The sequence below is a fragment of the Salvia splendens genome, chromosome 5 (genome assembly GCF_004379255.2).
Source record: "Salvia splendens isolate huo1 chromosome 5, SspV2, whole genome shotgun sequence".
Lineage (NCBI taxonomy): Eukaryota > Viridiplantae > Streptophyta > Magnoliopsida > Lamiales > Lamiaceae > Salvia > Salvia splendens.
Window position 1 is genome coordinate 30,997,535 of NC_056036.1, and position 72,089 is coordinate 31,069,623.

General features: G+C 39.7%; 4 protein-coding genes and 1 long non-coding RNA gene across 8 annotated transcripts; 3 read left to right on the plus strand and 2 right to left on the minus strand.

Moving 5' to 3' along the window:
* Nucleotides 1–3,708: 3,708 nt before the first annotated feature.
* LOC121803050 (protein DETOXIFICATION 51-like) lies at nt 3,709–5,606 on the plus strand. 3 transcript variants are annotated; one of them, XM_042202764.1, is made up of 2 exons: nt 3,709–3,795; nt 4,028–5,606. In XM_042202764.1, the coding sequence occupies exon 2, from the start codon at nt 4,049–4,051 to the stop codon at nt 5,510–5,512; it is 1,464 nt and encodes a 487-aa protein (XP_042058698.1). In that variant the 5' UTR covers nt 3,709–3,795; nt 4,028–4,048; the 3' UTR covers nt 5,513–5,606. The 3 variants fall into 3 exon arrangements, with proteins under 3 accessions (XP_042058698.1, XP_042058697.1, XP_042058699.1); XM_042202763.1 differs by lacking the exon at nt 3,709–3,795 and adding an exon at nt 3,811–3,957; XM_042202765.1 differs by lacking the exon at nt 3,709–3,795 and adding an exon at nt 3,839–3,875.
* Nucleotides 5,607–21,664: 16,058 nt separating this feature from the next.
* Nucleotides 21,665–22,585, minus strand: LOC121803174. The gene is made up of 2 exons (XR_006050928.1): nt 22,394–22,585; nt 21,665–22,304 (listed from the first exon to the last, which is right to left on the minus strand). It is a non-coding gene; the product is annotated as an uncharacterized LOC121803174 (long non-coding RNA).
* Nucleotides 22,586–30,230: 7,645 nt separating this feature from the next.
* Nucleotides 30,231–30,704, plus strand: LOC121804097. Its single transcript, XM_042203638.1, has one exon. The coding sequence runs from the start codon at nt 30,231–30,233 to the stop codon at nt 30,702–30,704; it is 474 nt and encodes a 157-aa protein (XP_042059572.1).
* Nucleotides 30,705–33,850: 3,146 nt separating this feature from the next.
* Nucleotides 33,851–39,740, minus strand: LOC121805362. Of its 2 annotated transcripts, none has more exons than XM_042205176.1 (6): nt 39,586–39,740; nt 38,417–38,493; nt 38,263–38,307; nt 35,101–35,721; nt 34,788–34,963; nt 33,851–34,600 (listed from the first exon to the last, which is right to left on the minus strand). In XM_042205176.1, the coding sequence occupies exons 2-6, from the start codon at nt 38,428–38,430 to the stop codon at nt 34,002–34,004; spliced, it is 1,455 nt and encodes a 484-aa protein (XP_042061110.1). In that variant the 5' UTR covers nt 38,431–38,493; nt 39,586–39,740; the 3' UTR covers nt 33,851–34,001. The 2 variants fall into 2 exon arrangements, with proteins under 2 accessions (XP_042061110.1, XP_042061111.1); XM_042205177.1 differs by having other exon boundaries at nt 38,417–38,476; nt 39,586–39,699.
* Nucleotides 39,741–54,076: 14,336 nt separating this feature from the next.
* Nucleotides 54,077–54,421, plus strand: LOC121804098 (secreted RxLR effector protein 161-like). Its single transcript, XM_042203640.1, has one exon. The coding sequence runs from the start codon at nt 54,077–54,079 to the stop codon at nt 54,419–54,421; it is 345 nt and encodes a 114-aa protein (XP_042059574.1).
* Nucleotides 54,422–72,089: the final 17,668 nt, after the last annotated feature.

The following is a 72,089-nucleotide window of genomic DNA, read 5'->3' on the forward strand; positions in this document are numbered from 1 at the left end:
GACCAACCATATATGTACTGGAAGTTTCTTGGAAATTATGACTGGGAACTTAAAAGCATGAAATGTGAATGATAACATGATTCACACAGTCCCCATACTGGAAAAATGCTAGAGCTATATACTCATATAATAACCTCAAATTCAGAAGTATGTATTCCTGATACCGCTGTAGAACTAGTTTCTTTCTGCAGTACTTTTCTCTCAACTTTAATGAATTTTTAATTTCCCTCTGCAGCACAGAAGAAAGTCTCTAACTAATTGAAGTCAGAAGAAATCCCAAGCACACCACCAAGATGCCTTCTCACAGTGGTTTTTTTAACCCTAATTTCTTCTGTGCAAATATGTACTTAAATTCAATTGAATGACTCCCAAGTTTGTCAGTTAGAAAAGGAACATCATCAAATTGCCTTGCTTTGTTGACCATCTTTTAGAATAAATATCTTGTTGCTGACACTTCTTTCTGAGCTGCACAGAAAGATGCGGCAAGAATAAATGAGATGTCCAATCTTTGGAGATCATGTCCAATTAGTAAAGTTGGTGTCTTGTTAATTTGATGGATAAACTACACTAGTATCAATTGGGGTGTAAAAATTGACAGCATGATCACGAAACTTTATGCCGATGCTGGACCTGTTTCGAGCAACAAGACCCCAGAAGTGGGGATGTGATAAAGCAAGATCATGTCTGGCTTAAGGGAAGAAGGAGGACATGATGGTCCCTGTTTACTTGTGATGAAAATAGTAATGATTTTTGTATTCTTCATTTCAAGCAATGATACATCCCTTTTTGTGGCCTACCTTCTTCTGCTCTCTCTGCTGTATTGAAAGGAATGCATTATAAAAGCAGTAGCTACTGATATTTCTTTGTTCTTCAGCCTTGAGTGTTACTGCTTTTGAGCTCTCAATCAATTTCTCAACTGATAGTGATAGTTTTTTTACCTTGCCTTTCCTCACATGTATACCAATTAACTGTTGTTTATTTTGAGTTTTCAATCAATTTCTCTACCGATAGTGATAGTTTTTTACCTTGCCCTTCCTCATTGTTGGAAAACTCTCCTTGTTCCATGTCGACTTAGTGATGAATTTCTTTAACGGTAGTGATAGTTTTTTACCTTGCCCTTTCTAATTGTTGATAAACCCCTCATTCTTCTTCCACATCGACTGATGATCATGTCTCATCTATATGTTATTGGATAACTCTTCCTCCTTTTGGACCCTTTTAAGGGGGTGAGTGATTCATTTCTTCACTCATATTTTTACACCCGAATTTATACGGGATGATTAATGTCCTAATTCTATATGGTATCAGAGTAGACCCAAGTTGATATTGATCTATTTGTTTGCGCATGTGGAAGTCCGATGTGCATTATAGCCAATATGTGCAATGAAGGTGTATGTTGAAAAACACTCATTTTCGTTCCACGACAACTTGGTGAAGGTCACGTCTAATTATACTCCCTCCGTTCAATGTTTATAGAGTCATTTTTCTATTTTGGGAAGTTTCAAGTTAATTGAATTATTTCTATTTTTAAAAGTAATTTTCTTTTTTACTTTATTATTTCTTCTTCTCTCTTACTTTATTCATCATTCATTTAATACACTATTCTTAAATTTCGTGCCGAAAATAAATGTCTCTATTAACATGAAATAGAGAGAGTATATTTTTGGATTACTCTTCCTCCTTTTAAGCCCTTTCAAGGGAGTGAGTTATCCATTTCTCCGCTCATATATTTATACCCAGATTTATACATTTACTTGATAATAATGGAGTTTGATAAGAAGTATTGAATATATTGATTTGTAAATTAGTTATAGTGGTGCTGTTGCATGGGCAGCGCAACTGACATAAATAGAAGGGTATTTTCCATGTACTTGTGTCGTTGCAGTAGGGAGAATAACAACTCCTGCCCCTACTCGCACGTGAGGTACTCACCTTCGATCCAGCACACTTTATTTTAAAATGACATTTCGTATGCTAGAATAACTATATAATCGATATTTTTTGTAGGTGTATTAGTTAGGGATGTCAATTGGATCAGCTCACTAGATTTAGGTCCAATTCTGCTCGGGTTACAGGTTAATTAGGCGAGAGCTAATCAGAATGTGATTTTATCGAATTTAAATATTCAATCCTAATTTAAATATTCGGGTTTCGGGCTAGCCCAAAGGGCTAGTCAGCCTGCTATCAATAAAATTAACATGTGGTCAATATAATACTCCCTCTGTCCAAAGGTAGTTGAGTCGTATTTCTTTTTGGGTTGTCAAAAGGTAGTTGAGTCATTTACTTTTGGAAAAAAAATCTATCTTCTCATACTTTACTCTCTCCGTTTTAACCTTTACCATATCAGTTTCTTAAATCCTGTGTCCAAAAGAAATGTCCCAACTACATTGGGACGGAGGGAATACATAATTATGAAAATTAGTCATATTTATAGAATGTAAAACAATTAATTAAGATAATTTTAAGATATATGTATTAACTTAAACATATTTAAATACTAATTAAAATTTTTATGAATAAATGAAAATTAAACATATTTTGAAATATTTTAAAGCATATTTTAAAAACTAGAATATTTCTTATAGTTAATTTGAATTTTCTTAATTCATCATCTTTTTATTATAATAATGTTATTTTTATTTTATCAAAAATAATAATTATATTTTTTCTCTCATACTTTCTTCTACCTTTTATTTTATTCTCTCTAATATCTACTGATTTGGCGGAAAAATCCCTTTATTAAAAAAAATGAAAGAAGCATTTAAATATGGACTTTTCAGTTTGCAGTTAATTATTAAGTGATTTAATCTTTTAATAAAATGATAATCAAAAGTATTAAATATTGACTTTTCAGTATGCAGTTAATTACAAAGTGATTTAATCTTTTAATAAAATGTCAATCAAATGTTCAATCAAATAACATCAAATCTTTTGTTTCTTAATCTTTACGTTGCATATTGCTTCTCTTTATGGTTGTTTTTTTATTTTTATTTTCATGACATATTTTATAATTATTTAATAGTTATGATTAAATAATGATTTAGTGTATGGGTGTATCAATAGTCAACTTAACCAACATAATAAAGATATCACGTGCCCTATGATGAATTTAACGTAGGTAATTTATATTGGAAAATAATTACTATTACTCAAAACTCTCAATTAAATAGACCCTACAATTCACTAGCACTAATTACACTATTTTTTTTCCTCTTGCCTCTTTATCTATTTTACTCTTCCTATCTCTTAATTTACCAATTTTGCTTTAAAATTTGACTCGTTTCAAAAGTTCCTATTTTGAGAAATGGAGGGAGTATATATTTTTAGTCATCTAAGTATAGAGATGTAATCGAATGTAAACTCTAAATATTAAACAAATTCCAAAATATGATCTAAACAAATGTCAACAGATAATAAAATAACAGCAATAAAAAATGTCAACACTACCTCAAGTATAAATATCAATCTACCATGTTCAACACTAACAAAAAAATAATTATATTTGATCTACTCTTAGAAATGAAATACTACTATTAGCTTTTAGATTTAGATATATTTTGAGCCATGTGATAATATATTTTAATTAAACAATTAGATAATTTTAATTATGTCATTTTTTATGAATAAACCTATATTTTGTTTTCTCAAGGACTTGCCTCTTGCGATTTTCAATTAAACACCAAAGGATAGAGAAGTGGCCACTAAAACAAAATTCAAAATAAATAGAAATGGAAGATATGAGATGAAAACAAGGTGTGAGAAGTGAGTCCTTGAATGCCATACAATTAAATAAAGGTATGTAAGTTTATTATGTAGAAGATAATGATGAGGATAGTGTTGGTAAGTGGGGTGAATGCTCCTAGCCTAGTCTAGCAGTAAGTAGTTACAAATATCTGCCTCGTCTTCTTCCTTAGATATATCCCATCTGTTCCCACACCACAAACACCCACCTTTTATGTAAGTGCTACATCTCTATATTCATGTGATGCATTTGTTTTCTTAATTATATACACATTACTTGTTGCAGTGAGCTTTGGTAAATGCTTCCATGCCTTCTTCTCCTCTTCTCCGTACCCAACGCAGTGCACAGATCATTTCGGACTTCCATGGCTGTTCTCGCCTCTCTTTCAAAGAGGTGATTGTTGAGATGAAAATGCTGTACACAATAGCCTTCCCCATGATCATCACCGGCCTCCTAATCTACGGCAAGTCCTTCATCTCCATGCTCTTCCTCGGCAATCTCGGCAAGGACGCCCTTGCCGGCGGCTCCCTCGCCATCGCTATCGCCAACATCTCCGGCTACTCCATCCTCTACGGCCTCGCCCTCGGCATGGAGCCCATCTCCTCCCAAGCATTCGGAGCCAAGCAATGGCCCCTCCTCTCCCAAACCCTCTATCGCACTCTCCTCCTCCTCTCACTCGCATGCATCCCCATCTCAATCCTATGGCTCAACATCCACCCTTTCCTCCTCTTCTTCAACCTTGACTCTTCCATCTCCGCCGCCGCCACCCCCTACCTCGCCTTCTCCCTCCCCTCCCTCCTCTTCCAATCCCTCATCAACCCCCTCAAGATCTACCTCAGAGCTCAGAACATCATTTCCCCCATCATGTCTAGCGCCGCCGTCGCCCTCGCCTTCCATGTCCCCACTGCCTACCTCCTCGTTGCCCACCTTCGCCTCGGTGTCCCTGGCGTGGCCCTGGCTTCTGCAGCTGCCGACCTGGCCCAGTTGATAACTCTACTTTCTCATGTAGACAACCTCTCTTCCCTTAGCGGTGGCAGCTGTGCCGCCACCGCAAAGGAGTGGCAGGCGCTGCTAAAGCTGGCGATGCCTAGCTGCGCCGCCGTCTGCCTGGAGTGGTGGTGGTACGAGATCATGATCCTCTTGGCGGGCGTCCTCCCGGACGCCGCCGAGGCGGTCGCCTGCATGGGAATACTCATACAGGCGACCTCCCTCGCCTACGTCTTCCCATCCACCCTGGGCCTCGCAGCATCAGTCCGCGTCGGGAACGAGCTGGGCGCTGGGCAGCCGGGGCGGGCGAGGGGGGCCTCGCTGGTGGCGGTCGCGTGCGCGGCTGCCACCAGCCTGGCGACCTCGTCGTCCATGCTGGCTGTAGCCGGCGCGTGGGGCCGGGCGTTCACGGACGACAAGGCCGTGGCCGCCCTGACGGCGGCGCTGATGCCGGTGGTTGGGCTCTGCGAGCTGGGAAACTACCCGCAGACCACCGGGTGTGGGGTGCTGAGGGGAAGCGCGAGGGTGTCCCTCAGCGCCAATATAAATGTGGGGTCGTTTTATGGGGTTGGATTGCCACTGGCAATATGGATGGGCTTTGTATTGGAAATGGGCCTATTGGGGTTATGGTTGGGCCTACTGGGGGCCCAAATCGTGTGTGCGCTGCTCATGGTTTGGATATTGAGCACCACGGATTGGGTAGTTGAGGCCCATAGGGCGAGGCAGTTGATAGGGATGGAATTTGAAGATCAAGGCTTGGCATCAATCAAGACGTTTTCTTGATTTCCTTCTCTACTGTGCTTTTCTTCTTTCTCCTTCTGTAAAAGAATAAATTAATTTATCAATACATAAAAGGCTAATTTTGAGGAGTTTTAAATAATTATTTTATGCAAGATGCAATTGTAATTATGAAAAATTATTAAATTACCTTACACTTTCAACCCATTTAATAATTATTTTTAACATACAACAACGAAAAGTTTAGAATTGGGTTAATGGCTTATGTATTTATGAAGATTGGTCAAATTCTGATTTATTGTTAACTTTTTAAAATTTGAATGACAAATTACGAAATTTTAAAAATTCTCAATTGTCCTATAATAGCTTTTTTGGGGGCTAATTCGATGCTAAATTGCAGTACATGTGAAAAAGTTTTAGCATTGTCAACAAATAATTACATAAATATATATTAATGGGACACCACAAATAATTACATAAATATTTATTAATGGGACAACGTAAATGGTTAAATGATATTGTTTTGAGTATAAGAAAGCAAAATAATTGCACTAAGTTTAGTTAAATGAGACAATTGAATTTTTTTAAAAATTCATAATTTATCATTAAAATATTGAAAGTTATGATACATACTAGAATGTTTCCATCACAAAGTTCAACATTAAAAAGTCGTTGCCTAAGGTGTTGGTATGCCATTCCAAGTTATATATGGTCCAAATTGAAATGCATTATTTTTCAAACCAAGTCACTAACTAAGCCAGATATAATAATGTGCATTAGATAAATCAAGAAAGCTTGACCACTACTTATTAAATATTTAGTGATAGCTTATTGATGGCGCACCAACTTGGTGAATTCAAAAAAGCCAAAAGATGCCATGTTAATAGCTGCATGTTTCTCGTTTGCTACTTGCAAACGGATTCTTATCTTTATTCGAATTAGCATCACAAGATATATATACATGACTCCATGTGGATTGATACGATCAGTTGCAATCTTCCAGATTCGTTTTTGGAGCGTTTAACCTCCATAATTACAGTTTGGTTGTGGTTGCAGGACCAAATTAAAGCTCTTGCCAAGCAAATTTATCCCACTAGCTCTCAGTCCAGGCTGTATAAGGCAAGCTATGTCGAATTCCTCAGAAAATGTCGAGCTGAGGTTGTGTTACTTAGAACTGGACTGCCGATGCTAGCACACCTCAGTGGGTTGTGTGACTGATTTGGGCAAGTGGTGCGTTATCTAACATTGACAACATGAAAACTAACTAACATCAAAAGAGTAATTACCAATCAACGGGTCGAGCACAGTTGGGATCGCGGATGGGTTCAAATCCTGCCACCCGTTGGGAGACCTTTGGCCTTAATCCGCAAACCCGGTTGAGCTGTGGTAAAAAAAAGAGTGATTACCAACTAGGGTGAAAGGTAAAACGACCAGCATAGTTCAGATTATGAGCGGTGAATCAGATTAGAATTTCATAAATTATGCTAGACCGAGAGAGAGCAAGATTTGAAAAAGAAAATATTTCCTAACTGGACTTTTTTTTGGCTTTGAAATAGATTACACAGCTAAGGAAAACCAATGAGAAATAAAGAAAATCTACTAGACTGGATTATCAATGATCTTAATATCTGGAACATGGAAGAAAAGAATGTCATGCATTCATGAAAACGGATACAGTGAATAGTAACATGACAAGGCAACTAAATGAAAGGTCAGAGTGTCTAGGGGCGCCGCGGCGGTGGTGCCACTGCCGGGTATCCAGCTTCGCCGGATAGGTGGGCGGCAGTCGTGCGGCCACGGGACAGCCACGGAGGCGAATTTCCGTCATTTTAATTTTTTTATTTCTTTAATCTCTTTTTATAAAAACCTTATTCCTAATTCATTTTTTCATTCAATTCCAATCTCAAATCTCAAATTTTTCTTAAATCCACTCTCAGAAAATAGATTTTGACGATGAGTATCAACGCGCATAGGATGCGACCTATGACGTGTTGGTTGAAGAGGTTGCGCACGAAGTACAGGAGAAGGAAGAGCGGGCGGTGGCGGTCCCTCGTCCGATCCAACATTAGAGGACAATCCCCGCGACCATGTCGGAGCCAACTAGCGGTTGATGGATGATTACTTTGCAGAAAAACCCGCGTTTTCCGCCAATGCTTTTCCTTCGCCATTTCAAAATGTCTCGGCAGCTCTTCCTACATAGAGCGTCGTCATTGGCTTCGCGGTACAGGTGCTTCACCCTCCGATCTGATGCCAGCGGCAGGATCGGACTGTCGACGCTACAGAAGTGCACCACTACAATTAGGCAGCTGGCGTATGGCGGACCGGATGACATGTTTGACGAATTTTAAGGCGGGTTTGTAGGGGCATTAGGGCCATCTTCGATGGAGCGTATTTCCGAAAGCCGACCACCACCAACTGCCAGATACCGCTTGCTATGCACGGGTGATGCACTTTTTATTAGCACAAAATAAACATGCAAGTATACAGAGTATATATAGTATAACTAAAGGTCAGTATCGGATATCGAACACAGGGAAAATGAACACAGACTGTCTACCTTCTACTAAGCTCCTTTTACTATTTGGAAAAATAAAAGGTTTTAGTTTTTGAAAATAAAAATTGTAAAAAAAAGAACAAATAACGTTTGCAGATAAAAGCACAGAGATTAAATAGATGAGAAAGGGAATTCCAGGAATGTGCTTTCACAGTTATGGTTATACAAATTCCAACTACAACACCCTAGCACAATTTATACTTCACTAGAATGAGTCATAAAGTGGATTATAGACACTAGGGGCATCAATCCTAGATTAATAACTCCTAAAAGCTCCTAAGACTTTTTATGTTCTCGCTCTCAATTAACAGTGCAGTTTTAAGGGAAACTAATTGTAACGTCAACTAAGCTCTTCTAACTCGCAAACCTCCTCTCACGATTATGTTGCAAATCAATAGATCATCACAGGATGTGTCACTTAAACATGAAGCAATTATCCAACAATTAGAATAAAAATGAAGTAATAAAAAAAACGGATATTAAATAAATAGGAATTGTATAACCAAAGTCGTTACTAACACATCCCTAGAATTTTATGAGTTTAGTTACGCTTGATAGAATAATCTAAAAACATAGTTTGTAGGGAAAAATAAGAAAACATAAGAACTAAAATGATAGAACTCAAAGGTTGAATCTCGTAGCCCTGATCTTCTCTTGAATCATTCTTCAAACACCTTGAACTTTGATGAACAATGGAAGAACTATCAAAATATTCAACTCTAGAAAATATGCAGCAAAAGATCTTTATTGATGAAGCTTGAGGGGGCATTTATTGCCTTATTTTCGTGCTCCATAACTATGGCAAATATTTAGCATAGTATAGTAAATCTTGGAGAGAAAGTAGGTCAAATCTGTGCGCCGCACTTTCCCAGCGAGCCGCTGCACTTTGTTCAGCGGTCGCTGCAATGTGTTCCGCAGCTTCTGCCTCTTGATCATCGGTCGCTGCACTTTGTTTCAGTGGTTGCTGGCAATTATCCTGTAGCTACTGGATCTTCCGGAGCGGTTGCTGCGCACAACCCAACTGTCGATGGGCGTGTTCTTCTTTTTAGCTTTACTTTTTCGAAGCAGACCGCTACTGGTTCAGCCGTCATTGGCGGCCAGCGGTCGCTGGCTGATTTGCAGCAGACCGTTGGACGGCTTGAATACTCCAGATTTCCATCTTCGACTTTTTTGCTATCTTTTTTTGCTCTATTTTGCACATTTATCACAAAACACGTCAAAATACCAAAATATATAAAATATGTAATTAATGGTAATGTAATGCAACTTTGACACTTAAAATGGACCAAATAATGGTCTTTAAACAATGCAAAATCCGAGCGTATCAACGGGAGGGAGCATGGTTTTCCAAGGATGATAGGCAACATAGATTGCATGCACAAGGAATGGAGGAACTGCTCGGTGGCTTGGAAATTGCAGTTCACTATCGGGTCCAAATGCAAACACCGGACGATGATCCTGGAAGCCATTGCTGACTACCGACTGTGAATCTGGCATGCGTATTTCGGGGTTGCAGGGTCTAACAACGACATCAACGTTTTGCAGTCGTCGCCTCTCTTCAATGAGCGGTGCCACGGGGTCCGGAAATCAGTTTTGTGGCCAACGATGGACAGTACAATAGGGGCTACTATTTGACAGATGGTATATACACTCGGTGGCCCGAATTTTTGAAGACGATCAGACATCCAGTTCATGGAAGACTATGCGTACCCAATGATGAGGCACTCAGGAATGAGATCATGAGTGAAGCTCATGAGACGCCCTACACTGCCCATCATGGAAGTACGAAGATGTATCAGGATTTGAAAAAGCAATTCTGGTGGGATGGCATGAAGCGAAGCATAGCGTCGTTTGTAGAAAGATGACTGGCTTGGCAACAAGTGAAGGCTTTACATCAACGACCCTAAGGGAAATTGCAGCCTCTCGAGATTCCAGAATGGAAATGGGAGCATATAGCAATGGATTTTGTGACAGGATTGCCAAAATCTCAGTGAGGAAATACTGCCATCTGGGTAATTATAGATCGTCTCACCAAAAGTGCTCACTTCATACCAATTCGTATCACATACGGATCAGACAGGTTGGCTCAAATTTATGTGCAAGAGATCATACGGTTACATGGCGTACCAGTAACGATAACTTCGGATCGAGATTCAAAATTTACTTCTAGATTTTGGATAAGCCTACAGCGAGAATTAGGCACTTAGCTGAATTTCAGCACAACATTCCATCCACAGACGGACGGACAGTCCGATAGGACAATTCAGACGCTAGAGGATATGTTGAGAGTCGTAGTGCTCGATCGTGGGGTAAACTGGGAGCCAGTACTACCACTTATAGAGTTCGCCTACGATAACAGTTACCAGACAACTATTAATATGGCCCTATATGAAGCACTTTATGGGAAAAAGTGTAGATCACCGCTTTACTGGGATGAAGTTGGTGAGAGAAGGATTCTCGGACCAGACTCTGTAGAGGAAATGATAGAAATTGTCCGACAGATCTGGGAGAGGATCAAAGAAGCTCAAGATAGACTGAAATCTTATGCAGATGTTCGCAGAACTGGTTTACAGTTCAAAGTAGGAGACAAAATCTTTCTGAAAGTATCCCCGTCGAAAGGGATAACTAGATTTGGCGTCAAGGGCAAGCTAAAACCGCGTTTCATCGGACCTTACGAAATCCTAGAAACAGTCGGCCCTGTGGCATACAGATTAGCGCTCCCGCCAAGTTTCAGGAATGTGCACAATGTGTTTCATGTATCACAGTTGAGGAAATATGTGTTCGACCCCAAACGCATAGTACACCAAGAAGAAATTGTGTTAGAACCAGATTTGAGCTACGAAGAAAAGCCAGAAACAATTCTAGATAGAAAAGTAAAAGAATTGAGAAATAAAACTATTGTAACTGTGAAAGTCCTATGGAAGCACCACGCCCTCGAGGAGGCGACGTGGGAGCTCGAGGACCAGATGAAAGAGAAATACCCAGAGCTTTTTACCTAACAGAGACAATTTCGGGACAAAATTTTTATTAAGGAGGGTAAAATGTAAGAACCGCTCTTTAAAAACACCTCTTTGTAGTGCTTTTTCGGAATAGAGAATTGACACTCTCTCATCTCGATTGTTTCGAACAGAACGCACTGCCTTTTTAAGCCTAATGTTACAATATCGCAAGACCAAAAGAATGGGAAGTAATCAAATGAAATAAACCAAAGTAATGATGGAGAAACAGTAATCGAAAAATGAACAAACATGGAGAAGGGAGAACGATGGTATTTCCTTTCCGAACGAAGGGTACTCGAGAAGCAATACATATTAACTGTTATAAATGTCCACATACTATTTGAGAAAAAGAAAAGGGGAAGGAGAACTAAGGAAAACCCTATCCTATTACAAATTTAGGAATGGCCAAGGGCTAGGAACCTTCTAACTTTGGGCCTTCGTGGTCCGAGCCCAAATCGCACCCACCGCGGCCCGGTCAGCCCGTCGGCTCAGGGCAGTGAGTCCAGCCCCGCGAAGACAGCAACAACACAGCAGCCGAGAATTGCAGTTTCTCCTGCAATGTAAAACCAAATAAACAACCTTTAATTACTAGCTACCAAAATCTGCCATGTAAGAAGGAAATAGGGAAGGAGACAATATCGCTTTTGGTGAAGACCAAAACACTTACCAAAATCAGCAAGGCTAGAGTGCAGCCAGCTCCTATAGCCACCTCATCCTCATAACCGAAAGCTGCCGAGCCAGAAAAAGAAGGGGGGGCAGCCGCAGCACAGCTGCAGCGGCTCTGCATCCCTGCCCCTAACAAACCCTGCAGCTCTCTTTGTACACCTGTAAAACCAACACCAAATTTCAGTTAAAGATGCTGCAGAATAACAAAAGCGGAGATATGTTGTAGTGTGAAGACAATGAAATACAGCAGCCCCATTAATTCATCCACAAGTACACATCTCAGCCTATAAGAGAACCCCTCCATGCTCACCCAAATTCTCTCCACATTCCCACAACGTTCCAGCAGCAGAACAAAGCAGAGAGAGTTCATTCTAAGCTCGGCCGGAGATCCCACAACCTCACGGCCCATTTCTCAGTAAGTAACCCCACACTACACTCTTGCATCATTTAGAGAATGCACCATAAATAGCCAAGAACTTAGAATCATAGAAGCATGATCACTTAAGAAGCCATAGAAATAACCAATAGGCAAACCATAACAGTGAGTAGGGGAATGTGTAGCACATCTATGTAAAGATTAATTCCAGTGAGCTAAATTTTCTGCCAAGGATCACAACATAAAGCTTCTGCTACGAACCAATTTAACGGACACAGTAATCGAACTCTCACAAGATCAAAGCTTGAACATCACCAATAGTCATGAATAGATTTTTCATAGCTTTGCCAAATAAAACCCACGAAACAAGCTAAGTAATAGAAGGCAGGAAACTTCGCTTAGGGAGAGGTTGTCCGTCGGTGGCACGACGTCAACGGAGGGCTCGCCGAGAGGCTGAGAACCCCATGGTGGCGGGCTGAACCGCGACGGCCGCGCGGCGCTGCTGAACGCCGGGGAGCAACCGGCGATGACTCTCCGTCGTGAGGAAAGGAGCGGCGGCAACGATGCTCCCCGAGAGCGGAAATTTGGCGGAGGGGCGGCGACAGATTGTTACGACCTTTCCCCGCAACTTCCCTATCTTAGCTCGCAGACACTCGAGCTCAGCGATATTACGCGATTTCAACGCTTGAATGATCAAAGAGGAACGTTTTTATTGAATGAACAATGAGAATTACACGATAGAAAGCAAGAACAAAGGGAACTCTCGGTCCACGACCTAAGCTCACGATTACACAACAACTTTATCGACAAAGAAAAGAAAGAGCAACAACACTATTTATACTCTGTTTTCTTAGCTCAATCTCCTCATAGTAGTAACTAACATCCACGTGCTTCACTCCTATTGGTCGGAACACGTCATAGTCCTAACTCATTGGCTGGCAACTTCTTAACTAACTCCACGTCATCACCTTCTCAACTAACTCCTTACCATGCATGCGCATACGATGCATGCATGTGATATTGTTGCATGCATGTGATCATATGGCTATAGTTATGCATGCAACAAATTCCCCCTCTTAGGGTTCCTTGTCCGCAAGGAACCATGGAAATCTTGTCGTGATCATATCAGCGAACTCCCAAGAGGCATCAGCCGGCGATCTTCCTTCCCAATGAATCAACCATTTTGTCGCCGCATGATTATGTTTTTTCACCATTTTTCTGTCTAAAATAGCTTGAGGAATGGCGTCGTTGATGTGAGATATGTCTGGAATATCCACGATAGGCTCGGTTGGTGGAGACGCCGGTTTCAACAGAGAGACATGAAACACGTTGTGAATTGTAGCAGAAGAAGGCATATTTAACTTGTAAGCAACAGCACCAATCTTGTCCAGAATTTGATAAGGTCCAAAATATTTCGGCTCGAATTTGTGATGCTTCCCTCTTACTGATTTTTGTCTATACTCCCTCAGCCTTAGCCAAACCCATTCTCCAATCGCAAATTCTCTATCACTACGGTGCTGATCTGCCTGCCTTTTCATCCTATCCGCCGCTTTCTGCACATTTCTCTTGAGTATAGCTACCATCTCCTCTCTATCTCTTAAAGATATATCTACTGCCTCAACACTTGAGTCACCGGGCAGGTATGGAACATGTATAGGAGGTTCAAAACCATACAAGGCTTCGAAAGGTGTCATTTGAATACTCGAATGATATGTAGTATTATACCAATATTCGGCCAAACCTATCCACTGAAACCAAGTATGCGGTTTTTCACCCATAGCACACCTTAGATAGCATTGTAGGCTTCTATTCACAATCTCAGTCTGACCATCTGTTTCTGGATGATATGCTGTGGAGTATAGTAGTTCCACTCCTAACAGACTCATCAGTTCTTTCCAGAAATTTCCCACAAAAATAGATCCTCTATCACTTACAATCTTCGCAGGCATCCCATGAAGTTTAAAAATTATATCCAAGAATACCTCAGCTACTTTCTTTGCTGTAAAAGGATGAGATAAAGCCATGAAATGCGCATATTTACTCAGCCTGTCTACAACCACAAATATAGTGTCAAACCCTTGGGAGATAGGCAAAGCTTCAATAAAATCCATGGAGATATCTGTAAAAATTGCAGCAGGAATTGGAAGGGGTTGCAATAATCCAGCTGGAGAAGTATTGCTCGGTTTGTATCTCTGACAAGTAACACATACTCTTACAAACTCCTTAACATCCTTCCTTAACTTGGGCCAATATATCAAAGAAGATATTCTCTTAAAGGTACCCAAAACTCCAGAATGACCAGCTAGAGCAGAGTCATGAAAGAGAGATAGAACCTGAGCTTTTAAAACCACATCATTTCCCACTACTAACTTCCCTTTCCTTCTCAATTCTTCATTATTCCAGCTGAACTTAGGATGAAGATCTGCATTTTCTTGTTTTTCAGTTATCACTTTCTGTATCAGAGGATCTTGCTTCCAAGAGTCTTTGATTTTTGCAATTAACTCCAAGGGAATTACAAACGAAGTCAGAGCACAAGTCATCACTTCAGGCACTCTAGATAGGGCATCAGCTACTGAATTTTCACTCCCTTTTCTATACCTGATTTCATAATCGAATTGCATGAGCTTAGTCATCCAAGCTTGTTGAGTAGGAGTAGTCAACTTCTGATCTATCAAATATTTGAGACTCTGATGATCAGTCCATATAATGAACCTCTTGCTCTGTAAGTAATGGTACCATTTCTTAATTGCCATTAGAATAGCCAATAATTCCTTCTCATAAACTGATAATTTCTGATATTTAGGAGATAGGGATTTACTGATAAAAGCCAATGGATGCTTATCTTGCATTAGCACAGCTCCAATACCTACCCCAGATGCATCAGTCTCTACCACAAATTCCTTGGAAAAATCTGGCAAGGCTAAAACTGGAGCTGTGATCATAGCAGTTTTGAGCTTCTCAAAGCTTCCTATGCTTCCACTGTCCATCTGAACACATTTCCTTTGATTACATCTATCAAGGGCCTTGATATCACTCCATAATGTTGCACAAATCTTCGGTAATATCCAGTTAATCCCAAGAAACTCCTCACTTGTTTAACAGATTTTGGTTGAGGCCAATTTTTAACTGCTTCGACTTTTCCCTCATCTGTTGAAACTCCATTCTCAGTGATAACATATCCCAGATACTCCACCTTTTTACCCCCAAAAGTACACCTACTTCTTTTAGCTAACAAGCTATGTTCTCTCATCAGTTCCAAAACTATTCTCAAATGCTGCTCATGAGCCTCTTGATTGCAGCTATATATGAGAATGTCATCAAAGAAAACCAATATAAATTTCCTCAAGTAAGCTCTGAAGATAGTATTCATCAAATTTTGAAATGTAGCTAGAGCATTTGTCAAGCCAAATGGCATAACCAAGATCTCATAATGTCCAGAGTGAGTTTTGAATGCTGTCTTGTGAATATCTGCAGAGTTCATTCTGACTTGCCAATACCCTAATCTCAAGTCAATTTTAGAGAACCAGGCTGCTCTTCCCAACTCATCTAATAGCTCTTCAATCACAGGAATAGGATACTTATCCTTAACGGTTATGGCATTCAAGGCTCTGTAGTCAACACACATTCTCCAAGATGAGTCCTTCTTCTTGACTAGCACAATAGAACTTGCAAAGGAGCTCTCACTGTGCCTGATGATTCCAGCTTTAAGCATCTCATCTATCATAGTTTCAATGATATCTTTTTGGTGTGCAGCATACTTATAAGGCCTCATATTAACTGCATCAGCACCTTCCTTTAAAATAATTTTGTGATCCTGCTTTCTTTGTGGAGGCAGTGTTCTAGGTTCCTCAAATATATCAGCAAATTCCTTATGAATCAAATTAAGATTTGGCTAAATTTCCTCCACACTAATCTCATAGCAGAAGCCTGCATCCACTCCAACTGAGGGTATCCACTGATTCCATTTCCTCTCACATCTTCATCATCAGGATTCAATATATGTAAAAAGTTTAACTGATCAGATTTTGGTAACCATCTTTCCCCTTGCAGCTTCACTTCCTCACCATTGATATTGAAAATCATGCTGAGATTATTAAAGTTCCACTTAATCTCACCCAAAGTGGACAACCATTCCCCACCTAGTATGAGATCATATGTTTCCAGAGTTATGAGATAAACTTCCCCTTGGAATTTTGATCCCTGCATCTCCCACTCCAATCTACTACATTTCTGATTGCACTGTAGGATCTGCCCATTAGCTACTTCCACAGCTCTTGAATTAACGGGAAGCAACTTGCAATTAAGCTTTTGTGCCACCCTAGCACTTAAAAAATTATGAGTGCTACCAGTGTCTATCAATATTCTTAAGACTTTCTTTTGACATTTTCCTCGAATCCTCATAACTTGAGGTCCATCTTTTCCCCACACAGCATGTAAGGAGAGTTGCAGCTCAGACTTCTCCTCTGTCTCTTCTTCATCACTTTCCTTTTCGGTCTTCTCCTCTGCCTCTCCTACTTCGAGCAGCTGCACTACATACGATTTCCTTTTGCTGCACTGATGATTTGGAGTAAACTTCTCAGTGCACCAAAAGCATTCTTTTCTTGCTCTCTTCTCATCCATTTCCTTAGGAGTTAAGTTTGCACTAGCTCTAACTCCTCCATACTTATTACCATCCTTATTACCTCCACTCCAATTACTCAAGGTTCCAACCTTATTAGTAGCAGTCACAGACATAGGTTTACTATTGGAGTAGTAGCTACTGCTCGACTGAACATGGCTCTGATTCATCCTAGTCTTAACACCTAAAGCTCTTACAGTCAGCTCTTGTAGTTTAGCTAGAGAGTAAGCTTCAGATAATGCCTTAGGTCTAAACATACGCACAGGCATTTGTAGCTCATCAATTAATCCATATAAAAAGAAGCTCAAGGCTTGATCCTCTCTAATTCCAGCTCTAGGATATAATTCATCAAAAGTATCCATGTAATCTTGTAGCGTACCTTTTTGTTTGAGGTTCCTGAGATCAGCCAATGGATCTTCATATGCGTGAGCACCAAAGCGAGCAGCCAAGGAGGAGCTATAGCACGACCAATCCGCATACGCCATATCTCCATGTAAGCTCTCAAAACCTCGATGTCACTGTAATGCCCTTCCTTCTAGGTGGATTGTAGCCACCCTAACCTTCTCTTCCTCTGGTACTTTAGCTACTTGGAAGAAATACTCAGCTCGCATCATCCATCCTTCATAGCCTTCACCGTCAAACTTTGAAAATTCATAGCGCGTAGATCTTCCCCAACCGGTTCCATTTTCATACCGATTAGCTCTATTACTACCTTCACCAGTCTCCATTTCATTATTCCTTTGATTCTGCAAATTAAGTGCAGCAATAGATTGCGAGAGCTGCATCATTTCAATCTTATGTTCTTCTCGCATCTCCTGCATTTTCTGCTCCATTGCCTCCATCATTTTCTTCTCCATTTCTGCGCCTTGAGTCACCGTTCCAACGTCCGGAGATCGATTGCTCTTAATACCAATTGTTACGACCTTTCCCCGCAACTTCCCTATCTTAGCTCGCAGACACTCGAGCTCAGCGATATTACGCGATTTCAACGCTTAAATGATCAAAGAGGAACGTTTTTATTGAATGAACAATGAGAATTATACGATAGAAAGCAAGAACAAAGGGAACTCTCGGTCCACGACCTAAGCTCACGATTACACAACAATTTTATCGACAAAGAAAAGAAAGAGCAACAACACTATTTATACTGTTTTCTTAGCTCAATCTCCTCATAGTAGTAACTAACATCCACGTGCTTCACTCCTATTGGTCGGAACACGTCATAGTCCTAACTCATTGGCTGGCAACTTCTTAACTAACTCCACGTCATCACCTTCTCAACTAACTCCTTACCATGCATGCGCATACGATGCATGCATGTGATATTGTTGCATGCATGTGATCATATGGCTATAGTTATGCATGCAACACAGATCTGAGAGAGAAGAGAGAGGGGACGGCGCTGAATCGCAGGATCGGGAGACGGCGACGGGCAATTTTCGAACTAACGCCGAGAATGAGAGAGCTAGGGTTGTTAAGTTTCAATTGGGGATTTACCTTGAAGAAGAAGAGAGAAAGAGAGGGATCTGTTCCTTTTCCTCATTTCTTGATTGGGCCATCTAAATTTTTATTCATTTGGGCCACTTAGCAATTTGGGCCAGGAGATTCAAGAAATAAAAGAATTTTCTCCATTTAATTTTGGGCAATTAAGTGAATCCTCTTGGGCCTCTTATAATTAAAAAAAGAAAAGAAGAGAGAATAAAATCTGGGCCATGCTAAATTGATTTCTTTTGGGCCGGCAAGATTTAATTAGTTGGGCCAAATTAATTATGCTTGGATGGAAACTTATTAAAAGATTGAGTTAGAGCTCAATTAATTTAATTCTTAGACAAAGATAAATCTCCGAAGATGAAAAGTATTAAAGTTGGAGACGCGAATGAGCCGACCGGCGTCGCCCCGCGACCCCATGGGCGGCCTTAAGGAAAAATTCGACGACAAGAATTTTAGAAAGGGCATATCAAAGAAAAATGTAAGGAAAATCTATGATAAAGGCCCAAGAAATTATTTTAAAGGAAATAAAAATCTCTCCAAAGTTTGTGGAGTGAATAAATACGTTTCCACATAGTTGTGAACCCAAGCTAAGAATTAGAAAGTCCTATAAGAAGAGACTTGAATATAGGTGATATCCAATAGGATGCATGCATTTTTTTCACAAGAAAAATAATTCAAGTACTAATTAGCGTACTGCGCTATTTAATGGTAAATGATAAATTGCTCAAGGGCAAGTGAAGCCAAAGCGAGAAATTGAGTTTGAGGAATAAGTCTATTAGGTGGGCTTTTATTTCAAAACGTGATTTTATGTGAAAACGTGAGCATATTTTTGAATGAGTTGTCATGCCATGTTTTGTTTATGATTACCTATCTGTTGGCTATGCCAAGCAAGTTAAATCGAATTCGGGTCCCAGTAGGGCCGAAAACCCTACTCGAACTAGTGTACACATAAGGACCATGTGCTAGCGTCAGGTTGGCCGGTCCAGTGACCGTTGGAATGTGGCCACATTCCCGGTTCACATAGATCAGATATGGTGTTTCATGAGATGTTATGTGACTGCGCAGTTAACCTTTTGAAAAGAGAAAAGTTTTAGTGACCGGGAATTATTTTCATAAAAACCCCGCGTTCACTCAGCTTGGCTGACAACTAAAAGAGAAATATTTTCGGCATGAGCTCACTGAGTGCATCAAGTACTCAGCCCTGCATATTGTTTTCCTTAATGTGCAGGTTGATCGTTGTCAAAGCCGAGGAGGTGTTGGGACAGAAGATTGAATAAGTAGGAAGATAGCTGATGTAGTATGTCTTCATACATATTACATTCGTCTTGGTACTCTTCCGTTGCGCAAATTTAGAACTTGCTTTTAGCAAAGACAATTGTCCCACTACTACTCTAATTCATTATGATTTGTACCCTCAACACATTTCAGACAATGTTTCTCTTGATTTAAGCATCTTATGATGAGTTGAGACAGTTTCAGTAAGTTTTAGTCGCGATATAGCTACATTTTCTTTGATTAGGAAGATGTGGTCGTGACACTAACACCTTTTTTTTATGATATTCATTCGGGGTGCTTAACTGATTTTTGGTTCTCGGTTAATCGGAATCGGAACCGGAATCGTCTGGTTAATTGAGAACTAGGAACCGGAGAATCGGTTCCGGTACTGGTTTCATTGTTTTTTTAAAAAAGGTTCCGGTTCTAACCGAAATCGATCGGTTCTTACTGGGAATCGGATTACAATCCAATTTTAATTTTATTTTTATAAGTTAATACTATTAATAATTAAATATTATTATTCAAGATTTCAAATTCAAATTTTTAAGCCTAATTCTCCCATATCTTCACGTCACCACTGCACTAAGAGAAAGAGAAGAATATTGATTCACCACTTGACCACTTTTGCCATCCAAACTTCTAGGCGACACAAGTATAATATAGGAGTATAATTTATCTAGTTATTTCCATTGAATTTTATAACTTGATACATTTATCTTTTGCCATAGAAAGTTATTAAAGCATCGTTGTTTATAAATATATGAATAATTAACAATTACAAGTACACAAATCTCTCATTGATAATCAAACAGCTAGTAATATCTTCATAGTTAATATTGTTGGAATGGTTGTATACTTGTATTTTGTTGTCTACTTGTATTTTGTTGCGTGTTGATTTATAATTTTAAATATTGTTGGAATGTTGGTTTTGGATATTATTGTCTTATTGGTTGTGTACTTGTAATTTTCCATGTGTTGATTAAAATTTTTATGTATTGATTTATTGAATATTTTTAGGCGTTGGATTTTTTTAGGTATGTATTGAATTTTTAGGTATTTGTTGATGATATTGTTGTCTTGTTGGTTTGAATTTTTTTTTGTTTATTTGAATTTTAGGTATTAATTGTTACTCCCTCTGTCCCCCAAAGAATATGCACTTTGGATTTGACACGGGTTTTAATGTAAATTTGGTAAAACATAAGAGAGATAGAAAGAAAAAGTAATTAAAATATTGTTAGTGGAGAATGAGTCACATCTCACTAGAGAGAAAATAGTTTTCAAAATTGAAAAGTGTCTTGTGGGACGAACTAAAAAGGAAAAAAAGTGCATAGTCTTTCTTGTGGGACAGAGGGAGTATATTTCTTGATGTTGGATTATTAATATTTTGATACTGAATTATTTAAAATTACGAATAAATTCGGATAAAATTACAAGCCGGTTCCGGTTCCGAATTGGAACCAACAGGTTCTTAATAAACCGGTTCCGATTCTGTGATTTATGAGAAATTAAAACTGGTCAACCGGTCCGAATAGAACCGGAACCGACCGAATAAGCAAGCCTAATATTCACCAATTTTAGATCAATTTTTTGGACCAAATTTAACAAGAAAAGGAAACGATTAAACTGGCCTATCATTTCTTCTCAATGTAATATAATGAGAATACAGAAATATGGAACACTTGTTTTTACGTCTGGGGAGCATAACTTGTCTTCTAGAAAAATAAGATCCTTTTATCTTATATTTACTCCCACAACAAATAGAGAATCACCTTATCACATGTACACTTAAACTTGTAATAATTTAATACATTAAGCCCATACTTGAAACTTTAATTGATCAATTTAATTGGGTAACTTAAAAGATAGTCGTACACATTAATTAGTCATGTTGTATCCAAATAATTCTTACAATATCCCACTTGGACAACACATGACACCAAACAAATGTATATTAACCAAATGAGCTCATAATGTGCTATCACTCTACTTTAGTGTATTACGAAACAATCTTATTATTGACCATATTAACATAGGAAAAGAGAGGCAATTATCAACAACGTACATAAAACCCATTAAATTACAAATGAAAATCATAATCAACAACTCAACTATAGAGTGTAGCATGGAAATTTCACGCAATGTGATCAAAACATGCCTATTTTCAACTGCTCCTACCTATCCTTAGTGAGATCAAAGCAAAACCAAATAACATAAGTAGTAGACAAAACAAACTTTAATTCCATATAAAATAACTTTAGTTACATAACAATATGTCTGAAACCATAATATAGAGCAATATAACAAAATTTAATCCCACTAAACAGAAGTTTTCTCAAATAACATAACACCCATTTGGGTTGTATTCAAATGAAATACTTTGGGTGGTAATCCCTTAGTGAGATCAAATCTTCCTATATGCTCTATAAATATTTGTCCAGTTTGAACCCCCTCTTTCACGAAAAGGAACTTTATCTCATGCTTAGACTTCACAGAGCTTCTGTTGTTATAGGAATACAACACTACAGAGTTATTGTCACAATACTAACTTAAGTTGTCTTTTGAAGTGCCTGGTTGTGCGTGTCATTCACATGCATTCTTTTAGAAGTTTCCACACGCTAGAGGAGGTTGCAACCATGCTTTAATTTGGAACGGTGAGACTTAAATACTTGCATGAACTAACCTATGGGCATCTCCAACGATTCGTCAAAATGCAATTTTGCAGTGAAAAACACCTCCAATCATACTCGAAAACGCATCCCAAATTGTCCTTTTTTGTGTTTTTGAACAGTATTACTCCATCTTTGCAGTAGCACTGTAGCTCGACGCAAAACTCATCCGAAATTGCAATTGAGTCCTTCCTTTTTGATGATATTCGAAGAAGACAGAGAGATGAGAGATGCAGAAACGGAAAAATGGAGAAGAAGAATTAGATGAAGAAACTACTTACCTGATTATAGAGAGTTGTAGATGGTTGAAGAACTTGTGCAGAAAATTTGGAGATGCAACCACTGAAAACGAAAATACAGAAAAGGGAAAATACAGAGGGGAAGATTGAAGAAGATAGCGGCGATGGGAGAGAGAAAAAATTAGGTTTAGTAGTATAATATGGAGTAGTTAATTATGAGATGGGCTAATTAATAACGAGATGGGCTAATGAAACATATGTATTTGTTTTATATAATTATGATGTTTTTGAATGTATTTTAATTTATGTTTGAATGTTATTGTAGTATGTTTGATGTATTATAATTTGAAGTTAATGTATATTTTATTGAATGCATAATATATTTAATATATAAATATAATATATTATTATACATAATTGTATCAAATTATTTAATTATATTTGGAAAATTATTGACAAAGTGTTGTGGGGTGAATGTGTAATTTAAATAAATATGTAGTTAAGATTGGAAAAGTAAAAAAAGTAGGTAAATATGGAATATTCTTTTGAGTTTTGAATTTAGTGTAAATGGTTGGAGTAGAATTACTGTTTAATTTTGACAGAACTGAAAAAATGGGTTTGAGTTTTATGTAAATGGTTGTAGATGACGTAACTAAATGGGGAACTTGTGGGACCAAAGTAAAATGGAATGTAAACATACAACTTGGACAAGTAAGACTAACTGAGCAAGTAACACAAAGAATGAAATAAAGACTTGCGTAGATGAATAGGCTAAAGGTGTACAATACATTATGCAAAAGCTATCCAGGTCCAGGAATTGGGGAATTGAGTGTTGTGATGCAACACAAAATTAGGGAACATTGGGGAAAGAAGCAACCTAACTAACCTGAGTAAGTAAAAAAGCTGGCATAAGGATAAGGATTAACGCTGAAAAGGCCCCTGAGCAGACCTACCAACAAAACCATACACTAACTGTAGAGATGGTGCAACTAACGAAACATAAAGATCAAAGATAACTTTTTTGACTAAAATTAAAATGAATGCAGAAACAGAAGATGGTGATGAAACATCTCCCAGTTGAGTTTCAACCTTTGGCAAGTGATCGTATGTTAAGAGCACAATTCTCTTAACGAAGAAATCCTGCGATTACACTCGCAACACACCAATCCGGCGCCCCGAACGTTAGGGTCGGCGGCTCAATTCGTGGCTGGCGCGGAGAACTTCCTCCGTCGGCAGTCTTCAAGGTTTGATAAGGAGTATTGCACCAGTAATGTGGGAATATTATTTCTTCATTCAATGAATAAAAAGATAACAACCTAGCCCTATTTATAATACTAGAATACTAGCTTAGGGAACAAGAAAACAAGATATGAAAATATACTATGAATCAAAAGATATGGGGAATAAAAAGATAACTAAATATTTGGGGAATCTTAAGATATAGGAGGATCGTAACAACTCCCCCACGGTTAAAATCCACCTTGTCCTCAAGGTGGGAACCATGGAACCACGGGCACAGTCGACGATAGCAAAAGCATTGAAACGTCACCTCCTGGATCAAATGCGATTAGGAACATGATCACCATCATTTCACTTATGACTCCCACCAACATTTCTACGCCGCCCCTTTCCTCTCTCGCCTTCGTCTTCACAAAATCATCCTCGATGGCTGGGACTTGGAGGAGGCTCCGGATCATGCACCGGCTCCTGACGCCGGCATCGTTCCTACGGCCCCCAAACTGCTTGTCCTCCATGAATCGCTGCACAAGGACTCTTACCAGCTGGAACTCCGCAGCAGTGAGGTTGTAGGAACGCCTCTCATCACCATCTACTCTATCATCTTCATAATCATCATCAGAGTCCAAACACTTATGCTGTGAACAATTATCAACACATGATGAAGATGAATCAGTCACTCCCACCACATCCCAAAGCAAGTCCGAATCATCACTCATCTTCACAGAATGGCATTCCATCTTTGTGAACTCATCATCATCAAAAGTAGCCTTATCATGATTATTATCATCTACTAGAGATGATTTTGAATCATCAGCCTCTTCAAGAAAACTACCCATCCAGTTCGAGGAATCATTTTTTTCCTGATGAGCATCTGATTCTTGATCCAGGCTTGAAGAATGGCAGCCGGGAATCAATTCGATTTCATAGCAAAATTCTTCATCCACCATCTTTTCTTCAAACCCCATGATTTCAGGGCGCCAAGGTTGTGTGCTCGGGCGTGGGCTGCGCTGCTGCCAGAAGTGATCGGTTTGTCGCCTGGGTGTATCCCAACGACTAGGCAGACACTGTGGTGGCTGATCATAATCCGAGTATCCTTGCGATGCACGGTGAGGCGGTGGTTCCCAACAAGAGGGCTGCCATGACCGTGGTGGGTCGTAGGGCTGGAAGCTCGGTATTGGTCGGTTACCGGGAGGATCCCAACCGGAGGGGCGGTTGATGGGGGGGTCCCACGATGTAGGCTGTTGGTACCCCCGAAAACCCCTATCAAACTCCGTTGTGACGCGAGTTGCTGGTCTATCCCAGCTCGTGCGAGGCCACGAAGCAGTGTGCGCGCGATATGGAATCGTGCCAGAGCCAGGCTGTGCGAGCCTTGCCTCTCGCCTGTTTAAATCACGACCCGTGCCCCTACGCCGGCGGACATCCCCACAACGGACACGCCTGCCGTGATTGAAAACTGGGGGGCCGTCCTCGTCGGTCGGCCAGACGTCTCCCTGGGAACGATACCCATCGACGTCCCCGTCGTCCGAAAAATAGGGTTGATCCGGTTTGGGAAGGCGTGTGGCCTTCAACCTATCAACCCTTCTATCCCTCGCATCCAATTTAAATTCCAATTGATCAAATCTTGCCATAATTTTGTCGAGCGCTGACAAAGTAGGTACGAGCGCCCCGATCCATTGCGCAGCGCGCTGCTTGACTCCGGGTCGTCTCGTCGTATCCGCTGCCATCCGTCACCGAGGTAGCCACTCGCCGTGAAGCGTCGGGGCTGATCGGCCATGGTTGAGCTCTGGATGAAAGCACCAGTTGTTAAGAGCACAATTCTCTTAACGAAGAAATCCTGCGATTACACTCGCAACACACCAATCCGGCGCCCCGAACGTTGGGGTCGGCGGCTCAATTCGTGGCTGGCGCGGAGAACTTCCTCCGTCGGCAGTCTTCATGGTTTGATAAGGAGTATTGCACCAGTAATGTGGGAATATTATTTCTTCATTCAATGAATAAAAAGATAACAACCTAGCCCTATTTATAATACTAGAATACTAGCTTAGGGAACAAGAAAACAAGATATGAAAATATACTATGAATCAAAAGATATGGGGAATAAAAAGATAACTAAATATTTGGGGAATCTTAAGATATAGGAGGATTGTAACATCGTACTCCATTCACATTCATTCAATGGAGTAGTACAATTTTTAAGTGACATTTCATGAATAGAAGTGACATTTCGTGAATGCAAATCAAAAACATCTCATGAATAGAAGTGACATTTAGTGATAGGGGTTTGGTCAGACTTGCTTGGAAAAATTATAGTAGTAAATGATTAAAATATGTTTTTTTTTTATGATACATAAAATATTCAACAAAGTCACTCCCTCGGGTGGAGATGCCATTTTTCTTATTGACAACGTGATTGATACCGTAAATAATTAATTTTTCTAATTAAAGTTATTCTCTAAAAAGTTATTCCCCAAAATTGCATTATTAAATTATTAATTGCTTTACAACTTTGATTTTCCAATACACATGTATAAGAAATACTATTATGCTTGAGATCTTTACCTAGCATCATCTAAGAGTATCGTTTGCGTTTAATGAACGTTAAAGTTATTTGTTTTGTTTTGTATTTCCTTCCTTTTATGGTAGTTGAGTCTCTTTTTTTTCAATTTTGGACGTTCTATTGTAGTAGAGTCCTTTCCTCTTATGGTAAAAAAATACTCTTTGATGGAGTTGGCAGCGGAAGAACAAATAAATCAGAGTATAGATCTATTTAGCAGATTATTTAGATAAATTTTATTCGCGTAATTATCACATATATCATGCTCAAAACTTGAATTAAAACATGTTTCTAATTAATTGAAACCTAAAACATTTTTACGGATAGAATTGAATATCTTCTTGATTCTCCAAAGAATTATAGATGACTTGCTACTTCTCAACGTGACGATCTTCAACACTAGACCACAGATCTTCTGATTGGTTTCCGAACTATATCTTGATATTAGGGTGAACTGATCTTATCAAAATATATAGGACTTGGATAAAGGAGAGACATAACTCCCAGCGGGAGAGGAAGAAGTCGACACCTCACAGAGAGAGAGTGGACATAAATTATGAGTAATAATTGTACTATGCCTCATTTATTCTCCTATTTATATTAAGTTACATCTTGGGCCCAATTAGAGATCTATGGAAGTTTGGATGCATGCCAGACATGCCACCCCTAATTGGCTTTTAATTCAAGCTCGAATTGGAATATTATTATCAGCCACTACCGTAATAATATTGATGTACCCATCCAAATCAAAATTACAAGTAATCTCGGTTTCCTCGTTTAAATAGTTATTTTCCATGCTTAAGAATAAAATATCCATTAATTAATTGAAGTGTGCTATGGACTTAATTAATTAACATCGTATTTACTCCGATAGTGGACTCATCAATAAATGCTTATTTATTATTCATGGAATAAGAATTCGACCTAGCTAGGTTCCGAATAATAAAACTCTGTTTCTAGCTCCTCCTGATATCATTATTAAGCCAGACTCACCTAGGGACATTAGAGCATGCGCAGCGGTGGCGTCCGTCGCCACCGCCGTCCGCGGCGCTGGACGGACGCCATCCTCCGCCGCTGCGCTCGCGCCGCTGGCACGGCGCTGCTCGATGTATCGAGCACGTCCGTGCCAGCGGACGCACACGTGGCGCGCTCCCATTCATCAACGGCTCGACCGTTGCATTTAAACATTTTTATATATTTTTTTTAAAAAATCGATTTTTTATTTAAAAAACCGATAAAAAATAAAAAAAATTTCACTTCCCCAAAAAAATATATCCGTTTATAACCGTTTTTTACACCTTTTAATTTTTTTTTCATTTTTTTACCCCAAAAATACACACTTTCATCTATAAATACCCTCAATTTCACCCCAAAAATTCACATCAAACTACACAACTCTCATCATCATTCTCCAATATCCATTCTCATCTCCATTCTCTCATATCCATTTTCATCTTCATTCTCTCATACCCTACAACATCACTATGTCCGGCCAAGACGATAACCCTTCGGGCTCCCACGGTTAGAACCCCGAATGGTTCGGTTCACAACCGTTTCCTAGTCCGGAAACGGAATATTCGGCCCCTCCTCAAACCTAAGATTCGGCCGTTCCGGGTGGCTACCGTCCATACCCAATCGACGACCAAGGTGCCTCCGAAGGGCGCTACGGGTGGACACCGGAGCCTAGGCCTCGCGCCCCTTCCCAAATGTCGATTCCTCCATCTCGCGCCGGTGTCCGCACACCGTACTCACCGGCGGAGATGGAAAGATTGTTCAAGGCGTACTTGGAAATCTCCGAAGATGCGGTGGTTGGAACGAACCAATCCGGCGATCACTTTTGGTGGCGCGTCTCCAGCCGGTACAATGCAAACCGGCCGCCCGGAACAATCGAGCGCAACGAGAGTATGGTGCGCAACTGCATCGGCCGAGCCAACGAAGAAATTGGCAAGTTCAACGGCTATTTCATCCAGGAGTCCCGGAATGCCGGGAGCGGCCGAAGCGAGGTCGACATCATCACCGCCGCGCTGAGCACCTACCAATCCATGAACGGTAAGTCGTTCAAATATCTTAACGTTTGGCAGGAGACGCGGACGCACCCGAAGTATAAGGGAGGCATAACATCCTCCTCTAGCGGCTCCTCCAAACGATCAAGGTCGGTAGCCCTATCCGACTCCGGCTCGGAAGAAGTGGCTAGCCAACTCGCCGGAGCTAACTTGGGTAGCCCCGACGCCGGACCGAGCTGTTCCCAACGCCGCCCCCAAGGAAGGAAGAAGGCGGCGGCCAACCGTCGTCGCGGCTCGACTCCCGAAGCCACTCCCGAAGCCGCTCCCGCTCCCTATGTGCCACCTCCACCCCCGAACAACTCGCTGTGGATGCTCTTAAGCCAACTCAATATGGCCGATAGGTCATCTATGACCCCCACGCAACTTGAAACACACGAGACCATGATAAAAGGTCTCCAAAAATAATTGGGGTTGATCCCGCCGGATGCGTAGTCTTATTAGGAGTTTAATTATGTAATTTTTAATTTTTAGGATTTTAATTATGTAATTTTTAATTTTAAGGAGTTTAATTATGTAATTTTTAATTTTAAGGAGTTTAATTATGTAATTTTTAATTTTTAGGATTTTAATTATGTATTTTTTAATTTTATTTGTAATTTGTAATATTTATTATGGTTTTTAAATGGATTTTAATATTATGGAAATGTTATTGTTTAATTGAATTTTATATTAATTGTGCTCGTCCTTGCGGAAGAGCACAATTGTGGGTGTTGTGCTCTTGCCAGAGAGCAGGCATGAATAGTACCGACCGGGCCCACAACCGTGCCGCTGGCAAGAGCACGGTTGTGGATGCTCTTAAGCTTGATTTTTAGTTAAATTCTATAGTATTTTAAGTATATAAGATAATTCAGTTAAATAAGAGTTCATTAAATTAAATCAAGTATTTATTTTATTAGTCAAATTTAATATTACTAAAATTTTAATTTAATTAATTTCTTAATATAACCTATTTTTTTTACTAAATTCATTTCGTTAAACTGAGCCAACTAATTAAACTATAATTTCTTTATTTCTTTCCACCCTTCCCTATTTTGATAAACATACAGTGATTTAGGTTATTATAAAACAAATCAAAATATAAAAAGTTATTTGGATTTGTTATTTACCAAAAATTTAAAAAAGAAATATATATTTTTTTTAAAATACAATTCGAACTATTTTCTTATTATTCTATTTTAGAATACTATTAATTTAAGTGATTAAACGATTAATAAGCAGAGAAATCACTTCTCAAAACAATGCTTCAAATTGAAAAGACCATAGACCGATTTAACTTTCAGAATTACTCAATTTAAGTCACGTTAAATCAACAGCTGAATTTAAAATTATAAGAGTGTCCACTATAAGGGCGCCGCGACAGTGGAGGAAGCGCTGGGTACCCGGCGGGGTCGAGGCGGAGGAGGCGTTCTAAGCGGCAGCACTGCGGCACCCTATTGGGCGCCATGAGACCGCCGTGGCGGTGCTTTCCGATTTTTTTTTCTTCATTTATTTCTATAAATACAACATTTTTCCAATTCATTTTTTCAATTTCATTCCAATCTCAAATATCAAAATTTTCTCAAATCCACTCTCCAAAAATGCATTCCGACGATGAGTATCAACGCGCATGGGATGCGACCTATGACGCGGTGGTTGAAGAGGTGGCGCGGGAAGTACAGGAAGAGGAGGAGCGGGCGGCAGCGACGGCGATTCCTCGTCCGATTCTGTATCGGCGGACAATCACCAACGATTGATGGATGACTACTTTGCCGAAAACCCACGTTTTACACCAGAGCTTTTCCGCCGGCGTTTCAAAATGTCTCAACTACTCTTCCTACATATAGTGTCATCATTGTCTTCGCGGTACATGTGCTTCACCCTCCGATCTGATGCCAGCGGCAGGATCAGACTGTCGACGTTATAGAAGTGCACCGCTGCAATTAGACAGCTGGCTTATGGCAGACCGACTGACATGTTCGACGGATACTTACATATGGGTGAGATGACTAGCGTAACGGTTTTGAGGCAATTTTGTAGGGGCATAATGGCCATCTTCGGTGCAGCGTATCTCCGAAAGACGACTGCCTCTGACTGCCAGTCACTGCTTGCTATGCACGGGAGGGAGCACGGTTTTTCAGGGATGATGGACAACATAGATTGCATGCACTTGGAGTGGAGGAAGTGTCTGGTGGCTTGGAAAGGGCAGTTCACTACCGGGTTCAAATGCAAACACCCGATGATGATCCTGGAAGCCATTGCTGACTATCGGCAGTGGATCTGGCATGCGTATTTCGGTGTTATAGGGAGTAACAACGACATCAACGTTCTGCAGTCGTCGCCTCTCTTCAATGAGCAGTGTTGGGGCGAGGGTCTGCAAATCAGTTTCGTAGCCAACGGTAGACACTACAATAGGGGCTACTATTTGGAAGATGAGATATACCTTCGGTGGCCAATATTTTTGAAGTCCGAAGAAATCTTGGTTCACGCAATGGCAAGAGGGTGCGAGGAAGGGTGTTGAGCGAGCATTTGGTGTGATCCAAGAGCGAGGGGCATTATACGGTGCGCGACACGAGTTTAGCACGAAGACGACGCTGCTGATATCATGTATGCATGTATCATATTGCATAACATGATAGTAGATGATGAAGGTCCATCTGTGGAACGTTGGACAACGGACGATGGTGTTGGACCAAGTCACGGTGTTGCCACCATCCTGCAAATGGGTGTACCGCGTACTGATGAATACTTGCTCCGAGCTTTCTTTGATATACGCAAGGAAACAAAACAGCTCCAGCTGCAGGCCGATATGGTTGAAGAGATATGGGCACGTAGGGGAGCGAGCAAATCTTGACTACTTTTTTTTGTATGAGATGCAATCAAATGCAAACTCTAAATATTGTACAAACTCCAAACTATGATTCGTTAAAAAATGTCAACAGATCATAAAATTACATCAATAGAAAATGTCAACACAGTGTCAACGGTTGATGTTGTGTTGACATTTTGTGTTGATGTAATTTTATCATATGTTGACATTTTTCAACGGTCCAGATAATCGTTTGGAGTTTGTACAATGTTTAGAATTTGCATTTTATCACTACCATTGTTTGTAATTTGTAATTCTCGTTGACTAATTATTTATGAATGAATTATTTTTTTTAAAATTATTTTTTTCCTGTTCATTTTATTCTAGTCCAATTAAAATATACCAACAATTGATAAAATAATGTGATTTGTGGCTGTGGCTGTGGTGTGGCTGGACAAGTTTTTGCGGCTGTGATGACTAGGCGGACAAGTTTGTTGTGGTTGTGATGACTATGCGGACAAGTTTTTTTGTGGCTGTGGCGTGGCTGTTCCGCCTATTGTAGACACTCTAACCTACTCCCTCTTTCCCATAAAAGATGTCCCATTTTCCTTTTTAGTTTGTCTCTCCAAAGATGTCACATTTTTATTTTCAGAAAAAGTTTTCTCTCACAACAATATAAATATTATATTTTCTCTTTCCACCTAACACACAAAATAAAACTTCCTAAAATCTTGTATCATCAAACAATGGTGACATCTTTTGTGGGACGGAGGGAGCATGATAATACCTTGTGCATACATTATTAAATAGCACTCCTTCGTCCTATAAAAATAGGCTGAATTTCCTTTTCCGTCTGTTCCATAGAAATAGTTCATATCCATTTGTGAAAATCTTTTCTCCTTCTCTTTTACTATATCATTTATAAAGCCCACCATCCACTACATTATTTCAACTATTTTCTCTTTTCTTTTACTTTACTAATTTCGTATTAAAACCTGTGTCAACCCTAATTAATCTATTTTTATGGGACAGATGAAGATTAGAAAATAGAGAAGAATAATCGAGTGCCAGAAAATAAATATGATTATATGATGATAGTGAAAGATGCCTTTTTAGGTGTCCATTGCCTTACTAAAAAAATTAGTGATTGTGAGTCCAAAGTATAAATTCCACATGGCCCAACCCCGACTTAAAATAGAAGAAATAAAGCATTAGATATGGATTCCGTCACACTTTATTTATGCATATTTTCAATCTTTTCATCATCTATTTATTTGGTTCTTATCATATTCATATTCAACAACTAACCAATATTGCTACCATATTCTCAATATATCTTCCGATGGCGATAACAGGCGGCGACACCGCTCGGAGCGTGCCGAGCGGCGGCAAGTACCAGATGACGGTGGAGGAGTTCAAGAGCTGGCTGATGAAATTCGACGCCGACCGTGACGGCCGGATCAGCCAAAAGGAGCTGAAGCAGGCCATCCGCAACTGCGGTGCCTGGTTCAGCGGCTGGAAAAGCACCCGAGGCTTCGGTGAAGCCGACGTCGACGGCAGCGGCTTTATTGATGAGCAAGAGATCGATTTGCTCTTGGATTTTGCTGAGACTAATATGGGATTCAAGTTTTACTATTGATTTCACTTCACTATCTATCTCTATGCATGCTTCAAAATAATCTCGGATTAGGGATTAGTAATTGCTCCTAGTTGTTTGTGTGCTGTGTTTTAATTTTATAAATAAATTTGGTTAGTTTGTGGTTGAAGGTTTGTCATGCCAAATTTATGCTAATTTTATATGAATACGGAATTGATTGTCTTTATTTAAAATAGTTTTCATTTTCTCTTTTGTAGTAGTACCACTTTATGTAACTGTAAATTCAGGTTTATATGGAATTATCTGAAAGTTAAAAATACATCAATTTATGGTTCATTTTTGGCCTACGTGACGTTAAAACGAGACTCTAGTATGTGTGAGATTTACATATTTTGCAATTTTATCAGGATGCAAACTGATAAATTGACCAATTTTTTGCAATTTTTACGCAAGTAGTATAGGCAATAAAGTGGATAAATGAAAAGAAAGGTGAAAAAGAAGATTAAAGTTGAAAGAGATTGAAAAAGTTCAGTTTACCAAAATATGAAAGGATCAATTTATCTCGTGACATCATAAAAGACAATTCCATTAACATGGGACAAAGTGAGTATATATATTGAACGAAGACCTCTAATTAAGTCATTATTACGTTGATAGTAAATTTCGCTATGTGTCAGAAATATCTTTTTTTTACAAATTTGTGGGGGAGGCTCGACTTCTAGACCTAATATTACCTCCGTCCACCACTAATTTTAATGGAAAATTGATAAAGTAAGAGAAAAAAAAATGATTGAGTTTTACTATAAATTGAGAGAGACTAAAATGAAAAGAATTAAGATTATTTTATGTGGACAATGGTAATACTAATTCATTACTACTTCCTAAGTCCGCGAATAAATTGTCTTATATTTTACTTTTCATCCGTTCATGAGTAACTGTCTCATTTAACTTTTTTCTATGTTTTTGGTAAATAGATTCATATTGTATTAATTTTCTTCACTTTTACAAGTTTGTTTATTTTATCAGAATGATGAAAGTATAAAATTCATAATCACTACCCATGGAATACTTGAACTCGAGAGTTTTAGCATCAGACATTAATCCCTTTATCACTTGATCAACTCACGCACACATCCGTTTATTTTATTTTTAAAAACATGAACGGAGTCAAAGCAAAAGATATTTGATCACGAAGAAGGGAGTACTAGTATTTACAGGTTGCACGATAAAAATGTGTGAAAGAATAATAATCACCGTCACATGCACATACAAGTGTATATTAGCAATTTCTTCAAATAAGAAATAGTAGTAATACATGAGTGAAAGTGGTAGTAAATTAATTACTATCTGAGAGTGTGTTAAGTAAACTAATTAACGCATAACTCAGTGTTTACCAAAACAAAATCTTACACTCATAGCATCTCAGTCTCCTTTACACTCGCTAATCTCGCATTCTCCCTGTCCTGCTTAAAGGTCCAATACAAAGGACTGTAAAACAAGCTGCACAATCCGAAGGGGACTACCATCATCGACAGAAGCCCTCTCGACAACGCCATAGCCTCCCTCCTCGAGCCTAACACGGGGTCCACCGACTTAGAATCATACCCGTATATCTTCTCTGCGAGGATTCCAACAATGGGAGCAGCAAATGACGAGAATGACACTTCAAAAGCACGGTCGAATGCATAGATCATTGTTCGGTGTTTGGGAGGGACGACCTCAGCAAACATCGGGCCGTTGGTGGCTGTGGCACACCAGCTGATTGTAAGGCCCATCAGGAAAAGTGTGGTCGCGTATGTGTAGTAACTGCTTACTTCTTGGGGAATAACTCGGAGAAGGAAGAGAGAGAAGGGTATGCCCATGAAAGAACTGAACTGTGCACACATGACCCTCCCGGAGTAAGGGTATGCACGAGACATTCTATCTGCTATTACTCCACCAAAAAACGACCCCAATGCGCATCCAGCAGCGAACAGGCCCACCAAGGTTGCTGCACTGTTGTGGTCGAAACCTGCACCTTGGTAGAGTTAGATCCAGTGACAGTTACCGATCAACAAGCGAGCTCCATATCAGTTCTCATTCCATAGAACAAATTTAAATTTTCTCTAGGGTCAATGTCAAATTGTAACGGAGATAATTAAAAATAACCATATTATATTCTCATGGTAAAAAACAGATGGTGTTGAAGAGAAACATACCAATTAGTTCGAACCACAACGTGATGAAAACAATTGCTGTCCAGGGGACTGAACCAACAAGACCCTGTAATACAATGAATTGAAAGGTTGGAACTTTCATTATGGTTTTCATGGCTGACCAGGACTCCAGCCATATTGTTGTCGAACTTGTAGTTCGAGTTTCCATCAAACTCTCCCTGAAACAACATATCAACAAATTACCGAGTAGGAAAAATTTGGCAAAGTTGGAATCGGATTTTAATTGTCCATCAAAGTAAAACCTTCTTCTGTCATATCATACATAATTTCAACTGAATAACCGATGCTAACATACCTATCAGACATCTTGCTTGTATCATGTGTGCTGATATTTCTTTTTGGATCTACAACGAGCTGATAGACGAGGAATGCAATCAAACAACTCAATGCTCCCATTATCAAGAAGGCGCATCTCCATCCAGGTATGCCCCATAAATCATGACCAGCCATAACAGTGGCAATAGCTCCACCTCCTATGCCCCCTACTGTGCCAACTAGATTCAGAAATCCAAATCCAGTGCCTCTTATACCATCCATATAGCTATCCGCAATGAAAGACTGAAGTGCGGGTATAACAATTGCCAGTCCGAAGCCATTTATTGCTCTCCAGAATGCAACTTGAAAGAAATACTTGCTTGCTCCAACAGCAGCTGTTGATAAGGCCCAGCAGAGAATGCCAATAGTAAGAATTGTAGGGCGGTCATAACTGATAGCCAAAACACCTGCCACAGGTGATGCCATTCCCTGAACAAAGTTCCTGATAAAAGTGAGATATCCAAGATCTGATGGCCCGACTTGGAAAGCTTCACTGACTTCTTTGTAAACAGCTGGAAGCAGATTCTCATCAGCACGTTCCATTATAGCAGCCATGTTGATTATAATCAACGAGAGCGAGATCCCAAAAATTGTTCTTGTTCTGTAGTAAACATAGATCAGATATTGCATCAAAACACTTTTCAGAGTGTCCAAATATGATAAGGGAAGTAGTAAACATGAACTTTTGGCTATTTTCTTACTGATATGTGAATGACCACAGAATGCACAAATGTCATATATGAATGATAAGATCTAAGTATACATATCGGCTAGGGATGTAAATGAGAAAAGCTATTCAAGCCTCAGTTTGAGAAAAGCAAGTTCAAGGTAGTTTAGTGAGGCTCATTATTCATAAATGAGTCAAGCTTGAGGATGATACTTCTCAAACACATAAAAATTTTCAAGTGATGTGTTAAAGGTTAAAGTGGAGAGACTAAAGTAAGAGAGGGAATAAAGTAAGAGAGATGAAGAGAAAGAGTAAATTATGAGATATGATAAATTTTTTTCCAAAAAAAGAAATGACTCAACTACCTTGGAACAACCCAAAAAGGAATACGACTCCACTACCTTGGGATGGAGGGAGTATAAAAATAACCACTTTACAAAAAAAGTAATTGGATGTGATAAAATTTGCATGACAATCCATCAAACTATGAGGAGCTGATCCGACAGAATTTGATTTGCAAAGCCAGAGCTACCAAAAGTTGGCAGAACTGGCTTGACACACTTCTGATCCTGTCAGAAGAACACAAAGTCAAAACTAAGTGTAGTTTTGAAGTTCTAGCTTTGCAACTTCCGGCTGTCAGAAGTGTGTCAGACCCATTCTGCCAAACTTTCGGCAGTTTTGGCCTTGTGACTTTATTATCGGAGTAGAAGTGTGTAATACCCCGAAAAAATATAGGACATGATTTATGATGCACACAAATAATTGACCAAGATCAGGTTGAACCTCGGAAAAGACCCAAGCAAAAGAACTCTGAGCAGGGAAGAAAAAAGACTGTGGGATGCAGATGTATATTTTGTTATATTCGACTTTGATGGTCGAGTGAAAATTTTGAAAATGGAAATGGTTCACTAAAAGTTATAACTTGATTACCAAGAAACATTTGCACATGCAATTAAGCCAAACACCATCAATTGCACAAAAGAACAGCTTCTTGTAATGGGGTCTTGAAAGAAAGATATACATGGATATTCTTTCGGGACTAAAGCAAAAAAAGAAGTTTTCAGACTTAAGAAAACCTTTTATGAACTGAAGCGTTATGTGGAAGCAATCCTATGGACCTATGTTTGGAAAATTAACTCGGAGTCCTAAATCCTAAACCCAAATGAATATCATCAACACCCTCTACCAATCCCACATTGATCTCTAATAGACCCAGAAGGGAATTCGGTTCATATAATTTGGAATCACACATGTTACGAGAAAAGAGAAAGCTATTGGTCAGCGAAGACAATTCAACAAAAGAAAGCTAAAGGACCAAATGTTGATATAATGATGGGAACAGTTCTACAAGTGGAAGACCACCCGACCAAAGATCCTTGCAGAATCTCAACCTATTATTGCCTCTGACTGAGATGTCCTTTCATTTAAACGAGAGCTGACAAGAAATCCTATAGCCACAACAGTTAGAGATGCAGGTCTAATTTCCATTAAAAACTGATTATTTTAGCTATAGTTTCTTGTATGACAATTTCTACATTTTAGCATATCAATATGATTTTGCTGAAGTTCAAACACTAATGTTGATAAGATATCATATGCTAAGTTTGCTAACTTACAAATTTGTTGTTGCTTTACTCTTGTGACTAAAGTTTAAGCCTTGGTTAGTTTTTGTTATTATTATTCTTCAACAAAAGTTAAGGTGATTGATGATTGAGATCTAAGGAAACTAGCACCTGCATCTTGATTAATACAGATTCACTGAGAAATATTTCTTCGGAAATAAATGTGGATTCCATCAAAGTGACATCAATAATAACCCACATTGCATAATGATTGAATATAGGGAAGTCATGCTTTCTGACAAATATGTGGAATACTTTGCGACAATAAATTTCTACAAAGTTAACATATTGTATTGTAGTTAACAGTCAATAAATCAGTTCAGATACTTCAGTAAACAAGGTAAGTAAGCATGATCTGTTGTATCATGAGTTGATTAGAAGGTAACAGGATTTGGATTCCCAGTTTTTATAGAACATGAGTCATAACCAGAATTCTAATGTGGGACTCGTGAACATCCCCTAAAGTATTTGAAGTCCTAAAATTAGACTACCTGCGTACCATAAAAAGTAATTCCCAGAGATAAATGCATAATGACTTCCTCATTATAGATTGCTGGTATTCACTAAAGGTTACCCATATCTAAAAACTAGCAAGGGATTACATAACTTCCAGGTACTGAATATATCATACTCTCTACCTCAAACACAAAAGAAACTTAATAATTTACTTAGGACAAAAAAGTGATGCTAAAACTAATCAAAAAGTGTATGCTGCCGATATCAAATTCAAAATTAAAGAAACATACATATAATGCTAAAATAGTCTAAGACTCCAAGTGTATGCTGCCAATATCAAATTCAAAATCAAGAAATATAGTATATACATATAGAGAGAGTAAATGGGTTTACTCACTTGTTCATGCTGCCAATCTTCTTTCTTCCCGATCTTATTAAGCTGCTGTAGACAATAGACAAGTACATATTGTAAGAAAGGCTTAAACAAAACTATTTTCTTGAAGAAGTAAGAAGTGTTCAAAAAGAATCTAAGCTTTATGTATTCAACTTACCGGTTGCTAAACATGTGCAGTGATTAATGCAGAGGTCAACTCTCTTGCATTATTGCTAGCCTATACAATTCATAATTCTGAGATCAAGTCATAGATACAGGAAATAAGAGACAAGTCAGAGAAAAGGTGCAATATCACCATGGACAAGTCATGAGATAGAAATTAATGTCCATCATTACATAAATATCGTACAATAATAGGCACTCGTAAGCATCCTAGGCATCCTACCAGGAGCTATAATAGCATACACATATAAATATTTGATGCTTTGAGTACAAAGTAAACTTTGGTTTTGTATATTCAATAGAATAGTTGGAGTTTTAGAAATAAACCAAGGCATGGAATGGTTACTTCCTAAAAGAAGATCGCAGAGATTTCTTATAGCACCTTTGAAATACTCAATTTCAAGGAACAGCTTCAAAACAATAAGTAGCTGATAAATCAAATTGCGTGCTCTTGGAACAAAAGGGAGACAAGAGGCATTTCCATAAGATAAGCAAATAACTTAAATTCCATGCTTAGATTTCAAAATGCTAACAATAGTCTGATAAAGAAACAGTTATACTTTACCCTAAAAAATACTTTAAAAATGGAGAAGAAACAGTTACCTTCATCACATTATTAGTTGCAAAACCCACCGAATATAGAGAATAATTTCCAGTATATATTTTTATACCGGAATCCCAAAAATATACGAGGTAAAAAGGAATCCTCAAACACCTTTTCAAAATGCTGAACAACAAAATAGTCAACATAATAAAAACCTTTCTAAAAAGTTATCTGAATATCATTTTCAAACACCTATGAATTTGAGATATTTAGATAGAAGAATTCCAAAGATGCAGGGCTTAACAAATCCACGTAAATATCCAGTGATATTCAAATCCATAGTAACCAGTTCACTGCAAAATGAAACAAATGAATTTGAAACAACGTAGCATAAATCCAACAATCGAAGATGTACTGCCACAGATTTCAAATCCATTCCGTAATCCTCCAATCAAAATGCAATCAACGTCGTCTCATATTATCTGTGGTCAGTTGGACATCAAATTGAGCTATAGTTCTCAAGGATTCGATTACGAACCAAATTTGTGGACCAAACATCTCAACCAGCAGTTGACCGAACGATAAAATCTGAAAATTTGCAGATCGAGTGAGGAATCTACCTCGACGCGAATTACGGCGGAGATCGGCGTTGCTAGGGAGGCGGGCGGCTGCGGTTGAATGTCAACAGAGAGTGTAGGAGTTGTGCGTCGAAGAAAATGAAACGAAACGAAGACAATGAAAGATACGTTAGAGAATCCAGCCATGGACGGTGGACCCAGATCATTCACCCGCCACGTCAGCGCCCGCTGAATATTAAACGCTGAATTCTCCCGCTTTGATGGGTCGTCTCACGTGTCCATGACTCATTGGATTATTATATGTTTTATGGACCGGTATCTAATTTTTTATTATATTAAATCTTAATATCTTTTAATTTGGATTGATAATCAAATCGATAATATCTTAAAAATCGGATTCATAATCAAATCGAAAATACCATTGGTTCAAGGTTTACTTGGTCGGATGGATCTAACCACGATGTTTTTTAGGAACGGATGGAGTTAGGAGTGGGTAAACCGTTCTCGGTTATTTGGTTAACCGAGAACCGAACCAAAACCGATTGGTTATCGGTTATCCAAAAACCGAAATTAACAGTGTTCGGATCGTGTTTTCAATAAAGTCGGTTATCAGTTAGAACCGATAATTGCAATTAAATTTAATTTTAAATTTAATTATAATTTTAATATAAAATTAATTCAAAATTCTTTCTTAGATGTATCAAAAAGTCAAGAAAAACTTACATTAACCTTTAATTGAGTATTTTTAAATTTTCATATATGTATACATTATGTACTCCTATACGGAGTATTAATTTTCAATGGCGTTTTAATTTATGAGAGTGTATTATTTTTGTTATTTGTAAATAATAAAATTTATAAGTTTTACGTATTAATAATTAAAATACCATCATTTAATATTAAACTTTAAACTTGATAATTATGTTTTGTTGGATGAATTATGAACATTATGAAAATCAAGCACTTGATTATGGATTTTTTTTAACTTTTGTTGGATGAAAAACTGAAAATCAAGCAATTGATTATTAGGTGAAAACTTGATGTGTTGATCTGGTCTTAATCTATTACTCCATCCGTCCCATAAAAGATGTTACATTTGTGGGACGGTACGAGATTTTAGGATGTTTTGTTTTGTGTGTTAGGTGGAAAGAGAAAATATAATATTTATATTATTGTGAGAGAGAACTTTTTCCAAAAATGGAAATATGACATCTTTAGTGGGATAAACTAAAAAGGAAAGTAAGACATATAATGGGGGTCTAGTTGCAATTTTTGAGGATCTAATAGCGTATACTTGGAATTTGGGGGACTGGACTGTATAGAACTCATATAATGGGGTATATTTGTAGCATCATTGAATTTGCAAGGACTAAAAGACAATTTAATTTGGGGATTAGGGTTTTTCAACCCTAACCCGGTACCTCCACACGATGCGCCTCCTTTCCTTTCTGCAAATGCCGCCTCTCCAATTCCGGCCTCCTTGCCGGTCTTGCCACCTCCGCCCTGCTGCTGGCCTCCGTCCCTTGCTTTCCCACGGGTGACGGTGACCTCTCGGTTGCCCGCTCCTTGCGGAAACAATTCACCTCCATCCTCCATTCCGATTGCAAGTCTGACTTTTGCCTTTTGATTCTCATCCCACCACTCCGGAAATCCGGCGAGGAGAAAACAGGTTTCTCTAGTATGTTTGTTCTTTCCGCAGTGTGAGCACCACATTTTTGACTTGTCAGGTTTGAATCCACGGCGGTTGGGCGGTTGATAAACTCGTAGTTTAGCAAGTATTTTGGATGTTTAACGCGAATTTTTCAGTGTTTTGTAGCATATTACTTGAGTTTGCATCCATTATCCACTATTTAGGTGTTTTGATGAGTTTGTCAAGTGTTTGTAGTTAAAACAGGTGAAAATGCGTTAAAAAGGAGTTCGGGGTTGGAGTACAGAGACTTCGCCTGACCGGGCGTTCGTGCATGAGAGAAACGCCCGGTCGGGCATTCTGAGCAAAGAAAGGACGTAGTCCAGAGAGTTCGCCCGACCGGGCGTTTTGGCGACTTAAAATCGCCCGGCCGGGCGATTTGTGCGGAACATCACATTTGCTTCTATTTCCGCCCCGGGTATAAAAGGGACCTAGGTTTTCGACCCCAAAACATTAGAGACGCCCAGAAGTAGTTTGTGAAGATTTGAGAGCGGATTTGAGAGACAAGGAGTCCCAATCCTCAACGAGGTTGAAGACGAAGACGAATTGCCGTTCAATCCATCCTTGGGAGTATTTTCATTAGTTTTCTTGTTCAACTCAATGTTTATGGATTGTTCTTGAGTTTTTGAGTTGAATATGAGTAGCTAAATCTTTTGTAGAGTTTTGGTGAAGACTACAATGAACAATTGTGATTAATTCAATAGCTTTTGATTACCTATGCTCTTGAGATTATTTTGTTTCATTCTTATGCCTTTTCAATTCAATTGCTTAGCTACCAATTGGATATGTTGACCTAGATTTGTGTAATCGAGAGATACCGGTTTAGGACTGATAAAAAAATGAACAACGCCTAGATAATTTGCATTCGAGAGAAGGAATTCTAGAGTGAGGGCTTGGGGCTTTTGTTTAAAGGAGTTAATTGTGAAATATTAGAAGGATATTTCAATATTAATAGTTAATCAACGGGTTGAGTGCACTCGAGAGGAGGCTTAGCCTAGACTAGCGACTTTCCTACTAATCCTGGAGACTTCAATGGGTAATCAAAGTTGTTGAGTTGTTTACATTGTGGGTATTGTAGTCGGATCCACGGCTCTACTTCGTTCTCTTATTTGAAACTTGCTCTTTTATCTCTTGTTTTATTTTGTTTATGTTTAATAGTTACGTACCAAAACCAAAACTTTTGATTTGTCTAGATAGTAGTTAACATTGGTTCGTGGTACTTGAGTTTATACAATTTGTCTCTGTGGGATACGATACTCTTGCTTGCTTTGTGCTACACTAGCCCCGTACACTTGCGGGAACTCCTTGTGTTAAATTAAGTTGAGTCAAGTTTTTGGCGCCGTTGCCGGGGAATATTATTGCTTTAAGCTGATATTGTAGAACAGTTGATAATACTAATTTAGAGTATAATATTTTGTATAGTTTTATTTTGATTTTTTTATCTGTTTTACAAGGGTTGCTATTTGAGGAGAGCACGAAGCACAACAATGGATTACCCTCCGCGCCGGTACAAAAGGCATCCCATAGGAAGTCCCGAGAATGGGGCTAACTTATGAGCTTCAAAGAACGTCAAGCTAAAGACGTTAACCAAGCGCTTGTTGGGAGGCAACCCAACATAGGTATCATTTTTTTTATTTAATTTTGTTTTAGTTTAATGTGTTTTCTTAGTTTACTCACGTCCCTACCGACTTTACAAACTTATTCTTAACTTAGTTTTGAATAAGTTTGGGGGGATGAAGTGGTGGATCGTGAGTTTAGTTGTTTTTTTTCTTATTTTTATTTGTTTTTTTAATAAACCCGAGGTGAATCGTGTCATGAACATAACATAGAAAACTTAGAAATACTCATGTTTAGGGACATCAGACCGAGTTGCCTATGATACAAATTTTGTTTATGTGTTGGTTGAGTTGACTTGATACATTGATTTGAGAGTTTTGTAAAAAGGTGTATAATTAATGAATTGTTTGTTTACCTTCAATCATGCTTATACCTTGTGAGACTTGAGCTATATTTTCTTTCTTGTGTGATTTATCTGCATTCATGTATTTGTTTATAGAACTTGCTCCTTGTCTGCCTAAGTCTATATACTGTTTAAATGATAAAAGAGGACGTTAGGCCATCCTTCTTAGCTACTTTATATATCCAAATTAATGACCTTATTCAAAATATTTTCCCTAGCTAGCCACTTTGAGCCTTTAAAGCCTTTTTCTTTGGAAGCTAAATAAAGGGGAATATCCATACGCTCTTTGGTGAATTTTAGTTTATATTTTGTGAAAAGAGTTGGAGAGATAAGGTAGAAAGAAAAGTAGTGGGCTTACTTGTGAAAAGTGCATAGACACTTGTGGTTTGAATGAGATATTTGGTTGTGCATAAAAGAAAAAAAAAAGAAAGGATGTACAAAAGAGAAAAAATGAAAAGAAAAAAATTAAAGGAATTTGGGAAGTGAGAAGAAATTTAGACAAAGTCTAGAATTTACTGCTATTTGAATTGTTGGTGGGGTGCTAAGTTTGATGTAGTAGAAATTGATCACTTTTGCTATGTTTGAGTTTAGTCACTTTTTAGCCATATTTCCTCACCTTACCAAAGAGCTTACATTATAATCTAAAATAAAGACCTTTCGGATTTTTTTATTTTAATTACATAAAGTAGAGGAGGGATTAGACTTCGAGCAAGCCTATGGTAAACTTTGCATGTTGAATGATCTGAGAGCATACACTTTTTCCAATATACACTTTGTGAGTGAGTGATAAACACACTTCTAAACAATTGTGAGCGCATGTACTTCAAGGTGATCAACGAGCTAGTAATGAAAATGCACTAATAAGTTTTGCTTGATTTGATTATTCTTGTCAAACTCTTTATTTCTTGTTATAATTTTGAGGCAACTATGAAGTCTAGTTCTTAGCATCCGTGTTTCTTTATTAGTTTTTCTCTTGTTTTGTTTGAGGACAAACAAACAATTAAATTTGGGGGAGTTGACAAACACAGATTTTGCATGTTTAAGGGCTAGATTTGACTAGTTTTAAATGTCAATCATGCAAATTAAGTTCTTAAATTGCATAAAAATTGGTGGTTCTTGGTGGTGGCGGCTGAGTTGGGCGTTGTTGCAGTTGATTTCTGACCGCGAACCCAAGCCCTACTTGGCCCGATGATGATTCTTCGATGGTTGCACGGTCTGGGGATCGGAGTCTGCTGTCGACATAATCTTGAGCCGAGTAGCTTCTCGCTTCACTAGACCGTATGCGGCCTCGGCTGAGGGCAATGGGACTTCCTTGAGGGTGTCCCTTCGGATTCTGTCATATCTCGAATTCAATCTGGTGAGGAATTTGAATAGCCGTCTTGTTGCAACGTATGTCCAAATTTGGCTAATCCCCATGTCACAGCAATCAATGGGTTGGTATTGGCATTGGTCGATCTCGACCCAGATTCCATGCAGATGTCGCCAATAGGTCTCCAGACCCTGTTCTCCTTGTACCGTTCGTCTTGCCTTCTCCTCCAGATCGTACAGTATAGCAGATATGGATCTGCAGTACTTTCGAATGTGATTTATAGGCTTTCCCACAAAGCTTATGCGGTTTGGTGGTGTGCAAAGTCAACAACAATTTCTGTTTCGATCTTGTCAATTATCCATGAAAATACAGTCATGTCGGATTCCTCCCACTCTGTGTACCCTCTCATTCCGGGTTCTGGTGGCTGTGGTGTACCGGTGATATACCGGTTTGCTCGTCTTCCTACGATGGCTACTCTCATTAGTCGTTTCCACAGGGGATAATTTTTCCCGTTGAGTTTTACAGCCAGAGTAACATTCTTACTCGTCTTTAATCATGCATCCTCCATGTTTGGTTTCTCCTCGTCTTCTGACATTTTTTCGTGTAGGTTTGGACTCGCCGCCTTCTTGGTCGGGAAAGGTATCTAGGCTATGATGATTTTTTTCTGAGCCTTTGCTCTGGTACTATGTTGAAAGATTTGTGTATTATTCATTCAACTTGTGTGTTTTGATTACAATATGCACGCCCCTTTAATAGGCTTAAGGAAGGTATATACATAGAAAGATTTACCTTAGACATAGAATCATGAATTATGCTAATTCCCTAATTTACGTGATCTTGGTCAATCTTCCCCTTAATTGATTTCTTTTCAACAGATTTGTTTCGAATTCACTCAACTTGTTGGGTTATAGGCATCCTTATTTCTACGTACCTATTCCTCATTTTGTTTATGACAATGTTAATGATGACTTAGACCTTCTATCGATTGATCCTTAGTATGTTTACTATACATGCATGCTTGGTCTTTAAATTCCACTCTTAATCGGACATCTTGATCCAACTCTAGGCATAATCATCATCCCATATACATGATTCTAAGTTTAAAAAATTCACGAAAAATAATTTCGCTTAAGTAGAATGTGAATATTGTATACAAATTGTTATAGAATTGGGGCAAAACTGAACAACTTATAAAGTTTAGGGACTGATATGCAATTCTTGTAACTTTCGCTTTTGAATTTCCCTCTCAATATTTGAAGTATGAAAAGTGAGGGAAGTTAGTTAGAGATTAGTTTTGATTTTCGAGCTGAACAAGAGAGAAAGGAGTTTCATCTGTCAGCTAAGAGTTTCTCTCAAACACTGAATAAAGATCTCCATTGTTTCTCCATGTGTATTTCTTGTTCTTAGTTTTACTCATTTCAATCGATTGCATAGTCTTCTTGTTTGTTCCGATTTGATCTTGACTGCGTTTGAGATCTGATTACGTTGAGCCTCGAATTACAAATTGGCGCCGTCTGTGGGAAGCGAAGGAAGACGACGCATTCAACAGTGTCTACTGCAAAGTTCGACGTTGAGCGATTCACCGGCGAAAATGATTACGGCCTGTGGAGATTGAAGATGAGAGCTGTTTTGATGCAGCAAGGTGTCTGGGATTATGTAAAATCCAAGACGGATAAGAAGGGAACACAGGAGGTGGATGCGGCGAAATCGCAAGAGATGGAATATAAGGCCTATAGCTCCATCGTCTTGTGCCTCAGTGATAGGGTTTTGAGGGAAGTCCAGAAGGAAGATGATGCCGCGGGAGTATAGGAGAAATTAGAGAAAATCTATATGGAAAAGTCGATTTCCAATAGATTGCATCTCAAGCAAAGGTTGTTCAATTTCAGATTCTATGACTCCAAGAATCTTGCTGATCAACTGGAAGAATTTCGCAAGTGCATAGACGATCTTGAGAGCGTGGATGATGCCATGAAAGATGAGGATAAAGCTTTGATGTTACTGAATGCTCTGCCTCAGTTTTGAGCAGTTCAAGGACTCTATTCTTCTGGGGAGAGATTCTAAGGTGACCTTGGAAGAGGTATTCTCTGCGTTGAAGTTGAAGGGAATGCAGAAATCAACCAGCAAACCGATTGATCAAGCTGCTGAAAGTCTAAATGTGAAAGCAACATCAAAGAAATCATTTAAGTTCAAAAAACCCTCATCTGATAAATGGAAGCCACGAGCCACGAAAGAAGGGGATCAGAAAGAGTTAAGAAGCTGCTACTGGTGCAAGAAACCGAGGCACATCAAACAAAATTGCTTTGCTTGGAAGAAGAAGCAAGCTGAGAATCAAAAGGAAGAAGGAACAACAGCTCTCGCTGAGGATGTTGAGGAAGCAAGAGCCCTCAATGTGGTTTAGAGTAGCCCCATATCCAAGCTGTGGATAATGGATTCGGGCTGCAGTTTCCACATGTCCTCTAATCTTGAATGGTTTTGGGATTTGAAGGAGTCAGATGGCTCGGTGTTGTTAGGAGATGATCATGTGTGTGTAGTTAAAGGTGTAGGGAACATATGCTTGAGGATGGATGATGGGTCTTTAAGGACACTCACTGATGTAAGATACATTCCATCCATCAAAAGAAACCTGATCTCATTGGGTCTTCTTGAGAAGAGAGGTTATAGGCTGACTCTTTTTGGTGGAGAAATGCTTGTCACAAAGGATGGACAGATGGTGATGAGGGCTATCAGAAATAATGTACTTTACTATCTACAAGCTGAGGCAATTGATGGATCTGTGAACTCCACTCAACAATCCATCAATTGGCATACAAGGCTCGGCCACATTGGAGACACTGGGCTGAAGCAGTTGGTGAAGCAAGGCATAATTCAGATGCCTGAATCTCAGATACAAAATCACATTGGATCTTGTGAAGAATGCATCCTTGGAAAGAGTAAAAAGCTGCCATATGGAGTAGGCAAACACACCTCAACAGAGCCTCTCCAATATGTTCACAGTGACATATGGGGCCCTGCATCAGTGAATAGCATTGGAGGAGGCAGGTATTTCCTATCCTTTGTTGATGATTTTTCAAGAAAGATGTGGATAATGATTATGAAGGAGAAATCAGAAACATTCCAGAGGTTCCAACAATGGTGCACAGGGGTTGAGTTGGAGAAAGGAAAGCTATGAGTTTGATGAATTCTGTAGAAATAAGGGGATAAAGAGACATAGGACAGTCCCTCACAACCCACAACAAAATGGGGTTGCTGAGAGGGCAAATAGAACCATCCTAGAGAGAGTAAGGTGCATGCTCATATCCTCTGGAATGTCAAAGCCTTTTTGGGCTGAAGCAGCCTCCACTGCTGTCATTTTGATAAATAAATCTCCCTCTGCTGCTATTGAGAATGAGACCCCAGACAGTAGATGGTATGGGTCTTGTGGAGACTATTCAAGGCTAATGCCCTATGGTTGTAGAGCATATGCTCATATAAAACAAAGCAAATTGGAGCCAAGGGCTCTCAGGTGTGTGATGATTGGCTATCAGAGAGGAGTTAGGGGCTATAGATTATGGTGCTGTGAGGAAGGAAACAAGAAGGTGGTCATTAGTAGAGATGTCATTTTCAGAGAAAGTGAGATGCCTTTCCTCAACAAAGAAGTTCAGAAAGTTCAGTTTGAGGTGGATGGTCAGAAAGAAGCTTCATCAGATGCTATGAGTGATTCAAGAGAAGTCAGCACTGATAGATCTTATGAGCATGAAAGTGACAGTAAGACTTCAGAGAGAGTAATTGCTAGAGACAGAACCAGAAGAAATATCAAGCTTCCTTCCAGATTTAATGATTTTGATATGATGCATTATGCCTTGGCTGTAGCTGAGGAGATGGAATATCATGATCCCTCAACTTACAAAGAGGCAATAAGGAGTCCAGAGAAGGATCAGTGGCTGTTAGCTATGCAAGAGGAGATTGATAGCTTGTACAAAAATCACACATGGATTTTGGTGTTGAGGCCAAATGATCAGAAAATAGTGGGGTGTAAATAGATTTTCAAGAAGAAAATTGAGGCCTTCAACAACAACCAAGTCAGATTTAAAGCTAGACTAGTAGCTAAGGGCTTCACACTGAAAGAGGGAGTGGATTACAATGAGATTTTCTCCCCAATGGTTAAACATAGCTCCATCAGAGTTTTGCTTGCTATTGTTGCACAAAGAGATTGGGAATCGCAACAACTTGATGTTAAAACAGCCTTTCTCCATGGATAGCTTGAAGAAAAAATATACATGGAACAACCACCTGGATTTGTGAGACCAGGAGATGAAGGGAAAGTGTGTTTACTAAAAAGAAGTCTCCATGGCCTCAAGCAAAGTTCAAGGCAGTGGTATCTGAGGTTCAATGAATTCATGCAGAAGATTGGGTTTGAGAAATCTTTGTATGATCATTGTGTTTTCGTCAAGAGAAGAGGTGGAGTTGCTGTGGCATATCTACTATTGTATGTGGATGATATGCTGATTTCTGCCAAGCATAAAGAAGAGGTGGAGCTGGTAAAGTCAGATTTGAAGAGTGAGTTTGACATGAAGGATCTTGGAGATGCAAAGAAGATCCTTGGGATGGAGATCATGAGAGATAGAGACAAGAAAAGGATATTGCTGACTCAGAAAGATTACATCAAGAATGTGATTAAGAAGTTCCAAATGGATCACAACAAACCAGTAAGTATGCCTCTGAGTCAGCAGTTTAAGCTCAGTGTAAATCAGTGCCATAAAGATGATGATCAGAGAAAAGAGATGGATAAAATCCCATATGTAAACATAGTGGGAAGCATTATGTACACCATGGTGTGTACAAGGCCAGATATCAGCCATCCTATAAGTGTTGTGAGTAGATACATGGCAGATCCAGGTCTGGAGCATTGGCATACTTTAAAATGGATATTGAGGTATCTTAATGGTATTCAGGATTATGGAATATTGTTTGATGGGAGTAAGAAGATTGTGGGGCAGCCTCTGATGGGATATTATGATTCTGATTTTGCAACAAACATTTATACAAGGAAGTCCTAATCTGGTTATGTGTTCTGCTTGTATGGTGCTGCAGTGAGTTGGAGATCAAGTCTACAATCTGTGGTGGCACTCTCAACAACCGAAGCTGAGTACATTTCCATGTCTGAGGCAGTGAAAGAAAGCCTATGGCTCAAAGGAATCTTCTCTGATTTTGGAATTGATCAAGGCACTGTGACAGTGTTGTGTGACTCGAATAGTGCCATATGTCTATCAAAGCATCAAACATTTCATGAAAGGAGCAAGCATGTGGATGTTAAACTGCATTTTAGTTGAAAATGGCTCAGTAAAGATTGAGAAGGTTGCAATTGAGCACAATGCTTCTGATATGCTCACAAAGATACTACCCGGATCAAAGCTGAAGTATTGCATGGATTTAGTGAACCTGATCTAGCTGAAGTGAATAAAAGGAGTTGGGAATGCTCTGATGATTGTCCAGTTGTGTCCCAAGGTGGAGATTTGTTATAGAATTGGGGCAAAACTGAACAACTTATAAAGCTTAGGGACTGATATGCAATTCTTGTAACTTTCTCTTTTGAATTTCCCTCTCAATATTTGAAGTATGAAAAGTGAGGGAAGTTAGTTAGAGATTAGTTTTGATTTTCGAGCTGAACAAGAGAGAAAGGATTTTCATCTGTCAGCTAAGAGTTTCTCTCAAACATTGAATAAAGATCTCCATTGTTTCTCCATGTGTATTTCTTGTTCTTAGTTTTACTCATTTCAATCGATTGCATAGTCTTCTTGTTTGTTCCGATTTGATCTTGACTGTGTTTGAGATCTGATTACGTTAAGCCTCGAATTACACTAATTGCTGAAGAGTAATCGAGGGTGAATGGAGGAATCAATCTTAGCTGATAGAAATGAGTTGTGTTTCTGCTCCAAAGCTTTAGGAGCCGTCGGATCTCTTTTATTTGATTGTGATTAGTCTCAGCCGTCAGATTCAACTAGCCGTTGGATTTAATTAGGATATAAAATGTTTGTTTAGCTCTTCAGTTATGTTGTTACGTTTTCTCCCTTTTGATTTTCTTCTCTTCCCAAAATTTGTTCCGAGCTGGTGTAAACGATCCAAGATCGGATCTTCATTTTCGTATTAAGTAATATAGTTTTCGTTTCACGTCTATTGTTGTTCTTCGATTGTGTGTCTCTAATCTTGCCAACAAGTGGTGCCGCCTGTGGGAATTTCTTGTGAGAGTATCAATCGGAAACGAGCCTAGGCAGATCGGTGATGGTTTCAAGATTTGAAGCAGAGAAGTTAATAGGTAAAAATGACTTCGGCCTCTGGAGAATGAAAATGAGGGCGATGCTAATCCAGCAAGGTTTATCGGAGGCTCTGGCGCCGGTTAGCACGGCAGATGAAGCAGTGGTGCTTGATGAAAAGGCTAAGCTGAAGCCCGCAGAGGTTCTTGCGGAGGCGCATAGCGCGATTCTGCTGTGCCTCGGTAACAAATTGTTGCGAGAGGAGGCAAGGGAAAAAACTGCAGCTGGAATCCTCAAGAAACTGGAGAGCTTGTACATGACCAAGTCTCTCACCAACCGGCTCGTCATGCAGCAACCGACTCTTAATGAAACAATGACTGTACTCATATCGCTTCTTGGAAGAGAAAGGTATAATTGAGCGATTGGAGGATTTTAATTAAGCGGTAGATGATCTTGAGAATATTGATGTTTCGATCGATGATGAGGATAAGGAAATATTGTTGTTGAATGCCTTGCCGAAGGCCTATGATCAAATGAAGGATGTTATACTGTTTGGAAGATAAGGTACCATCACCTTGCTCGATGTTCAATCCGCTCTTAGAGCCAAAGAATTATAAAAGAAAAGCATCAAGGTAGCAGAAGTTGTCCTAGAAAGTTTGAACATTAAGAAGTTCAAAGGGAAAGAGAATTTCAAGAAAGGAGGTGATGGGTCAAAGGTGTCCACAGATGATCAGAAAGAGACGCTCTTGCCATTGGTGCAAGAAACCAGACCACCTAAAGAAAGATTGTTTCACATGGAAAAAGAAACAAGTAGTTGAGGCTGGGTAGGGGAAGAACACTTCTAATTGCGTTCAAGAGAATGAATCTCCAAAAGCATTGAATGTGGAGATGTATGAACGGAGGTTCTTGGATCCTTGATTCGGGATGTAGTTTTCACATATACCCAAGTGTAGTATTTTTCACTGATCTCAATGAATCAAATGACTCGGTGGTTCTTGGGAATAATCAAGTTTGTCACATAGAAGGTGTTGGAAATGTGAGACTTAGATTGAATGATGGCTCTGTGAAGATACTAAGTGATGTGAGATTGATTCCCGTAGTAAAGAGAAATCCAATATCATTAGGCATGCTTGAAAGGAAGGGAGGCTCATTTGAATCTTCAGATGGGAAGATGAAGATCAAGAAAGGTTCCACTGTGGTTATGCATGGGGAGAGAAGTGGAAGCTTGTATTATCTATGTGGATCTATAGTAAGGGCCACAAATGATCAAATAACATTGAGTCAAATCAGTAAGAATCTGACATGTGAGAATGGGGAATCCTTCATATGGAAGCATTAAAGAGCTGATCAAAATGGGTGTGATCCATGAAATTGATTCCAAAACCAATGAGGCATGTGAAGAATGCATTCTTGGCAAGGCTAAGAAACTCCCATATCCAAAAGGTAAACATTTTTCACTAGCACCTTTCGATTATGTGCATAACGACTTGTGGCGGCCTGCATCTGTGAACTCAGTTGGAGGAAAATGTGGCTATATGTGTTGAAAGAGAAGTCCAAGGCCTTCACAAAGTTGAAAGAATGGTGCATGGTTGTTGAGAAGGGGAATGGCAGTATATTGAAGTGTCTAAGAACAGACAATGGGCTTGAATTCTTGTCCAAGGACTTTGAGAAATTTTGTCAAGAAATGAGGATTAAAAGGCATAGAACAGTTCCATTAAATCCCCAATACCATGGAGTGGTTGAAAAGGTAAACCGAGCTATTCTAAAAAGGGTTAGATATATGCTATTTACTTCTGGGAAGGAGAAAAGGTTCTAGGCTGAGGTTGTTGTCACTGCTGTCAAACTACTAAGTAAATGTCATTCTTCTGAAATTAGTGGTGATACTCCTGACTTTAAGTGGTATGGGAGATATGGTGATTACACATGCATCAAAGTTTTGGCTGCCAAGCTTATGCTCATGTCAAGCAAAGCAAGTTGGATGCTAGAGCTTTCAAGTGCGTGCTTCTGGGTACCAACCTGGAGTAAAAGGATATAGGCTCTGGTGCATTGACCCAGGAAATCACAAAATTGTGATGAGCAAAGATGTTGTGTTCAGTGAGTCTGTGATGCCTTTTAAGAAAGATCAAAGATCAGTGGGGGTCCTGTTGCAACTGATAAATATACTTCTAGCATTGAAGTGGAGCCTGTTGAGCTGGCTTAAGGTGGAGCAGATGGGAGTGGTGATGAGATCATGAAAAGTGAAGTAGAAGGGGAAACTGATGATCTCAGTCAATATCAGCTAGCTCGAGATAGGGTCAGAAGAAAGAGATATTATATTTTGCCCTATGTGTAGTTGAGGAGGTGGAGTTTGGAGAGTCTGCTTCTTACAGGGTTGCCATGGAGTGCAAAGAAAGAGATAAGTGGCTGAAAGCTATGAGAATTGTTACATGGGTGCTGGTTGATAAAGTTGAGGGAAGGAGAATTGTTAGCTGCAAGTGGATTTTCAAGCTTGAATCTGATGATAATGAGAAGATCAGATACAAAGCTAGACTTGTAACAAGAGGCTTTACACGGGAACATAGAATTGATTACAGTGAGGTATTCTCACCTGCAGTGTAGCACACTTCCATAAGTATTCTCTTGGTTGTAGATGCAAAGTTGGATTGGTATTGGAACTAACTTGATGTTAAAATAGCATTTCTACATGGGAATTTAAAGGAGACCATTTATATGCAGCAGCCGGAGGGCATTGCTAAATCTGGAGAAGAGGGTATAGTTTGCTTGATGGAAAAAAGCATCTATGGCCTAAAGCAAGCTAGTAGGCAATGTCACATCACATTCGATGATCATATCTTGAAAAATGGATTCACTAGATCAAAGTATGATGAGTGCGTTTGTATTAAGAAGAAGAGGGGTGTTGCTGCGGCTTACTTACCCCTTTATGTTGATGACATGTTAGTAGATGAACATGCAAGAAAGTAATCCAAGAAATCAAAGATGACTTATGGTCTACTTTTGACATGAAAGATCTGGGATATGCTAAGAGATATTTTAGGTATGAACATAGTTAGAAATCGAGCCAAAAAGGAGATTTGATTGAATCAGACAGACTATATATCAAGGTTGGTCATGAAGTTCAAGATGCAAGACATAAGACCAACCTCAACTCCATTGGCTCAACATTTCAGACTGGAGCAGAAGCCAAAAAATGAGCAAGAGAGGCTTGAGATGCAAATGATTCCCTATGCCAATATTGTGAGCAATGTGATGTATGCCATAATAAGCTCAGGGCCAGATGTAGCTTAGGCCATTAGTGTCACCAGCAGATTCATGGCTGACCATGGTAAGGAGCATTGTCTAGCTCTTAAATGGATCTTAAAGCAGAGAATGTTGGAATTCTGTTTAAAGGAGATGATGAGGTGAAAGGAGATGCATTGGTTGGGTATTGTGACAGTGACTATGTTGAGAATATCGACAGTAGGAAGTCTCATTCGGGTTACATCTTCACCATGTATGGGGCTGCTGTGAGCTGGAAGTCAAGCTTGCAGAGTGTGGCTGCCTTGCCCACGACCAAAGCGGAGTACATGGCATTAACGGCCGCAGTAAAAGAAAGTTTCTGGCTAAAGGGAATTGCAGCGGATTTTGGTGTGGTGCAAGCTGCAGTGGCTATAGCCTGTGATAATAAGGGTATAGGCAGTGGCTATAGGCTGTGATAATAACAACGCTATAAGGTTGGCCAAAAACCATGTTTTTCATTAAAGAAACAAGGACATTGATGTGCGTTTGAATTTCGTGAGGAAAAAATAGAGAAGGGGATAGTCAAAGTCTTCAAAGTGGAAACTTTGGAAAATCCAGCTGACATGCTCACCAAGTCCTTGGCGAAGGAGAAATTTGAGTTGTGTTTAAGTTGGTTGGAATGTCCAGGAAATGAGCTGTGTTCTGCTCCAAAGCTTCAGAAGCCGTCAGATCTCTTTAATTTGATCGCGATTAGTCTCAGCTGTTAGATTCAGCTAGCCGTTGGATTTGATTAGGAAATAAAATGTTTGTTTAATTCTTTAGTTATTGGTTGTTACATTTTCCCTCTTTTGATTTTCTTCTCTTCCCAAAATTTGTTTCGAGCTGGTGTAAACGATCCATGATCGAATATTTGTTTTCGTATTGAGTAATATAGTTTCCGTTTCACTTCTATTGTTGTTCTTCGATTGTGTTTCTCTAATCTTGCCAACATACAACTTATAATTTCATCTCAAATATGACAATAGTACTTCGTATACGCAAAATGAGATATCATACAATAATGCAACAAAATATCTGAATAGGTTGGCAACGAAAGCGTGCATTCAAATAAATCAGATAATGAAAGCGATCTATTTAGCAGATTATTTAGACAAATTCTATTCGCGCAATTATCGCATATATCATGCTCATAACTCAAATAAATCATGCTTTAATCACATGTATCATGCTCATAACTCAAATAAATCATGCTTTAAGAATAATTGAAACCTAAAACATGCTTTTCTACGGATTAGTCATTCTACCTTGATGATTCTCCAAAGAATTGAAGATAGCTAGCGTCTTCTCCACGTGAAGATCTTGAGTACTAAACCACAGATCTTCTGACTAGTTCCCGGACTGTAAACTGATATTAGGGTGTGCTGATCTCACCAGAATACTAGGACTTAAATAAAGAAGACAGAAACTGATCTCACGAAGGAGAGCTGAAAGGAAATTTTCATCCTCTTCAAAGAAGGAGAGGGGGACGAAATTTTATGAAGAAAATTAAGTGTATTTTCTGTGTCCTTTATTCTCCTATTTATATTAAGTCACATATTGGGCCCAGACAAAGATCTATGGAAGGTTTTGGATATGAGCTCCCCTAATTAGCTTTTTACTAATTAAATTGAACCCAGAATTTAATATAAGCTTTAATTGGAATATTACGAGCAGCCACTACAGAAGTAATATTGAACTCCCCATCCAAATCCGAAATTATAAGTAATCCGGGTTTCCATTGTTTGTCATTTGTTTCCCGCACTTAAAGTAGAAACATCCATTAATTAATTAGTGTCTGCTACACACTTAATTAATTAACATCTTATTAATTTCAAGAGTGGACTCAGTAAGAAACGCTTATTTATTATTCATAGAGTAATCAAACTCCAACTAGATATGTTCTGAATAATAAAGCCATATTTCAAGCTCCTTTTGAGAACGTTATCAAACGAGACTCACCTCGCGCACGATTCAACATAATAACAATCCTAGCACCACTAGATATTAATCATCACTACCCAATATACCAGGATTATTGGGTTACGAAAAACCCGCACCATAATCAATACCGTATGCTCAATACTAACGTACATTGATTAAGAAACAAATAATTATCAAGACCTCGTCTTTCAGTAGATAGCATAAAGACTTGTCTCGCTGTTAGATCTAATTCAGTGCTCTACCACACCAATGTCATCTTATTTCAGTAAGACTTAGAAATATGCGGACTGACATTGCAACCTTTCACGATAGGTAGTCTAAGCCTATCTGGGTTGTGAAATTCTTATTTTTCTTTGTTCAGAACTGACCGTGTTACCTTAAAGTGTACGATGCCCACAACTGGTCTACTAAAACAAAGACTTAGACTTTGTTAAGTTACTTATACATTTAAACATGCAATAAACATCCATTAAATGTAAAACATAACAACATTATGACAAAAATAATCTGTTTTATTCATTGGAAAATAAAATAAGAGTTTTTACAGTATTCAATCCCTCGAAAGGTGATTTCGTTTTCAGTCGATGTGTTCTCTTTCATGCATGATGTTGCTGATCTATTTTTCGGTTTCCTTTCCATGTCACACGTATTAGCTTAAAAAAATGTCCTGTTCTGTTTTGATTTGGTCAGATCTGGTGTTGATGTTTGAGAGTTTTCAGGATGTTTAGATCTAGTAGTTTATGTTTCATGTCTGAATGATTATGGATTAGTTTTCTTGTTTATGTAGTCGTAGTTTAGATCTTAGAAGTAGATTCAAGTTTACATGTTGTTATGATGTTATATTTTGCGTAACTTTTCAGATCCGTTCTTTGTTCTGTTTTCCATGTTGATTTGGTGAAGAAGATGAAGTTGTTAGAAAGTTTTTACTTTATCGTACACTTTGCATGGGACTGACAGTCCCCGTTTATTCTGTTTGTCCATTTATGGAAAGTCCAGTTGAGTTGATCAAGTAGATTAGTTAAGTTTTATGAGTTGATCAATTTAGTTAGTTTAAATTTCTTAAGTCCAGTAGTTTAACTTAACCCACCCCCTAGAAAGCGTGGCAGCAGCCATCCTCAAGTCGTGTCAAGCAAACAAATGTCAAACTCCTCATCTCTGTGGGATCGATCCTTACTTCCCTATACTAGTTAATAGTATTTAGGGTTAAGGTTTTGAAAACACGTCTTTTGAGTTCTTCCATTCATCTCACTCAAGTAGGATTAAGTTGAGTTGATCAGTCTGAATCTCCACCGAATCCACTCACCTGTTTTCATGGGTAAAAGGCGTACAAATTGTCCAGCCGGATCAGTTTGACAATCAAACCTGAGCGACCCACAATGATACACTAAGAGAATGAAGAAGAACACACAAAAGATACAGAGCTTTTCAAATGGTGCCGTTGTCGGGGATGATGGTGTTTATCCTACATTTATTGTGAGACACCTTGGGTGTAAATATTGTTGATATTTTCTTTGTTTCTTTGTTTTGATTTCAGTTGAGGGATATCTCAGGGCAACAACAGAGATGAAGCAATGTCCTTATTTATGTGGATCAACCGTTTCCTCTGCTGGTGTGAACCAAGGGGACTACTGGAGCAAGAGAACACATAGATGGGCAGAGCGTCTCAAGTTTTACTTAAGAATTTTAGTTTAAATTTTGTAAATAAACTCTTTGTTGTTTTCTATTTACCCCGGTTGGAAGGCACCGAGTTTAGGAGGCAAACAGAAGAATAAGGAGTGGAGCCACAGACTGTTCAGGGTGAATCACTTCTCACTCCACCATTTGACTCGGATGCCAACTGTGAAGAAAGCGAGGACATCACCTTCGTGATTCCACTCAAATTAATGGCCACCCCAGACAAGGAGGAAGCCGAGGAGGAAACCAACATGGTTTGTGGCCAGGAAAAAGATCTGGAGATAGGTTCACTCTATGCCCACTCGGTGAATGAGCCGACATCTGCCATATCTATCCCTCCAGGACAGGAAGCTGTGTATATGAACCTAGAAGTGCTTGCTGTCTTACCTACCTTTTTGGGAGTCAGTGAGGATAGCTCGATTTAATTCCTTCGTGAGTTCGAAAAAATTTGCAGAGTGCAGAAAAGGCCAAAGGGGTCAAGTGACGAGGATTTCAAGCTAAGGGTCATTTCCCTCTCTCTGAAAGGCGAAGCGGATGCTTGGTTTAGGGGATTGGAACCCAACGTCATCAAGTCGTAGTCAGATTTCAAAATGGAGTTCCTGAACGAGTTCATCCCAGCAGCAAGAAAAAATGCCCAAAGGAGGGAAATCAGGGAAGTTACCCAAGGGTATGACGAGAGCTTGAACAAATATTGGCACAGATACCAAGGTCTTCTGGATGCATGCCCAAATCACAACTTGTTGGAAGTGGAGATCTACTCAAAGTTCTACGATGGAATGGATGCAAAGAGCAAAGAATTGGTGAACACGTCAAGCGGGGGAAGTTTCTACAAACTAAGGCTGAGTAAGGCTAAGATTGTCCTAGAAAAGCTTCTAAATGCAAAAAGAGAGTACGATGATACATCAATGGCCTCAGTGCAAGAAAAAGTGAGAAGTACTCCCACAGAGGACATGGATAATCAACTGAAGAGCGGGATTGACAAGCTAGAGGAAATCCTCCAGTTAGTGATCGAGCCAAGCCAACCTCAAGCCGTTCCTATCCAAACCCACTTCCAGACTGATCAAGTAAGCTTTCACCAGAATACAGGGGAGATATGGAGTTCAAATACGAGTTGGAATCCCAGAGGTCAAGCAGAGGTGTACCAACAGGAGTACCCACACTGTGGAGAATGGAGCTGGGCAGAAGAGTACCCACCTTTCCCATACCATACAGAGCCCTATCCGAGATCCACCCAAACACCCTTTTGGCAAATGGGATATTCACACTACCAACCTTACCCTGAATTTCAGGGCTATGAATTCAGCCCACCAACGTACTAACCTGACTACTCCAGCCATTATCCTTCATTCCCAAGTCATCTTTATCAGACCTACTCTCCCGAGGCAGGGGATCACTTCTCTACATGGTCGAATGAGGAGTGGCAAACTCAAGATATTCATTGTTCCCAAGGCCAAACTTGTCCTGATCAACATCAAGATCAACCTCAGCCTCAACAAAGTTCTCAACCACTCTTGAACGAAAGTCGACATGCAGAATCTGCAAGGGAAATGAGTGAGGGGTGGACCGCATCACAACAGAGCGTGAGGAGCTGCATGAGGTCAAATGATGAACTGGTGATGGAAATGCAGCATGTTCATAATGAAAAGAAATCCAACATAGATGACATGATCAGGCAGGTCGCTCTATTGACCAAAATGATGAAGGAGCTACAAGAAAACAGAGCAAGGTCTGAGGTGCATGAGAACAAGGAAAAGGAGGAAGGTGCGAGTGAAGTTGAAGAAGAAGAACCAGCAAATGCGGAGGAATAGTTAGAGGTACTACCGGAGAAACAAAGGGAATGAGAAACTGTTGAGATAGAATCAGCTGAGACTGAGACACGAACCGAAAAGGAGTCGATTACCACACCTCCTGATGATGAAGCACTACAAGAAACTTTAGAGGAGGAAAATGATAAGCCTCAAGAGAAGAAGATGGAGCCATCAAGCGTGGTATGGAAGTCGACAATACACTATTCTATCTCCAGTCAGAGAAAGTACATGTGCTAGGTGAGATGGTGGAAGAATTCACAACTTTAGAGGATGGAGAAAATGCACCGGCAGAGAGACCACCTCCAGTGATCGCTATGTTTGAAGGGTGTTGCTATGAAGAGGAAGAACCATGACTGGAGGAAGAAAGATCGAAAAGAAAAGCTGATAGATTTATCTACGGGGTGCAGCTACAACCATGGCTGGAACCGCTTAGGATGGAAAAACCTCCTAACCCTGGATTACGTCCTAAGGAGAATAAGAAAGTTCAGGGGACATATAAGAATCACAAGGAAAAGTAGGGTATCACGTTGGTGATGTGTCTTCAGAAAAATTGGTGGATAGATAAGAGAAAAGTTAATTCAAGATCTCCAGTTGATGATCATTTCCATAATGGTGTACCAACTTCTTAACTGATCAAGTTGGAAAGAAACTCAGATCCACTTGATCCACTCAACTGTGAAAAATGCAACGGGTACCAGAGGATGGATGACTGTGAGAAGACAAGGAAGCTGCTAACTCATGAGTACAGAGGTACAAAGATGATTAACTGGGCAGAGAGTACTACTTCTTAAGTTTTGGTGGAAATCGAAGCAGGTCAAATTCTGAAGAGCAAGTGTAAACTTGCAACTCAAGTGATCCACCACATCCTAGGAACTGCAAAGTTTCAGGGAGTATGCTGCCTTATAACTTTATCTTTATCTATCCATCTAAAAAGAAAATAAAGAAATAAGTCAGCAATATGTTTAGTGGGAGATTTCCCACTGTGCACACTCAGCTTGATCAATTATATAAGTGGTCACTAGACAATTCTTGGAAATTGCATAAGCTCAATACACATGTGTGAGCGAGTTACTTGCTCAAGTGAACTTCGAGAATTGCCTACGACCTGGAATAAAATATTTAATTACCTTTAGTTTTTATTTTAAGAAAATTTCCAAAAATACTTTTTAAGCTCGAAAATAACAAAAATATTTTCGAAATCTGGAGGAGAATTGAATTTCAATGCAGAACTCCTCAGAATCTTGAACATCCTCCGCCAGTATTCCAGAGAATCTCTTGTTTTGTTTTTGCGTGTTTTATTTTCGGATAAGTATTTGACTGAATAGGTAAGAGAGAGGAAGTTACTGCAAAATTTTGTTTTTAACCAGATGAGATAAAAAGAGGAGGGGTGAAGGAAGCTGGAAAAATTTGAAATTCAAAATCTGGAGCAGAAGTCGAACGGTCGCTGACATCATAAGTACCGTTATCTCTTCCCCTTCTACCTCTACTTATCAAACCTTCTTCTCTCTCTTACCTCTTCACATTTCAGCAAACCCTTAGTTTTCTCCAACCTCCGAAATTCCTAACTTCTTATCTCTCAGTTTCAGGCACAAACATCCCACACCACCACCCATGGACAAATCATCCACCAGCCATCCTCAGAAACACTCAGTAGGGCGACGAGCGCGGTTGATTCCTACGACTCCAATTCCGAAAATCATGACGCCACCACCCACCCAATCAATGTGTTAATTATGGAGCCTAAAATATCTCCTACCATGTTTAGGATTTGTTTCCTTGAAGTATATTTCCTTGTGATAGATTTATTCCTTAAAAGATATTTCCTTATGGAATATGTTTCCAAGTTTTACTAGAATTAGGGCTCTCTAGTTACTTATAAATAGAGGTGCTCCCTCATTGTTAAATCATCCTGAAATTATATAGTGAAATCCCTGGCTTGGCATCGCCCCCAGACGTAGATACACATTGTATCGAACTGGGTAAACAACTTCTTGTGTTCATTCTCTTTCATATTCGTGATTGCCTGTGTTTATTTCCCAACAACTGGTATCAAGAGCCTAGGGTTTAAGAGGCAGAAATCACGATGGGGATCGATGAGAAAATTGCTGTAGAGAAGTTCGATGGATCTGATTTCGGATTTTGGAAGATGCAGATTGAGGATTACCTGTACGGTAAAGATCTCTGGAAGCCTTTAAAAACCAAACCCGAAAAGATGGAACATGAGGAGTGGGAGCTGCTGGACAGAAAAGCGATGAGCGCGATTAGGCTATCGTTGTCCAAGGATGTGGCTTATCACATGACTGCAGCAAAGTCGACAAAGGAGATGATAAAGATCTTGGAGGACATGTATCAGAAACCATCAACGGCAAACAAGGTACATCTGATTAGACGATTGTTTAATTTTAGAATGCAAGAGGGAAAGTTGGTGCAACAACATCTCAACGAGTTCAACATGATTACTTCGCAACTGAACTCGGTTAATATAAAATTCGATGATGAAATTCGTGCCCTGATTTTGCTATCGTCTCTGCCTGAGAGTTGGGCTGGCACAGTGACAGTAGTTACTGCTGCAGAGACAAAACTAACAGTTGACAGAGTAAGAGATCTGATGATTGGTGAGGAAGTTCGCCGGAGAGAATCAGGATCTTCTACTTCGGGATCAGCACTGAATACAGAACAGAGAGGCAGATCGAAGGGAAAGCAAAATCGTGGAAGATCAAATTCCAGAGGAAGGAGTCAATCCAGGAAGGATTTGGATAAAGTTAAATGCTGGAATTGTGATGAGTTTGGGCATTTTAGAAATCAATGTGAGGCACCGAAGAAGTATAAGAATAAGGATCAGAAGGACAAGAAGACATCAAACGCTTCCATGTCTGATGACGATGGCGAGGCGTTGGTCTTGAGCGTCAGTAGTCCGATGGAATCGTGGGTATTGGATTCTGGGGCGTCGTTTCACTCCTGCAGCAATGTGGAGATAATGGAAGACTACGTTTCTGGCGATTTTGGGAAGGTACATCTGGCTGATGACGAGCCCTTAGATATCGTGGGAAAGGGAAACGTGAAGGTAGTGACGTCCAATGGATCCGTAATAAAACTGAATGGAGTCAGACACATTCCTGGATTGCAGAGAAGTTTGATTTCGATTGGGCAGCTTGATGCAGAGGGGTACACCGTGACGTTTGGCTGCAACAATTGGAAGATTACCAAGGGAGCTATGATAGTAGCTCGAGGTAAGAAGGAGGGTACGTTGTATACCACAACTAACTCCAAAGATTGCATTGATATTGCAAGTGAGGCAAATAATGCAGATTTGTGGCACTGTCGTCTTGGCCACATGAGCGAGAAAGGGATGAAGATAATGTGCTCAAGAGGTTTACTGCCTGGCTTGAAAACTGTTGAAGTTGGCCTGTGCGAGGATTGCGTGTTTGGGAAACAGAAAAGGGTGAGTTTCTCAAGAGGAGGCAGAAAATTGAAGACACAGAAGTTGGAGATGGTCCACACTGATCTATGGGGACCAGCACCTGTGAAGTCCCTAGGAGGCTCTGAATATTATATGACTTTCATCGACGACTCTACTCGAAAGCTATGGGTTTATTTTCTGAAGAGTAAATCCGATGCGTTTGACGCTTTCAGGAAATGGAAAGCCCTTGTTGAAACTGAAATCGGGATGAAGGTGAAGTGTCTAAGATCCGATAATGGAGGAGAATATGAACTTGCAAAGTTCAAGGAATTCTGCGCCGAGAATGGAATCCGCATGGAGAAAACTGTGAAAGGAACTCCACAGCAGAATGGAATCGCAGAGCGCATGAACAGAACGTTGAATGAGCGAGCAAGATGCATGAGGTTGAAAAGTGGATTGCCAAAGAGTTTTTGGGCAGATGCAGTCAACGCAGCTGCATTCCTAATTAATAGAGGTCCATCAGTTCCCTTGGAGTTTCGGATACCCGAGGAGGTTTGGACAGGAAAAGAGGTAAATCTATCTTTCCTACGCATCTTTGGTTGTGTTGCTTATGCTCATGTTAGTTCCGTTGAGAGAAGTAAGTTGGATGCTAAATCTATTAAGTGTACGTTCATTGGTTATGGAGGCGATGAGTTCGGTTATAGACTCTGGGATGAGCAGAACCGTAAGGTTATTCGCAGTAGAGATGTCATCTTCAATGAACAGGTATTGTACAAGGATAGATTGGAGGCGTCAAGTCCCAGCAGTTCTGAGCCACAAGTGGTCGAGCTAGACATCTCAAACTCGAGTGGGAGCAAGGAGAGTCAGAATGCTGAAGAGGTGCTTGAAGAAGAACCAAGCACTCCACCACCGACTATTCCGCTGCCTAAATCGACTAGAGAGCGACGTGCACCTGATAGGTACTCGCCCTCTAATTTCTATTTGTTACTTACTGATGGTGGTGAGCCCGAGTGTTATGCAGAGGCAGGAGAAGGCCCTGATAAACGAAGGTGGAAAATTGCCATGGATGACGAGTTTGCCTCTCTTCTCCTAAATGGCACATGGGAGCTTGTGGAACTTCCTAAAGGGAAAAAGGCATTGCATTGCAAGTGGGTCTATCGAATCAAAGGTGAAGCTGATGGTAGCAAGCCCTACAAGGCTAGGCTGGTTGTCAAGGGATTTGAGCAACGATACGGTATTGATTATACAGATGTGTTCACTCCTGTTGTGAAACTAACTACTATTCGTTTAGTGTTGAGTATGGTAGTTGCAGAAAATCTATTGTTACATCAGATGGATGTAAAGACGGCATTCCTTCATGGTGATTTGGAGGATGAGTTGTACATGACACAGCCTGAAGGATTCATAGTAAAAGGAATGGAAAACCTTGTATGCAAGTTGAAGAAGAGCTTGTATGGTTTAAAGCAAGCTCCAAAGCAGTGGTACAAGAAGTTTGATGGATTCATGATGGAGATTGGCTATAAAAGATGCTACGCTGACCATTGTTGTTACTACAAGAGGTTTGACAAGAGCTATCTTATTATGTTATTATATGTTGATGATATGTTGATCGCAGGAGGTGATCAAAAGGAGATGGATAAGTTGAAAAGGCAATTGTCTGAACGATTCTCCATGAAAGATCTTGGAGAGGCTAATCAAATTTTGGGCATGAGAATCGAGCGTGACAAGGCGGCAGGAAAATTGTATCATTCGCAAGCTGCTTACATTGGTAAGGTTTTGGAAAGATTCAACATGGATAATTCGAAGCCAGTAAGTGTGCCTTTGGGCAGTCACTTTAAGCTGTCGAAGAAGGAGTCGCCGAGTACAAAAGAAGAACGTGCTGAAATGAAGAAAATTCCTTATGCTTCAGCAATTGGCAGTGTTATGTATGCAATGGTGTGTACGAGGCCTGATATTGCACAAGCAGTGGGAGTAGTGAGCCGGTTCATGGGTGATCCGGGCAAGCAACATTGGGAAGCAGTTAAATGGATCCTTCGATACTTGAGAGGTACTAGAGAAAGCGTCTTATGTTTCAATGGCAAGAATGTCGAGCTGGCAGGTTATGTGGATGCAGACTTGGCGTCCAATGATCTTGATGGGAGAAGAAGCACAACCGGGTATGTATTTACTTATGGTGGTACTGCTATTTCATGGACTTCTAAGTTGCAGAAGACTGTTGCTTTGTCTACTACGGAGGCTGAATATGTAGCTGCGACAGAGGCAAGCAAGGAGATGGTGTGGTTGCAGAGTTTCTTAGATGAACTTGGGAAGGAAAAGAAGAGTAGCATACTCTACAGTGATAGTCAGAGTGCTATTTTATTGGCGAAGAATCCAGCGTTTCATTCTAGGACAAAGCATGTGGAGTTGAAATATCATTACATCCGACACCTAGTGGAGATGAAAATCCTGCAACTTGTGAAGATACTTGGAAGTGAGAATCCTGCAGACATGTTTACTAAGGTGGTGACCTTAGAGAAATTGAAGCTATGCATAGCTTCAATTGGCCTTGGAACTTGAAGAGAAGGTTAGGCGATGCTAAGTGGATGAAGGGATGAGATCACGAGGAAATGGTTGTTTAGGAGTTGTTAGTCTCCAAGTAGGAGATTGTTAATTATGGAGCCTAAAATATCTCCTACCATGTTTAGGATTTGTTTCCTTGAAGTATATTTCCTTGTGATAGATTTATTCCTTAAAAGATATTTCCTTATGGAATATGTTTCCTAGTTTGACTAGAATTAGGGCTCTCTAGTTACTTATAAATAGAGGTGCTCCCTCATTGTTAAATCATCCTGAAATTATATAGTGAAATCCCTGGCTTGGCATCGCCCCCAGACGTAGATACACATTGTATCGAACTGGGTAAACAACTTCTTGTGTTCATTCTCTTTCATATTCGTGATTGCCTGTGTTTATTTCCCAACACAATGGTGTCCCCAAATTCAGGTACGTCTCAGCCAATGGAGACGTCCATGAGCAGTTCGTACCTTAGGATTCTGGGAGACGTAATGGAGACATTCGTTCCGAGCGACAAGATGAGTGAGGTTTTCTCCAAATTGGCCAAGAAATTTAAGGAAAAAGAAAGTCAAGTTACTCCTATTCCCATCGGAACTCCAATCGGTGAACTAATCCCGAAAGAACCAGTGGGCGCAACCTCCCAGCACATCGACTGCCTTTCAAACCCAAACCCTCCTGTCGGAAACAACCAGACCCGTCGCCAATCTTGAACAAAAGGCGGAAATCGAAGAAAGGGTGGAGTCCGGTGAGGAAAGAAACATTCGAGAAGAGGGCGAGACCGATGGAAGAAAGGAAGGAGAGATTCGGAAGCCAGTTGGGGAAGAATCAACAGGAAGAGCGTTAGAAAAGGTGAACGTGGAGGAAAGGGAGTCAGACGATGATAGAGAGACCTTAATTGAGAGGGCGAGAAGAAGGAGCTTCCGTACGCAAAGGGGGCTGGATAGAGAGGAATTAAGAAGCATGCGGGAAGAGGCTGCAGTTTTGGCAGCTGCGAAAAGAGAAGCAGCAGAAAGGAAGAGAAAGGGGAAGTGGGTGGTAACCCCAAGCCAGAATAGAAAATCATGACCGGCATCGCTGGGGGTAGTGATCCGGGATGCTGCTGCCAACCACCCCACCAAACCACTCCACCATCAGGAGGAGGATCAACATATCGGGGTGTTCGAAAGAGAGCAGATAGATCTGGATCAAAAGCTGCTGGAGGCTATGATCCAGTTTGAAGACCCAAAGTTGAGGAGGAATTGCGCGGGGAGAGTATCAGAGTCAAGGCCAGTGCAATCCGGAAGAAAGATTCCCTATCCCTCCTTGCAGATGATTGGTGTCAAGGAGCAATTTGTGGGCTACATTAGAGGAATGGGTTTTGGATGGTTATTGGAACACGCACCTTGTGAGGTGTCGGTGAATCTGGAGAAGAAATTCTTTACATCCTTCAATTTTGAGTACACCACCAACTTGGACGAAGAATCCATCCATTTTAGGGTGTTCAACCAGAAGATGGTGATGAGCCTAAGGGGGTCACTGCGACTGGGTCTGCTGAGCCCTGAAGAAGATAAAAGAGGAGATTGGTCTCGGCGAGAGATCGGCCAACCGAAATGCTTGGAGGAGTTCAACGCTAAGGAAGCATGGACTCTAATTGGGGCCAAGGGTGCAAGACCTTTCAAGACAAGGTAGTCGACAGGGGAGGAGATTGCGGATCCTGTTCTGAGGATGGCACATTTATTCCTGGCAAGCAACCTTCTAGGCCATATCAACACCACGGTCACCATGATCGAACTATATTTTATGTGGTGCGTGATCAAGAAGGCCAAGGTACATCTAAGGTACTGGCTAGCCCATTCATGTCACAAGATAGCTTATCACCTTGTTCGCCATCTATACGCTTGCTACTTGCTGGGAGTGTGCTTGATAAGGAATATTATGCAAAGGTTGAAAATCCCAAGATCCTCTATCAAGATGTGAGAGGATCCGGAGTGGTTTGTTGCTTCCCATCTCATCAACATTGGGTTGTAGAAAAAAAAGGGGATGCATTGGTATTTTGTAAGAATGAGCAATCGGAGGGAGAAAGTGAGGAGGAGGCAAGTGAAGAGGAAAATGAGCCCGAAGAGGCTACGAAAGTGGAGAACCCTTCAAAGAAACCATATCCAACCGAGGTAAACCCAGCAACCCCAGAGGAGCAACCACATTCGACCGAGGAGAAGTCAGAAGGAACGGAGGAGAAATGGCAGAGGATAATTGAGTTCATGATGCAAGAATTTAGTAAGGCCAATGAAAAGAAACAAGCATTTCTTGAGCTCCAGAACGAGAATATGAATCAAGCACTCTCTCTGATTGAGAGGATGACAAATCTGGCGGAGCTAAACAATCAATTGACTCTCCAACTCTTATCTGCCACCTCCACCTCAAAAGTAAGCCAACCCCAGGAAATTACTCCAGAGACAACATCCACCAGGACACTAAGAAGAAAGAAGATCACCACCACCACCACCACCAGTCATCCACCAGCTGAATTACCGACCTCTTCCACAGCCAAGAGGATCAAGTTGGAAAAGTAGTCTGGCTCCCAAGGGAGCTAGAAAAAGAACTAACTTGCAGAACCAAGTAAACTTTAGTTTATGGTTAATATTTGCTTCTTTTCAGCTTGAGCATGATCCTTTCCAGTTGTGTATATGCTGACTATGCTGCTCCCACATGTTTATTTCATTTCCTGTTTGTTTATATGTGTACTTCTCCCACTTAGCTCAGTATCTGGTCTAAGTGTGAGAAGTTTATCTGCTTTCCTGCTAATATGTTGTGTGTTCGTGTATGTTCGGTGTTCTTTCCACACTTAGCCCATTGCATGGTCTAAGTGTGAGAAGTTTGTGTTGGAAATATGTTTTTGCAGTTTCAATTTTCTGTCTGATCATCTCACACTTAGCTCCCTGCTTGGTCTAAGTGTGAGAAGTTTGTTTTCTTTGCTTTTGACACCAACCACCTTATTTTCCACTTCATCAAGTCACTTGAGGACAAACTGTAATGAAGTGGGATGGGGGAAACAGTTGGTGTAATTAGTGTCAAAGTTGTATTTTGTTTAGCCAAGAGTCTTCTGTTAGGTGTTTTGCTTATTGAGTTTTCAAATAAGAATTGGTTTAAGAAAAATAAAGACAAGATTCTCTTAGTAAGAGTGATTGAAGAGAAGATACATGTTGATTTGTGAGTTTCCCTTATTTAATAAACCAAAATCTGCTTGGAAGATGTAAGGAAGATAGAAGTAGCTTTAATCTAATCCATCTGTGAAGCCCTCTAAAATGTGAGTTAGGAGCCAAAGTAGAACACTTTCTACTAAAATAACGAAAAAATTAGAGAGGCTACCATTGATGCTTAGAGGGAAATGACATAGGATAGCAAGGACTAAGGCAATAAGAATAACCAGTTGAGCTAAATTCTTTCGAACCAGATGAACCTGCCTCATTGTAAAGGCACCCCCTAGTTACACCCTTTGAGCCTTAATTATAATCATCCCTTCTTCGGAAACCTTAAGCCTTCATGTCATGTGAACAAGAGGATAGGCTAGGGTAACTCACCCTTTTGGGACAGGAAGAGGTTGAGAAACATGGAGTATAAAAAACAAAGAGTTAGAAAGAAAAGGGACAGAAAACATTGTAACCTGACCTAGAAAAAAAGAGAGAGTAAAAAATTAGAAAATGGACAGGAAAAAAATGTATAACCTGACCCACAATAAAAAATGATGAAGAAAGAGAAAATAGAAAAAGATGACAGGAAATGATGTAACCTGACCCTATGAAAGAGTTAGAAAAATAAGGCCAAAATGGTCAGGGGTAGTTCCAAAGTTTTAGATCGTACATAGGGAGGTTGTTCTAATTTTGTCCCTAAGTTCGCATGTCCTTCACACTTCTATGTACATAGGACCATCACCTTTATACACTACAACCCTTGCCCCATTACAACCTAAATAAAGACCTTAAGGAGTTAGCTTCTATGAATGAGAGAATGGTCCTAACAATTCTGGTGAGAATTGAGTGACCGAGTGAATCTAACAGTTGGACAGATATAAGCTATCTTGATAAACGAACAAGCATGATTAGGTAGAAGAGGGGAGGGAGAGGAATCTGAGACTGTAGTCGATTGGATTGACCTTAAGCTTGTGGGGACGATTGTCAAACAACATAAACAAGTTCTTTCTTTTCTTTCTTTTCCTTTTACTTGTCAATGTGTTTAGTTTACTTATGTGTTTTTTCCTTTGTAGGACTTTTACATGTGTGCTTGTTTGTTGTTTCTGAATAAAAACCATGCCTTGAAACTTGCCACTTTTCCTTTTCTTTTCTTTCAACTTGAGGACAATTATGGGTTAAGTTAGACATGCCCAAGGTTCGTAAACCGGCGGTTCCGGTCTCGAGAAATGTGGAACTGGAACCGAACTGTGAGGCTATTTCACGGTTCCGGTTTCAATTCGAAAACCGGCGGTTCCGGTTCCAGTTCCGAACCACCCATTTTCCGGCAGTAATTTATGGTTTTTCATGGTTCTTAACTGTCGGTTTCTGGCAGTTTTTCACAGTTCCGGCTAGATTTCACGGTTTGGTGATGGCTTTTCACGATTTCGGTTCGTAAAATTTTAAAACGGAACCGCTGGCCGGTTCAGGTTCAAGAAAAATGTCACGGTTCCGGTTCTGAACCGAAACCGGTGGTTACAGTTCCGTGGTTAACCGCCGGAACCGAAAACTTTGGGCATCTCTAGGTTAAGTGTAAGCAGTTTGATGAGGCTCGTTTCATGCATGTTTTCTATAGTAAAACTACATCAAATTCTGTAAACTAACAGTCAATTTTGAGCCAGATGTGTGTGAAAACTGCCATATTCAGAAGAAGGAACAAATCAGTTGGGCGGACAAACGAATCAAGAAAAGAAGGCAAAAACTGCGGCATAGAGTTGATCAAGTCAGGAATCAGATGGAGCTAGCAGGAGTTCCGCATTGGGAGATAGAGCTAAAGACCCCACCACTAAATGTGAAGGGCAAGAGCAACATTTCAGAGAGGATGGTACCCTAGGGATAAGAGCCATACGCCTCTCTATATAAAGGAAGCCCAACACAAGAAGAACAAGAGTCTCAACCAGTGGTGAAAGGGAGGGTCTCACAAGCTTTCTTAGTTAGAATATCTTTAGGAATTCAGCTCTCTTCTAGGGCTGAAATTGGAGCTCTGGCACTTCATTTTTCTTGATTTCGTCGCACACACACACTTGGTTCTAGCTTAGTTTAATTTAGCTGGTAGTTTGGTGGTAGTTTCCTACATTTTCAGCTTTCGGTTCTGTATTCCACTCCGAGAAGGGGTGATGAAACAATTTACTGTTTTGGTTGTTTGTTTTCAATTTAGTTTTGATGTTATTGACTCTTTGATGTTTTTGATTTAGTAAATTTGACTTATGTTTCGCTTTCAGTCGATGTGTTTTGTTTCATGCATGATGTTGCTAATCTGTTTTTCAGTTTCCTTTTCATGTCGCACATCTTAGCTCAAAAAATGTCATGTTCTGTTTTGATTTGGTCTGATCTGGTGTTAATGTTTGAGAGTTTTTAGGATGTTTAGATCTAGTAGTTTATGTTTCATGTCTTCATGAGTATGGGTTAGTTTTCTTGTTTACGTAGTCGTAGTTTAGATCTTAGGAGTAGATTCAAGTTTACATGTTGTTATGATGTTTTATTTTGTGTAACTTTTCAGATATGTTCTTTGTTCTGTTTTCCATGTTGATTTGGTGAAGAAGATGAAGTTGTTAGAAAGTTTTTACTTTATCGTACACTTTGCAGGGGACAGACAGTCCCCGTTTATTCTATTTGTCCATTTATGGAAAGTCCAATCGAGTTGATCAAGTAGATTAGTTAAGCTTTATGAGTTGATCAGTTTAGTTAGTTTAAGTTTCTTAAGTCCAATAGTTTAACTTAACCCACCCCCTAGAAAGCGTGGCAGCCGCCATCCTCAAGTCGTATCAAGCAAACAAATGTCAAACGCCCCATCTCTGTGGGATCAATCCTTACTTCCCTATACTAGTTAATAGTATTGTGGGTTAAAGTTTTGAAAACACGTCTTTTGAGTTCTTCCATTCATCTCACTCAAGTAGGATTAAGTGGAGTTGATCAGTGATGCACTTTTTATTAGCACTAAAAATACCTGCAAATATACAGGGTAGATCTAGTATAGCTAAAGGCCAGTACCGGGATATCGAACACGGGGAATATAATTGCAACTAGTTATCATATACAAAGTGTCAAATACTATCTAAAGAAACAGAGAAGTTTTGGGTTTAAATAAATAAAGCAAGTAATTTAGGTAAATAAACAACTTATTGCAATTAAGTCACAAAGATAAAGCAAGAAAATTCCGCGGATGTGCGTTCACAGTTATGGTTATACAAATTCCAACTACAATACCCTAGCACAGTTTATACTTCGATAGAATGAGCCACATAAGTTTTGCCCTTGCGGCACAAGCGTAGATTACTAACACTAGGGGCGTCAATCCTAGATCCCTAACTCCTAAAAGCTCCTAAGACCCTTATAAAGTCCTCACTCTCAATTAATAGTGTCGTTTTAAGGGAAGCTAATTGTAGTGTCTTCAAGTGGATCTAACTCGCCAACATCCTCTCACGATTATGTAGCAAGTTATATTAAATCATCCAAGCTTGTGTCACTCAATCATGAAGCATCATTATTCACTTAGAGAAGAAACAAAGTAAAACAAAATGGATAT

Bases quoted from the DNA above. Each gene is read 5' to 3' on its own strand.
- LOC121803050 (XM_042202764.1), top strand. From the start codon at position 4,049: ATGCCTTCTTCTCCTCTTCTCCGTACCCAACGCAGTGCACAGATCATT.
- LOC121805362 (XM_042205176.1), bottom strand. The intron at 35,722-38,262 runs GTGAGTAAACCC...TGTTTACTACAG, and splicing joins AAGATTGGCAGCATGAACAA to AACAAGAACAATTTTTGGGA. The intron at 34,964-35,100 runs GTATGTTAGCAT...ATGTTGTTTCAG, and splicing joins ACAAGCAAGATGTCTGATAG to GGAGAGTTTGATGGAAACTC.
- LOC121804097 (XM_042203638.1), top strand. From the start codon at position 30,231: ATGGCCATCTTCGGTGCAGCGTATCTCCGAAAGACGACTGCCTCTGAC.
- LOC121804098 (XM_042203640.1), top strand. From the start codon at position 54,077: ATGGATCTTAAAGCAGAGAATGTTGGAATTCTGTTTAAAGGAGATGAT.